The following is a 72,089-nucleotide window of genomic DNA, read 5'->3' on the forward strand; positions in this document are numbered from 1 at the left end:
AAAGTGCTTGTGATGCTCATTAAGCATATTAAGACGCGAGTTGAGGAGATGCGATGGAGGTAATTCGGCGATTTCACTCTCGCCTGGTCGCTCCTATACGTCTTTATGGCAGGGTCTCAGCTGGGCTTGGACCATATTGGGCTATTTACACCACCCTCCATAACATGGGCTCCAACATAGCAAACTTAGCGAGTAGCTCGCAAGACTCACCATCTTGCCCACTTAACTTGTTAGCGTTAAAAATCAAAAAATGTTGCTAAACTGAGTTCGTTCGAAAACAAGCCAAGCAAAATGGGTTGAGTAAATGAGTGTTGTTAAGCTCGACGAGCTTCGAGCTTTTCACCCAACCCCTATTCATGGTATGAGGAAGGAACTCCACATTTATTCAATGAAATATTCCTTATATACATTGTTAGCACAATAGTGTTTTCTATGATTAGTATGTAGCTTAAAGTATATAAATATGTGGTGCCGTTATCTCGAATGCTATATTGTGCATTCACCTTATGTCGATCTATACCTAAACAATACGAAAAATTTGAGCCTCGTAGAGTAAATATGGAATAGCCTATATTTCTTTGAACATTGATCTGGACCAGAAGATCCCAGATGCTGCTTGCAGTGGGATTACAAATTGCTGCAACATCCAAAACAAAAAATAAAATACAACCATGACCTGCACTTTTACACAAAGGACCCCAAAACAAAACAAGAGAAAGCAACCAAGTCCTTGAGTCCTTCTCCACCGCATCTTGACGTGGAACACGGCATCACGGCCGACATCACCGACGCCGGGGACGAGACCACTTGGCGAAGGCGTGACGATGGAGCGCCATGACGGAGTCGCGAAAAGTCCTCCTTCTTGGCCCACCGGCCTAGAGGTTATAGAAGCTACGGAACCTGCAGGACCGCGGCGCGGATCGAGTAGCCACCATGGCTGAGGATAACAACGGCTCTAGATCGCCACCGTGAGAGTCTCCGCAATATGCAGCAGCAATCCCCATCGATGAGAAGAAATCAGAACGTCGCCCTTCTGGTCCACTCCCCCACCTCTTTGATGATTGTAGCAGACATTAAGAACAACAAGACCAACTTCATCATCACCAGCAACTACCTCGAGCTTATTCATTGGGACGGTGAGAAGCCCATCCCCGCTCACCTGCGGCTCCAACCACCGGAGCTCCATGAGAAGGAGAGAAACAGCCACCGGCCACCAGGTGCAGCTCGCATGCACCGGTGGCCAAGTCCCCCACATCGGCATGACGCCATACTCCATGGAGGCAAAACTAGAATGAATCCTAACCAAAGACTCCTACAGCTAAACTACTACTGCACAGGGGAGGGTCCCCCGCCCGCCTCAACGTCGGCTCACGCAGGAGAAGAGAGGGAGGGCCGAGCGGCCCAGATCTGGAGAGACCTGAAAAGAGTGGGAGCGGAGAGCTTGAGAGAGGAAAAGAGTCCCTTTTATTTCGATGTTATTTTAATTATGGAATATCCTATTGATCTTGTTTTGTAATATGACCCCAATACAATACATGGAGTGATGGACACACATTTTCCAATTAGAAACACTCGTGAGTGTAAAAATGAGCACAAGGGTTATAATCATGATACCTGATTCATGTACAAGACTTTCTCTTGCAAAAAATGGATAGAATTATATTTTTCAAGGGGAACTAATAATCATTCCCTAGTTATATGATTCCACGAGATCAATATACATTTATACGCAATATGTTGAAGGTCAAATGTATGCGCATGAATTAAATTAAACATATTTGTATTGATTTTGTGCAATATATCTTCTAAGTCCATAAAATCTCATAACCTGACCTAATTTCTTTCTTCTTTAATTTTCTTACTCCACTCATTTATCCTTGGTAAATTAATTTCCACGTGGAAATGGCTTATTTGGTGGTATTAATTGTACTCCATAAACTATCTTCGTCATGCAAGATATGCTAATTTTGAGCATATTTATTTAGTGTACAATGATGACAAAAAAGATATTCATATCTTCAGCGTATAGGATCAGTGAATTACTATATTTTCCTATATATATCTGACAGCCATTACAATTAATTTTCTGAAGCCAACAAAAAATAATTAGCGTGCAATATCTAGAAGGCAAGGGTAAGTCGAGAGGAAGCGGATATAAAATGAGACAAAGGAAAGGAGAAAATGACATGACAATACACCGTACCCGAGGGTAGGAGACATACAGGGCGTATCTTCGTTTCAAGCGTGGAGGATCAACCTGGTCGGGGCATCGAATCTTTCATGGCGATGTCCGACGCTGCTGGTGGTGGGCGTAGAAGACAACAGGTATATACATTTTTCCTCATCTCTAGCAGTACCTAGTTGAAAGTTTTTTGGATGATGCTACACAGTTCCCTAGCACTTGATAGTCTACCGTGGTGCTCCCCTTGTTGGAATTGAATTCCCACAATAGAAAGTGGGCCTAGGAGCTGATAGTGACATGTTACCGAATATTTCCCTTCACCTCGACGTGCGATTGCGCCTCATCCCGAACCACCAGCAATGCCATGGCCGCCGCCCTTCTCCTCTGGAGTGCGGGCACGGGCACCACGACCACCTATCTAGATTCTGGTCGATGAGGGTGGGGAGGAGGCATAGGGCAGGAGCAAAAGCGGGCCAGAGCGCGGCGGTCGGAGAGGGCGCTGACACAACCAATTATTAGGTGGCGGCCATCCTGAGAGAGAGTTTTGCTGCCGCTAATTATTTTTGTTTGAGACAGCTTGTGGCCATGGTCAACGCCATGGCCACCCCTCACGATGGGTAGATAAAGGGATATCAACGGAGTGGACGAAATGAGAGCACTACGCTTTATTCGTTCTGCACATGTGCATGCGCGTGGGAACACTAAAAAAGCCATCGCACCGCGTGATTTCTATCGGATGGCCGCGACAGGTGGGCACCGCGTAAAGCAAGAGCAAGTCCAGGCAGTGATTATAATTTAGGAAGTTTTTTTTTTGTTTTGTTCCTTGATGCTCCAATGTGTTTTTAACAAGTGTTATTCTTAGAAGAGGGATAACAAACTATGAACACATAAGCACTTGTATATATTGATTTCGTTGCCATGACTTTCCTTTGTGAGCACCATCAAAGGTTGAATATGTGCTACTTGTAGAGATGTTGAAGTTTATCTTGCTGATTTTTTTATAAGGCTACTATTATTTGTTACCTGTGTGTTTCTACATGAAATTCTCCATGTAATATCCAATCATCCAAGTTACTATGTCACATGCATATACATGTCGCTTTGTTAAGTAGTCCAGGCTGAGGTTAAATTTGTGGGACCAACACAAAGGAAGACAAAATAATACTAGACTGTATGCACTATTTAATTTCGAAGTTATGCTGCCCCTGATTAATTTGAGCTGAGTTTACATTTGTGGGACCAGCGCAAAGCCAGACAAAAATAATAAACTGTTTGCATTATATAATATCAAAATAAATCAATTACTCGTAAGTGCAAATAGGAATTAAATTGCAAAAAATACCTAGAAAAATTGGGAATCTATATCATATGTTTGAAAAATATTAAGGGAACAAAATGAGTGGGTGGATAGTGAATCTATATCATATGTTTGAAACACAAAGAAGCACTATTTGCAAATTCTTATATGTGTCCGATTAATATGGGACTTTGTAACCTCTAATAGTCAATAATATAGAAGGATGTTTTAACCTTTCCATTATTGAATAAAATAAACTCAACTAAACTCAACTTGCTAGAGTAAGTTTCTTAGTCGTTGAGCTATAAACTTTTAGAATAGAGTATGAATCTAAAAGTGGAATTACCATTTTTTTATATAAGGCTAGCACGCCACGCGCACAGAGTGGTCAATTACATGAAGAGGATCAACAAACCTTCGATGATTACTTTGGAGAATTAGATGGAATGTATAATAATAATTTCAACTTTGATATATCGTCTAACAACATAAACATACGTGGGGAGATCCCACTAATGATCATAATGTAGTTGAAGGCCCAAAACCAAGGAAGAAGGGTCTGCATAGGCTAACTTTCTAGCAGAACCAGATACTTCAAAGATACTTCAAGGGTACGGATCCTACTTGTTTTCGAATCGATATTTCTCTTGTTCTTTTACAAGTGCAAACATTTATATCACCAATATTTTGCTTTTAAATTCAAGAAATTTGGTTGAAATGAATTGCATCATATCATATGTGTGATCATGTAAATACCCATCACATTTTTTTTCTTAGACTAGTCATCGTGGGGAGTAACGTAGAGTAGTAACATGCACATGTTACTACTCTATGTTACTAGAGGTAGTAACATATGTGTGGTATTATGTAAGGCCATATTAATTAGGTTGTAGACTCATCTTGTCTTGTAAAGTGTGATGTTCCGATAACATAGTTAGTTACCACCTCAATCTCTTTCTTTATTTGTTGTCATGCCATGTCACCAATATGTCTTGAAATATGTGATGTTACTATCTATGGTACTTATACAAAGTGAAATGGGCTATTTGAGAAAAATGTGAAAACGATAAAAAATTACACAACTGCAAACTTCTTGAGTTTGTTTCAAGAATTTAACGACTTGCCAATTGCCATTATTCGCACTTGAATGAACAGATTTTTTAGCATCTGCACACACCCAAATGAATATCAAAGGAGGGAGACAACGGGTCTTACAGCACAACAAGTGAAGTTTTTGTTTTAGAACAAGGTAACACAAATCAAGGTCTGGTCTAACAACTTTAACTTGCAGAATCTCAATTATACAGTTTGTTGTCATCTACCTCGCCATCCATAAACTATTATTACATTGTTCCGTGATACAAATTGCAGAATCTGAATGAAAAAGAAGAGATCTATAGGTTGAAAGTGGAGAATGTAATGTTGAGTGATGAAAACAAGAAGCTTAAGCAAGCTCAGAGGACTATGTTTTGCCCCATTTGCGCTCCACCGCCACAGAACCAGCTCCCTCCAGATATGCAAAGGCTGAAAGATCAAAATAAATGGCTGAAGCTAGAGGTACAGAATATAGAAAAGCCTCTCAGGCATTTTTGATTAAGTTTCAGTAATCTTACATTTGGATGAATATGTTTCAAGTTCAATAACTCAAAAACATAACTACTCCCTCTATCCCGATTTAAAGGTCATGTGTGTATCACCATGCCATAAATTTTACAAAACTAGTACAAGATATATATTACAAAACATATATCATTAGAAAATTTATTTGTTCTACTTCGTAATACAATTTTTGGGATGTACAATTTATATTATATTGGTCAAATTGATGCTAGGGATACACGTAGGCGCTATAAACCGGAATGGAAGGAGTAGATTTACAAAGTATTATGAAGATTGTACCTATGTCGTATATTTTTTCCCTTACGAGTCTCATATTTTTCATTTGGCAGATTTCCCTGTTGCAAGCTGAAACACTTCCAAGTTCTAGACGGTCTTTCCAACTTGACTCAGCTGCATAAAATGTCGCTGCGAGACAAAATGATATACATATGATAGCTGAACAAACTCAGAATGCAATGGATGAGTTTCTCATTTTGTCCGAGGCACATGGCCCTCTATGGCAGCCTGTTCCTGGTGGTTCATTTGAAATACTTAACAAGATGGATTATGCTGCAAAATTTGGTGCAGACAATAGTGCAAATATAATAGGATTCAAGACCGAGGGCACTCCTGCTGACGTTGTGGTCATGATGGGCGCCAAATATATTATGGATTATCTCATGGATTCTGTAAGTTGCATACATATTTTAAAAAGCTAGTTATTCATTCTCAACCAAAGAAACTTCATAATTTTAATTCTAATGATGCAATTGATGTTATTTAAAATCACAATCTGATCCTAATGTCAAATGATTGCAGGAGTGCTATGCATCTCTCTGTCCTGGAATTATATCCAGTGCAAAAACCATTAAGGCTTACAAGTGGCCTACTAATGCAGGCTACAACGACGTTATTTCTCTATGGGTTCAACAGAAAAGTGTTTTTGTGTGAGTGCCAAGATCTTGTCCAAACACAAAACAAAAATTTATTAATGAAAAAAAGCACTATCCTAAGGTGAAATAAGTTTTCATTTGTTAATTCTCATCTTTTGTTTGCTTGAAAACAACAGATGACAATTGAGACAGTGTTCCCGTCGCCACTGGTACCATCTAGGAAATGCACATTTGTGAGGTCCTGCAGGGAGCTGCAAAACGGGAAATGCTCGTTGTTGACGTGTCCTTGTATGGTAGTGATGGCACTTTCTTCAAGTGCCACAAAATGCCTTCAGGAGTACTAATTCAGCTCCTAGAGCATAACAGCTACAAGGTATGGTAATAAAAGAACTTAACAATAATGAATTTCTACCATGTGGTGATACCATTATATATTGAGCTAGGTGAATTAACCCATATTTTATTTTCTCATAAATCTTGTCGGTAGATCATTGCCATAGAACATGTTCTAGTATATGATACTGGCGTTCACGAGCTCTACCTGCCATATCTGGGTGGACTCATGTTTGGAGCTAGGCGCTGGGTGATGAGCATCGCGCGGTAGTGCGTGCGCTTAAGCTGACACCTTCCATGTTACCAAAAGTGCTTTAAGAGCGGAAACAAAATTTTCCTCCTTGGTTTGTTCAGCCAACTCAAAGGGGAAGAAGACCCTCAAGAAACTAGCCAATGGCATGCTCGTCAGCTACGGCAACAGCATTGTCGCCATCCCTGAGGACATATGGACCACCGTGCACGGTAATGGTACGGACCAAGACATCAAGATCGCGCATAGGAGGAATGATGGCCGCAACAACACCGCAATTGTGACTGTGAGCGCATCATTCCAGCTCCCAATGCCACTTAGGGCAACATTTGATCATCTCAGGAACAACATGATGCGTCCAGAGGTATACCGATGAAAATACTCGGATCTACCTCTCCAATCACACACATGGCACGGGCAATTCTCTATTCTCTGCAGCTAGTCATGTACTCATGTCATGTGTACCTTACACAGTGGGATGTGTTGGTGAAAGGTGGTGTCGTGAGGGAGGAAGTCCATGTCACCAGCAGTGCAGAAGCTGATGATGCTGTCTCCATTCTGCATGTTAAGGTACCAAACACATCTAGTTTCAGTATCTCCAGGATCCATCGTTTCTTATAGTAATCTGGCATCTCACTCCACTAACTAAAGTATATATGTGGGATTAATCAGAATACCAGAGAAAACAAGGAAAACATCATGATCCTCCAGAATAGCTGCTATGACGTATCGGGCTCATTCATTGTGTACTCACCCATCGACATCCAACTGATGAACAAGATCATGAGTCCAGGGGATATGGCAGAGAGCAAGGTATCCATCTACCCTACCGGCTTCTCCCTCCTCCCTGCCATCGGGTCTACCCAGGGTGGCATTGGTCTAGGCGACGATGGAGAAACTCTTGTAACCGTGGGGTTCCAGATTCTGCTGAAGCTCGCCCGTGTTATGAAAGCGACAAGCAAATAATAACGAAGAACGATAAAGGAAAAAGCGCAACGGAGACATAAGATTTAACGTGGAAAACCCCTTCCAACACATAAGGGGAAAAACCACGGGCGCCAGCAAGCAAAACTTCACTATATCGGGGAGTGTTTACAAACGCCGTGGGTTATCTTATAATCTGATAAACCCTAGTCGGCGGCTTATGATACGTCCAATTTGCATCACTATTTTATATCATAATTTGCTGTTATTCATTGATATATTTCATATTGGGACACAATACTTATGTTATTTCATCTATTTTGCATGTTTCATCATTATTGGAGGATCGAACACCGGAGCCAGGATTCTGCTGGAAAAAGCACCGTCAGAACGCAATATTTCGGAAGATCAACTCTGGAAGGAAATTATACCAAAAATCCTATTTTTCAAGATGACGAAGGAAGCCAGAAGGAGGAGCCAGGAGCAGCCAGGGTGGGCCCACACCCTAGGGCGGCGCGGCCCAGCCCCGGCCGCGCCGGCCTATGGTCCTGGGGCCCACGACCCTTTTCGCCTCCTTTTCTTCGCCAAACCCTTCGTCCCGAAGACCTAAGCCACAGAGAGTACCTCGCGAAGAGTTACAGCCGCCTCTGCGGGGCGGAGAACACCAGAGAGAAAAGAGCTCTCCGGCGGGCAGGAATCCGCCGGGGAAATTCCCTCCGGGAGGGGGAAATCGACGCCATCGACACCGTCATCGAGCTGGACATCATCGCCATCACCATCATCATCATCTCCACCATCATCACCGCCGTCATCACCGCTGGACACCGCCACCGCCGTAGCAATTTGGGTTTGATCTTGATTGTTTGATAGGGGAAACTCTCCCGGTATCGATTCCTACTTGTTGTTGATGCTATTGAGTGAAACCATTGAACCAAGTTTATGTTCAGATTGTTATTCATCATCATATCACCTCTGATCATGTTCCGTATGATGTCTCGTGAGTAGTTCGTTTAGTTCTTGAGGACATGGGTGAAGTCTAAATGTTAGTAGTGAATTATGGTTGAGTAATATTCAATGGTGTGATATTTAAGTTGTGGTGTTATTCTTCTAGTGGTGTCATGTGAACGTCGACTACATGACACTTCACCATTTATGGGCCTAGGGGAATGCATCTTGTATTCGTTTGCCAATTGCGGGGTTGCCGGAGTGACAGAAACCTAAACCCCAGTTGGTATATCGATGCGGAGGGATCGCGAGGATCTCGAGTTTAAGGCTGTGGTTAGATTTAATTCTTAATTACTTTCTTGTAGTTGCGGATGCTTGCAAGGGGTATAATCACAAGTATGTATTAGTCCTAGGAAGGGCGGTACATTAGCATAGGTTCACCCACACAACACTTATCACAACAATGAAGATTATTTAGCCGTATGTAGCGAAAGCACTAGACTAAAATCCCGTGTGTCCTCGAGAACGTTTGGTCATTATAAGTAAACAAACCGGCTTGTCCTTTGTGCTAAAAAGGATTGGGCCACTCGCTGCAATTATTACTCTCGCACTTTACATACTCGTACTTTATTCAACTGTTACATCAAACCCCCCTGAATACTTGTCTGTGAGCATTTACGGTGAATCCTTCATCGAAACTGCTTGTCAACACCTTACGCTCCTCGTTGGGATCGACATTCTTACTTATCGAAGATACTACGATACACCCCCTATACTTGTGGGTCATCAAGACTATTTTCTGGCGCCGTTGCCGGGAGTGAAGCGCTATTGGTAAGTGGAATTGGTAAGGAAAACCTTTACTGTTGTGCTGATTTTATTTCTGCCTGCTGCTATAAGTCATTATGGAGAGATCTTCTCTTCAATTTCTATTTGGGAAATCTACTACTACTGCAACGGTAGTGGATGTGGCGCCAGGTGAGGAAGTAATACCATATAAAATACCTATGAAAATTATTGAACGTGTTATGGATAACCGCTATGAAGGGGATGGAACTGTCCATCCCGGTGATCATTTACTGTTTTTGCATGAATTATGCGGGTTATTCAAATGTGCAGGTATTGCTATGGATGAAGTGAGGAAGAAACTATTCTCTTTGTCGCTGTCCGGTAAGGCGGCGCATTGGTATAAATTCTTGGATAATGGGGATTCTCTTGAATGGAATGATATTGTGCCCCGGTTTTATTCTAAGTTCTATCCTCCAAGTGAAATTCATAAGGATCGGAATCGCATATATAATTTTTGGCCTCATGATGGAGAGAGTATTGCCCAAGCTTGGGGGAGATTGAAGTCTTTAATGCTCAAATGCCCCATTCATGAGCTTCCTGGTAATGTTATTATTGATAATTTCTATGCAAGACTTTCTTTTCAAGACAAGACCTTGCTGGATACTTCTTGTTCTGGATCATTTACACGCAACAAAGAAGAGTTTAAAAGGGACCTTCTTGATCGGATCCAAGAAAATACTGAAGGTTGGGAGAACGACAAGGATAGAGAATCAGGTATAATTTATGATTATAAATGCATTGAAGCTTTTATGGATACTGATAAATTTTGTAATATGAGTGCTATATATGGTCTTGATTCTCAAGTTGCTGTAAATCTTTATAAAGCTTTTGCCTCTCATTATGAATTGCCAAAGAAGAATTTTGATAAGTATCATGAACCGTATAAAGATAAAATTGATTCATCTATTAATAAATGCGTTGTAGTTGAAACTGCTGATCGTGTTATTCCTGAAGCTTATATTGAAAAAACTCCTTTCCCTGCTAAAATGAAAGAGTACTCTGTTATAAATAGTGCGGTTCATAAAAGTGAAAAGAAACCTGTAGAACCTGAAGAACAAATAAAAGTTGAACCTGCAGTTGCAATAATTAAAGATCTTGTGACTGAAAGTGTGGAGGATGGTCATATTATTTTCTGTGAAGATGCTTCTAATATTGTCTCACATCCTAATAAACCCAAACAAGCTAGTGTTCCTATGATATCTGTTAAAATTGGTGATCATTGTTATTATGGATTATGTGATATTGGTGCAAGTGTTAGTGCTATTCCGTATGAGCTTTACACGGAGATTATGCACGAAACTGATTCTTGTGAACTTGAAGATATTGATGTGGTTATTCAGCTGGCTAATAGAGAAACTATTTCTCCAATTGGTATTGTTCGAGATGTGGAAGTTTTATGCGGTAAGATTAAATATCCTGCTGACTTGTTGGTACTTGGTTCTGCTTGCTAGTGATTATTGTCCTATTATTTTTGGTAGACCTTTTCTAAATACTTGTGGAGCTATTATAGATTGCAAGAAAGAGAAAATTTTGACTAAATTCGCTGGTGAATCTTATGAGTTTAACTTCTCTAAATTTACTAAAACTCCTTATAAAGCTGATTTGCCTAGTAATGATTTTAAAATGGAGCAATGTGCATCTATTGTTCTTGTTCCTAATAATCCTTTGCAGCAACATTTGGAGGATAGCGAGAGCGAAATTTTTAGGAAAGAAAGAGATGAGCTTGAGGAAATTTTTCTTCGCCAACCTATTCTCAAGCATGATTTACCGGTGGAAGATTTGGGTACAACACCGCCACCAAAGGAAGATCCTGTTTTTGATTTAAAGCCTTTACACGATAATCTTAAATATGCTCATATTGATGATAAGAAAATATATCCTGTTATTATTAGTTCTAAGCTTTCAGAGATTGAGGAAGAAAGGTTATTGGAAATATTGAAGAAGCATCGAGGCGCTATTGGCTACACTCTTGATGATTTGAAGGGGATTTCTCCGTCTATATGCCAACATGCTATTAATATGGAAGATGATGCAAAGCCTGTTGTTGAACCTCAGCGTCGTCTAATTCCGAAGATGAAGGAAGTGGTAAGGAATGAGGTATTACGACTTCTTGAAGCTGGTATTATATATCCTATTGCTGATAGTAGATGGGTTAGTCCTGTGCATTGCGTTCCCAAGAAAGGAGGTATGACTTGTTGTGCCTAATGATAATGATGAGCTCATTCCTCAAAGAGTAGTTGTAGGGTATAGAATGTGCATTGATTTTCGAAAAGTTAATAAAGTTACTAAGAAAGATCATTACCCTTTACCATTTATTGATCAAATGCTAGAAAGATTGTCTAAAAATACTCATTTTTGCTTTCTTGATGGTTATTCTGGGTTTTCACAAATTACTGTTAAAGCTAAAGATCAAGAGAAAACCACCTTTACTTGTCCTTATGGAACTTATGCTTATAGACGCATGCCTTTTGGTTTATGTAATGCTCCTGCTACTTTTCAAAGATGCATGTCTGCTATTTTTCATGGTTTTTGTGAAAGTATTGTAGAGGTATTCATGGATGATTTTTCCGTCTATGGGAATTCTTTTGATAGTTGCTTGCGAAACCTTGATAAAGTTTTGCAGAGATGTGAAGAAACTAACCTTGTTCTTAATTGGGAGAAATGCCACTTTATGGTTAATGAAGGAATTGTATTGGGACATAAAATTTTCGAGAGAGGTATTGAAGTTGATAGAGCTAAAGTTGAAGCAATTGAGAAGATGCCCTATCCGAGGGATGTTAAAGGTATTCGTAGTGTTCTTGGTCATGCTGGGTTTTATAGGAGATTTATTAAAGATTTCTCCAAGATTTCAAAGCCTCTTACTAATCTTCTTCAAAAAGATGTACCATTTGTTTTTGATGACGATTGTAAGGAAGCTTTTGAAACTCTTAAGAAAACCTTAACAACTGCTCCTATAGTTGAACCCCCTGATTGGAACTTACCCTTTGAAATTATGTGTGATGCTAGTGATTTTGCTGTAGGCGCTGTTCTTGGACAGCGAGTAGATAAAAAACTGAATGTTATTCATTATGCTAGTAAAACTCTTGATGCTGCTCAAAGAAATTATGCTACAACTGAAAAAGAATTATTAGCTGTAGTCTTTGCTTGTGATAAATTTAGATCTTATATTGTTGATTCAAAAGTTACTATTCATACTGATCATGCTGCAATTAGATACCTAATGACAAAGAAAGATGCTAAGCCTAGGCTTATTAGATGGGTACTTCTTTTGCAAGAATTTGATCTACATATTGTAAATAGGAAAGGTGCTGATAATCCTGTTGCTGATAATTTGTCTAGATTGGAAAATATTGCTTATGATCCTGTTCCTGTTAATGATAGTTTTCCAAATGAACAATTGGCTATAATAAAGGTGAGCTCGCGAGACAGTCCTTGGTATGCTGATTATGCTAACTTTATTGTTTCCAAGTACTTGCCTCCAACCTTTTCAGCTCAGCAAAGGAGGAAATTCTTTTATGACTTGAGGCATTATTTCTGGGATGACCCACACTTATATAAATAAGGAGTGGATGGTATTATGCGAAGATGTGTTCCTGAGTATGAACAACAAGAAATATTGAGTAAATGTCATGGTAGTGCTTATGGAGGACATCACGCTGGAGAAAGAACCGCGCAAAAGGTTTTACAATCAGGTTTTTATTGGCCAACTCTCTTCAAAGATGCGAGAAAGTTTATTTTATCTTGTGATGAATGCCAAAGGGTTGGTAATATCTCCAGACGCAATGAAATGCCTATGAATTATACTCTTGTTATTGAACCGTTTGATTGTTGGGGATTTGACTTCATGGGACCTTTTCCGTCTTCGGAAGGTAACACTCATATACTTGTTGCTGTTGATTATGTTACTAAATGGGTGGAAGCTATACCTACAAAAAGTGCTGATGGTGAGACCTCTTTAAGAATGCTCTTAGATATTATTTTTCCTAGATTTGGAGTACCTAGATATATTATGACCGATGATGGAGGTTCTCATTTTATTCATGGAGGTTTTAGAAAAACTCTTGCTAAGTATGGTATTAATCATAGAATTGCTTCTGCTTATCATCCTCAAACTAGTGGTCAAGTAGAATTATCAAATAGAGAGATTAAATCTATTTTGGGAAAGACCGTTAATAAAACTAGAAAGAATTGGGCTAGTAAATTGAAGGATGCACTTTGGGCTTATAGAACTGCTTATAAAAATCCCATGGGAATGTCACCTTATAAAATGGTTTATGGGAAAGCTTGTCATTTACCTCTAGAACTAGAGCACAAAGCTTATTGGGCTGTTAGAGAATTAAATAAAGATCCTAAACTTGCCGGTGATAAGAGGTTGTTGCAATTGAGTTCTCTAGATGAATGGAGAAGTGAAGCATATGAAAATGCTAAACTCTTTAAAGAGAAAGTTAAAAAATGGCATGATAGGAGGATTATCAAAAGAGAATTTAATATTGGGGATAAAGTCCTATTGTATCGGTCTCGTCTCAGATTCTTTGCAGGGAAATTACTCTCGAAATGGGAAGGACCATATGTTGTCGAGGAGGTGTATCGTTCAGGAGCAAGCAAAATTAGCTCTCTCCAAGGCAATGCTACGCAAGTGGTGAATGGACAAAGACTCAAGCATTATATCTCGGGTGATTCTTATAATGTTGATGTTGATATTATTCAAGTGGAAACACCGGAGGCCTACATCAAAGGGCAAATTGACAGTCCGCCAGAACTCGACTTCGAATAGGTAACAGTACTAGTAATGAAAAGTACGCAATTTACTTTCCGAACTACATTTTTGCTGTTTTTGGAAAATATGAGAAATTACGAGTTCGAAACGGAGTGGAAAGGACACACGAGGGGGTGCCACCATAGGGCGGCGCGGCCTGACCTGGGCCCGCGCCGGCCTATGGTTTGGCCGCCCCGTCGCCCCTTTCCGACTCTGGTTCGATCTGGTGCTTTCCTTTTGACGAGAAAATTTTTGCTATATAATCCCCCGGACCCCTGGAGGTCTGTATATCGTTTTCTCGACGTGTTTTGTTTCAAGCTGTTTCTGCCAGGATCTGTTTTTGGTTTAGAAGCACCATGGTCTCCAAGAACAAGGGCAAGGAGTTTCCGGATGAAGATGATCGAGATCTCGGGTGGAAAGAGGAAGACAAGGACGTCAAGGAAGAAGATGAAGAAGAGGTGGAGGAAGACTCGCGCGCACGCCCGCGTGCTACCATCGCAAGCATCAAGGTGGTGGACAACCCTTTTTGTGCAAACAAGAGCGCAAGAATTCGCACTGGAGGAGCAGTCCCACGTCATTACCTAGCTCCGAAAACATCTCCATCAGGCACTCATCACCCCTTCCACAATCTAATTTTCAATAATCAAATTGAAGGGACTCCCAAGGCAGCATTGCCTAGCCAATGGGATATAGATCGCTCTAACACTGCAGGAGAGAAGGAGCCTGAGGCTGAAGAGTGGGGAAATAACTCCAAGAGCTGGGACTCGCCATCAGACAGACTCTTTAACCGCGTCGAGCACAATTCAGAGATGATTCGCAATCTCATATACAGGATTGACGAGCTTCAGGAGCTTATTGAGAAGCTTGTCAGGAATTCATCACCACCATCACCGCAGGAGTAATTCATCATCGGTATTGGCATCCCCTTGGTTTGTTCCAAGCTTGGGGGAGTGCTGCGGTATCACATTATCACTACCTTTTACTTTTATTGTCAAGTAGTATCATATCATGAGTAGGGAAGTTATCATATAAGATGGGTTGCGTTTGGAAGTATCTCTCCTTTAGTTGGTTATCTATGTATCCCTTGGTGTGAGTTATCGTTATGGAATATTAATGAGAAGTCTTATCATTTACATATTGCACATCTTATTTTAGTTTGCAATCTCTACTATATGATTCACCTTGTTGTTAGTATTGGTATCACTTTGGGAGCATTGAATAAATCTATTTGGTTTTGGCAAACTTAGCATTGGTCAATAGCAACAACACTTTGAGGTTTAAATAGAAAAGAGAAATACATGTAGATGTTTCATTGTCTTTCTTGTTAGCTCATAGCTTATTATTCTGAAGTTAAAATTGTTTGTACTTACAAGGAAGATGCATGATTGTTTCTATCACATGTATATTTGTTTGTTTCCCTCGACTCTTATGCTTGCTAATTAACCTTGCTAGCCAAAGACCTGTACTGAGAGGGAATACTTCTCGTGCATCCAAACCTTAACCAAAACCTATGCCATTTGTGTCCACCATACCTACCTACTACATGGTATTTTCTGCCATTCCAAGTAAATACTTCATGTGCTACCTTTAAACAATTCAAAACTTAGTATCTCTTATTTGTGTCAATGTTTCATAGCTCATGAGGAAGTATGTGGTGTTTTATCTTTCAATCTTGTTGGGCAACTTCCACCAATGGACTAGTGGCTTCACCCGCTTATCCAATAATTTTGCAAAAAGAGCTGGCAATGGGATTCCCAGTCCCAAATTGATTAAACTAAATAGACACTCCTCCATGGTATGTGATTGATGGACGGCACCCGAAGGATTCGGTTAGCCATGGCTTGTGTAAGCAAAGGTTGGGGGAGTGTCATCATCATAATAAAGCTAAAATAAAAAGGCACTCCTTCATGGTATGAGATTGTTGGCAGGCACCCGAGGATTCGGTTAGCCATGGTTTGTGAAAGAAAGGTTGGAAGGAGTGCCACACAAAATGAAAATAATATGGGAGCCGCTCTTAGGAGGTTGTCTGGCAAGGGGGTTAGAGTACCCGCTACCAGTCGTTGACAACAACAAACACTTCTCAAAATGTTACTTTTATTCTCTTTATATGATTGCAAAAATTGAAAAAGCTCTAGCACATGATTTAATCCCTGCTTCCCTCTGCGAAGGGCCTGTCTTTTACTTTATGTTGAGTCAGTAAACCTATTTCCCTCCATCTCAAGCAAGCATTTGAGTAGTTGTGATCAAACCATTATATTGTGATTTGCTACATCATGTCTTTTATTCTTCTTTGTTTAGTACAAGTTTTATCTGAATGAATATAGCTTTGCAAGTTATCAATGATCATGAGAAAACCATTATGATTGAGTATGCAAGTTGTGCCTTATAAACTTTAACATGGGAGCGCTGCTCAATGAGACATAATCTGTTAATTGTTCTCTGACCAAGAACGAAGTTTGCCATCACCAATTATGATTTCTTATGCACCTTTACTTGTGATTACCTTATACTTGTTTCAATATGAGTTATAAGAGATTGTTTACTATAATGTCCTGTGTGAATGAATATGATGCTTCTTGTCCGTATTTTATTCATCGACTCTTCACTCCATAAACATGTGGTCATGTCTATCGAGCTCAGTTTCGCTTGGGGACAAGCGAAGTCTAAGCTTGGGGGGAGTTGATACGTCCAATTTGCATCACTATTTTATATCATAATTTGCTGTTATTCATTGATATATTTCATATTGGGACACAATACTTATGTTATTTCATCTATTTTGCATGTTTCATCATTATTGGAGGATCGAACACCGGAGCCAGGATTCTGCTGGAAAAAGCACCGTCAGAACGCAATATTTCGGAAGATCAACTCTGGAAGGAAATTATACCAAAAATCCTATTTTTCAAGATGACGAAGGAAGCCAGAAGGAGGAGCCAGGAGCAGCCAGGGTGGGCCCACACCCTAGGGCGGCGTGGCCCAGGCCCTGGCCGCGCCGGCCTATGGTCTGGGGGGCCCACGACCCTTTTCGCCTCCTTTTCTTCGCCAAACCCTTCGTCCCGAAGACCTAAGCCACAGAGGGTACCTCGCGAAGAGTTACAGCCGCCTGCGCGGGCGGAGAACACCAGAGAGAAAGAGCTCTCCGGCGGGCCGGACGCCGCCGGGCAAAGTCCCTCCGGGAGGGGGAAATCGACGCCATCGACACCGTCATCGAGCTGGACATCATCGCCATCACCATCATCATCATCTCCACCATCATCACCGCCGTCATCACCGCTGGACACCGCCACCGCCGTAGCAATTTGGGTTTGATCTTGATTGTTTGATAGGGGAAACTCTCCCGGTATCGATTCCTACTTGTTGTTGATGCTATTGAGTGAAACCATTGAACCAAGTTTATGTTCAGATTGTTATTCATCATCATATCACCTCTGATCATGTTCCGTATGATGTCTCGTGAGTAGTTCGTTTAGTTCTTGAGGACATGGGTGAAGTCTAAATGTTAGTAGTGAATTATGGTTGAGTAATATTCAATGGTGTGATATTTAAGTTGTGGTGTTATTCTTCTAGTGGTGTCATGTGAACGTCGACTACATGACACTTCACCATTTATGGGCCTAGGGGAATGCATCTTGTATTCGTTTGCCAATTGCGGGGTTGCCGGAGTGACAGAAACCTAAACCCCAGTTGGTATATCGATGCAGGAGGGATCGCAGGATCTCAGAGTTTAAGGCTGTGGTTAGATTTAATTCTTAATTACTTTCTTGTAGTTGCGGATGCTTGCAAGGGGTATAATCACAAGTATGTATTAGTCCTAGGAAGGGCGGTACATTAGCATAGGTTCACCCACACAACACTTATCACAACAATGAAGATTATTTAGCCGTATGTAGCGAAAGCACTAGACTAAAATCCCGTGTGTCCTCGAGAACGTTTGGTCATTATAAGTAAACAAACCGGCTTGTCCTTTGTGCTAAAAAGGATTGGGCCACTCGCTGCAATTATTACTCTCGCACTTTACATACTCGTACTTTATTCAACTGTTACATCAAACCCCCCTGAATACTTGTCTGTGAGCATTTACAGTGAATCCTTCATCGAAACTGCTTGTCAACACCTTCTGCTCCTCGTTGGGATCGACATTCTTACTTATCGAAGATACTACGATACACCCCCTATACTTGTGGGTCATCAGCTTACAAGATGTATACCGGCGACGGGCCTCGCTGCGCTCGTCAGAAGTTAGTCTCCCTTTAGTATATGAATTTGGATCACAATACAACAAAATCCACCTTGAGACAAATTCCATCTTGTAGCATGAACTTCAACAATCTCCTGAACAACAAAGAAAAATACTTGCTGGTGCCAACAACCACTTGGGCTAAATAGTTATACCAACCAAGCTCGAGCAAAGCTCAATCTTGGAAACAGGAACTGGCTTTGTCATCATATCAGCAGGATTATCATGAGTACTTATCTTGCATACCTTCAATTTACCATGAGCAACAATGTCGCACACATAATGGTACTTGATATCAATGTGCTTTGTCCTCTCATGAAACATTTGATCTTTAGTAAGGTATATCGCACTTTGACTGTCAGAAAACAAGTTAATGCAAGAATCATCTCCACAAAGCTCAGCATACGAACCTTTCAACCAAACAGACTCTTTGCAAGCTTCATTAATTTCTATATATTCTGCTTCGTTGGTAGATTGGGCAACAACAGATTGTAACATTGCCTTCCAACTCACAGCACATCCACCAACAGTGAACACATAACCTGTGAGGGATCTTCTATTATCCAAATCGGCAGCAAAATCTGAATCCACATAGCCTACGAGTCCCTCACCGGTCTTGCCAAACTTCAAGCAAGCTTTGGATATGCCACGAAGGTACCTGAAAATCCACTGAACAGCTTTCCAATGTTATTTACCAGGATCAGTCATGTATCGACTGACCAAACTCATAGCATATGATAAATCAGGACGAGAACAAACCATGCCATACATCAAGGAACCAACAACACTAGAATATGGAACTCGAGACATGTACTCAATATCTTCATCAGTACTAGGACATTGCAATGCTGACAATTTGAAGTGGAAAGTAATTTGTGTACTAACAGACTTTGCATCATGCATATTAAAACGATGAAGAACTTTCTGAATGTAGTTTTGCTGACTAAGAAATAACACACTAGATTTTCTATCTCTTGTAATTTCCATACCTAGTATTTTCTTAGTAGCACCAAGATCCTTCATCTCAAACTCACTACTTAACTTTGATTTTAAAGTAGTGATCTCTTTCTTGCTCTTGGCAGCAATCAACATATCATCAACATATAACAGCAAGTATATTGGTGATCCATTAACAAACTTGATATAAACACAACTATCATACTTAGATCTCTTAAACTCATGTGCAAGCATAAATGAATCAAACCTTTTGCACCACTGTCTTGGAGACTGTTTCAGACCATAAAGGGACCTCTTCAACTTGCAAACAAGATCCTCCTTACCAGGAACAATAAAACCTTCAGGGGTGTCCATGTATATCTTCTCCTCAAGCTCACCAGGCAGAAAAGCAGTCTTTACATCTAGCTGCTCAAGCTCAAGATCATGCATAGCCACAATACCAAAGAATGCACGAATGGAACTATGCTTCACAACCGGAGAGAATACATCATTATAATCAATACCTGGAATTTGGCTGAAACCTTTTGCTACTAACCTTGCCTTAAACCTCGGAGGCTCATTAGGAGACAAACCTTCCTTTCTTTTAAATATCCACTTACAACGGACAACCTTCTTTTGTTTAGGCAAGGGCACAACATCCCATGTGCCATTCTTGTCAAGCGATTGCATCTCCTGTTGCATAGCAGAAATCCACTTCAAGCGGTCAACGGATACAACGGCCTCGGTATATATAGCAGGTTCAGTATCATGCTCCACCTGTTCAGCACAACTCAAAGCATGATGAACAAGATTACACTCTTCAATTAAACAAGGATGTGGACCTTTTTTACGCCTCGGTCTATCAGCAGCAATGTAACTATTTGTTTGCTGCAAAACAGTTGGTGAGTGCTGAACAACAATGTTATCAATTTCAGCAACATCATTTTCTTTCTCCTCCACATGCTCCACTTGCACGCTAATTCTCTGTTGTTCATCATCAGAATTATCAGAAAAATCAATAGCATCAGTAACATATGTAGATGAACTCTTATAAAACATGACAGCCTCATTAAAGACTACATTCCTGCCATGCAAAACTTTCTTAGTTTCAGGATTTCATAACTTGTATGCCTTAACTCCTGAACCATAACCAAGAAACACACACTTAATAACCCTAGGCTCTAGCTTTCCATTATCAACATGAGCATAAGCAGTGCAACCGAAAACTCTCAACTGTGAATAATCAGCAGATGAACCGGACCATACCTCAATAGGAGTTTTCTTATCAAGCGGAATACAAGGTGACCTGTTTATCAAGTAATAGGCGGTGGAGGCTGCTTCAGCCCAGAAATGTCTATGCATACCAGCATTAGACAACATGCAGCGAGCTTTGGAGATGATGGTTCTGTTAATCTTCTCCGCCACACCATTCTGTTGAGTAGTGTATGGGATGGTGTGGTGTCTGACAATGCCTTCATCGCTGCAATAATCATTGAAAACAGTAGAACAAAACTCCATGCCATTGTCAGTACGAAGCAATTTAACTTTGTTTTCGGTTTGCTTCTCTACCATAATTTTCCACTTTCTAAAAGCATCAAACACATCAGATTTATGTTTCAGAAAGAAAGGCCACACTTTTCTGGAGTAATCATCTATGATAGTAAGCATGTAATTTGCACCACCAAGAGAAGTCTTGCGGGAAGGTCCCCACACATCAGCATGCACATAGTCTAGAATCCCTTTAGTGGTATGAACAGAAGCATGGAATTTAACTGTTTTATGCTTACCAAAAATGCAGTGCTCACAGAACTCAAACTTACTCAAATTGCAGCCATCTAGCAGGTCTCTCCTGTGCAATTCTGCCATACCATGTTCACTCATATGTCCAAGACTCATATGCCACAGATTAGTTTTACCAGGTTCATCAGGAATAACAACAGCAGCAATACCAGACAAAGTGCTACCTCTAAGAACATATAATTTTGCAGAATTCATATGACCAATCATGTGAACGAGAGAACCTTTTGATACCTTCAGAACTCCACGAGAACCGGAGTGTTTGTACCCATCAACATCAAGGGTATTGAGAGAGATCAGATTTATGGCCATGCCAGGTATGTGTCTCACATCTGTTAGAGTGCGTGTCATGCCATCATCCATCTTGACCTGAACGGAGCCAATGCCCACGATCTCACGTGGGTTGTTATCTCCCATACGCACAACATCTCCACTCTGCACAAACTCATAAGAACTGAACCAGTCTTTGTTACAGCAAATATGAAAGGAACATGCAGAATCATGGATCTGAAGGAGATATGCCCTAGAGGCAATAATAAAGTGGTTATTATTTATATCTTTATGTTTATGATAAATGTTTATATATCATGCTAGAATTGTATTAACCGAAACATTAGTACATGTGTGATATGTAGACAAACAAGAAGTCCCTAGTATGCCTCTTAAACTAGCTTGTTGATTAATGGATGATTAGTTTCATAATCATGAACATTGGATGTTATTAATAACAAGGTTATGTCATTGTGTGAATGATATAATGGACATACCCAATTAAGCGTAGCATAAGATCTCGTCATTAAGTTATTTGCTATAAGCTTTCGATACATAGTTACCTAGTCCTTATGACCATGAGATCATGTAAATCACTTATACCGGAAAGGTACTTTGATTACACCAAACACCACTGCGTAAATGGGTGGCTATAAAGGTGGGATTAAGTATCCGGAAAGTATGAGTTGAGGCATATGGATCAACAGTGGGATTTGTCCATCCCGATGACGGATAGATATACTCTGGGCCCTCTCGGTGGAATGTCGTCTAATGTCTTGCAAGCATATGAATGAGTTCATAAGAGACCACATACCACGGTACGAGTAAAGAGTACTTGTCAGGAGACGAGGTTGAACAAGGTATAGAGTGATACCGAAGATCAAACCTCGGACAAGTAAAATATCGCGAGACAAAAGGAATTGGTAATATATGTGTATGGTTCATTCGATCACTAAAGTCATCGTTGAATATGTGGGAGCCATTATGGATCTCCAGATCCCGCTATTGGTTATTGGTCGGAGTGAGTACTCAACCATGTCCGCATAGTTCTCGAACCGTAGGGTGACACACTTAAAGTTGGATGTTGAAATGGTAGCACTTGAATTATGGAATGGAGTTCGAATATTTGTTCGGAGTCCGGATGAGATCCCGGACATCACGAGGAGTTCCGAATGGTCCGGAGAATAAGATTCATATATAGGATGTCATTTTATGTGAAATAAAATGTCGCGGAAGGTTCTATGGAAGGTTCTAGAAAGTTCTAGAAAAGTCCGGAAGAAACCACCAAGGAAGGTGGAGTCCACAAGGGACTCCACCTCCATGGCCGGCCAGCCCTAGATGGGGTGGAGTCCCAAGTGGACTCCACCATAGGGGGCCGGCCACCCCCCACATGGGAGGTGGGAATCCCACCTTTGGGTGGGAGTCCTAGTTGGGCTAGGTTTCCCCCTCCTATGGAAGGTTTTGGTTTCGGGTCTTATTCGAAGACTTGGACACCAACACTTGGGATCCACCTATATAATGAGGGGCCAAGGGAGGGGGCCGGCCACCCCAAGACCATAAGCTGGCCGCCCCCCTTGAGTGGCCGGCCACCCCCTCCCAAACCCTAGCTTTGCTCCTCCACTCCATATTGCCCGCGTAGCTTAGCGAAGCTCCGCCGGACTTCTACACCGCCACCGACACCACGCCGTCGTGCTGTCGGATTCAAGAGGAGCTACTACTTCCGCTGCCCGCTGGAACGGGGAGGTGGACGTCGTCTTCATCAACAACCGAACGTGTGACCGAGTACGGAGGTGCTGCCCGTTCGTGGCGCCGGAACCGATCGTGATCAAGATCTTCTACGCGCTTTTGCAAGCGGCAAGTGATCGTCTACCGCAGCAACAAGAGCCTCATCTTGTAGGCTTTGGAATCTCTTCAAGGGTGAGACTCGATACCCCCTCGTTGCTACCGTCTTCTAGATTGCATCTTGGCTTGGATTGCGTGTTCGCCGTAGGAAATTTTTTTTGTTTTCTATGCAACGTTATCCTACAGTGGTATCAGAGCCGTGTCTATGCATAGATGGTTGCACGAGTAGAACACAATGGTTTGTGGGCGTTGATGCTCTTGTTATCTTTAGTTTGAGTACTTTGCATCTTTATGGCATAGTGGGATGAAGCGGCTCGGACTAACTTTACATGACCGCGTTCATGAGACTTGTTCCTCGTTCGACATGCAACTTGTATTGCATAAGAGGCTTTGCGGGTGTGTCTGTCTCTCCTACTATAGTAAAGATTCAATTTACTCTTCTATTGAACACATTAGTATCAACGTGGCGGTTCCTGTTCGTAGGTAGATTAGCTCTCTCTAGAAACCCCAATACCACGTAACATATGCAACCCAAATTAGAGACGTCTAACTTGATTTTGCAGGGGTTTGGTGATGTGATATGGCCATAATGTGATGATGAATATGTATGAGATGATCATTATTGTATTGTGGCAACTGCAGGAGCCTTATGGTTGTCTTTAAATTTCATGTTGAGTAGTATTTCAAAGTAGTTGTAATAGTTGCTACATGGAGGACAATCATGAAGACGGCGCCATTGACCTTGACGCTACGCCGACGATGATGGAGATCATGCCCGAAGATGATGGAGATCATATCCGTGCTTTGGAGATGAAGATCAAAGGCGCAAGAACAAAAGGGCCATATCATATCACATATGAACTGCATGTGATGTTAATCCTTCTTATGCATCTTATTTTGCTTAGATCGCGACGGTAGCATTATAAGATGATCCCTCACTAAAATCTCAAGATAATAAAGTGTTCATCCTTAGTAGCACCGTTGCCAAGTCTTGTCGTTTCGAAGCACCTCGTGATGATCGGGTGTGATAGATTCAATAAGTACATATGACGGGTGCAAGACAGTTTTGCACATGCGGATAATAAGGTGGCCTTGACGAGCCTAGCATGTACAGACATGGTCTCGGAACACGTGATACCGAAAGGTAGAGCATGAATCATATGGTTGATATGATGAACACTTTGAGTGTTCGCCATTGAAATCACACCTTTTCTCGTGATGATCGGGTTTAGGTGCGGTGGATTTGGTTCGTGTGATCACTAAGACAATACGAGGGATATTGTTTTGAGTGGGAGTTCACTTAGGTTTTTAATTATGTTGAATTAAAATTTGAACTCAATTTGTCATAAACTTAGTCTAAACTATTGCAAATATATGTTGTAGAGATGGCGTCCCCAATCAATTTTAATCAGTTCCTAGAGAAAGAGAAACTTAAGAGCAACGGTAGCAACTTCACCGACTGGTTCCGTCATGTGAGGATCTTCCTCTCGGCGGAAATCTGCAATTTGTGCTTGATGCACCGCTAGGTGACCCTCCCGCAGAAGATGAATCCGATGAAGTAAAAGCTGTTTACGCGACTCGGAAAACTCGGTACTCTCAAGTTCAGTGTGCCATCCCGTGCGATCTGGAATCCGATCTTCAAAAACGTTTTGAGCACCATGATCCTCATGAGTTGATGAATGAGCTGAAAGCTATATTCGAGACTCATGCGGCCGTGGAATGCTATGAAGCATCGAAACATTTCTTCACTGTATGATGGAAGAAGGCAGCTCCGTTAGTGAGCACATGCTCGCCATGACCGGGCATGCGAAGAAACTCGATGACTTGGGAATAGTGATTCCTAACAGATCGGGATTAATCGTGTCCTTCAATCATCGCCACCAAGTTACAAGAACTTTGTGATGAACTACAATATGCGTAACATGAACAAGGAGTTACCTGAACTTTTTGGCATGCTAAAAGCTGCTGAGATTGAGATCAAGAAAGAGCACCAAGTGTTGATGGTCAACAAGACCACCAGTTTCAAGAAACAGGGCAAGTCTAAGGGAAAATTCAAGAAGGGTGGCAAGAAAGCTGCCACGCCTCCTATGAAACCTAAGAACGGCCCTAAGCCTGATGCTGAGTGCTATTACTGCAAGGAGAAGGGACACTGGAAGCGTAATTGCTCCAAGTATATGGCTGATCTGAAGAGCGGCCTTGTCAAGAAGAAGAAAGAAGGTATATTTGATATACATGTTATAGATGTTCATTTCACTGGTTCTCGTTCTAGTACCTGGGTATTTGATACTGGTTCGGTTGCTCATATTTGTAACTCGAAACAGGAACTAAAGAATAAACGACAACTACTGAAAGATGAAGTGACGATGCGCGTTGGAAACGGATCCAAGGTCAATGTGATCGCGATCGGCACACTTCCTCTACATCTACCTTCGGGATTAGTTTTAAGCCTAAATAATTGCTATTATGTACCTGCGTTGAGCATGAACATTATATCTGGATCTTGTTTAATGCAAGACGGTTATTCATTCAAGTCTGAGAATAATGGTTGTTCTATTTTTATGAATAATATCTTTTATGGTCGAGCACCACAAAAGAATGGCTTATTTCTATTAGATCTCGATAGTAGTGATACGCATATACATAACATTGATGCTAAGAGAATTAAACTTAATGATAATTCTACTTATATGTGGCACTGTCGTCTTGGTCATATTGGAGTGAAACGCATGAAGAAACTCCATACTGATGGATTACTTGAATCACTTGACTTTGAGTCACTTGATAGATGCGAAGCATGTCTAATGGGTAAAATGACAAAGACTCCATTTTCTGGTATGATGGAGCGAGCTACTGACTTATTGGAAATCATACATACAGATGTATGTGGACCAATGAGCGTAGCATCGCGTAGTGGTTATCGTTATGTTCTAACCTTCACAGATGATCTGAGTAGATATGGGTATATCTATTTCATGAAACATAAATCCGAAACTTTCGAGAAGTTTAAGGAATTTCAAAGTGAAGTAGAAAATCAACGTAACAAGAAGATCAAATTTCTACGATCTGATCGTGGAGGTGAATATCTGAGTTATGAGTTTGGCATGCATTTAAAGAAATGCGGAATACTTTCACAATTGACACCGCCGGGAACACCTCAACGAAACGGTGTGTCCGAACGTCGTAATCGAACTCTCTTAGATATGGTTCGTAGTATGATGTCTCTTACTGATTTGCCGTTATCATTTTGGAGTTATGCATTAGAGACAGCCGCATTCACTTTAAATAGAGCACCATCAAAATCCGTAGAAACGACACCGTATGAATTATGGTTTAATAAGAAACCTAAGCTGTCGTTCCTGAAAGTTTGGGGTTGCGAAGCTTATGTAAAGAAGTTACAACCGGACAAGCTAGAACCCAAAGCGGAGAAATGCGTCTTCATAGGATACCCTAAGGAAACTATAGGGTACACTTTCTATCACAGATCCGAAGGCAAAATCTTTGTTGCTAAGAACGGAACCTTTCTTGAGAAAGAATTTCTCACTAAAGAAGTGACTGGAAGAAAAGTAGAACTTCGATGAGATTGATGAATCTATACTCGTTGATCGAGTAGCGCAGATCGGAAGTTGTACCTGTACCGCCTACACCGGCAACGAGAGGAAGCTAATGATAATGATCATGAAACTTCGAACGAGGAAACTCATCGAACCTCGCAGATCGACAAGGGAACGTGCCACTCTGATTGGTATGATCCTTGTCTAAATGTCATGATTGTGGATAACAATGATGAGGACCCTGCGACGTATGAAGAAGCGATGATGAGCCCAGATTCCAACAAATGGCAAGAAGCCATGAAATCCGAAATGGGATCCATGTATGATAACAAAGTATGGACTTTGGTAGACTTACCTGATAGCCGTAAGGCTGTCGAGAATAAATGGATCTTCAAGAGAAAAACAGATGCTGATGGTAATATTACTGTCTATAAAGCTCGACTTGTCGCAAAGGGTTTCCGACAAATTCAAGGAGTTGACTACGATGAGACATTCTCACCTGTAGCGAAGCTAAAATCTGTGAGGATTTTGTTAGCAATAGCTGCATTTTTCAATTATGAGATTTGGCAGATGGATGTCAAAACGGCGTTCCTTAATGGAGACATTGAGGAAGAGTTGTATATGGTACAACCCAAAGGTTTTGTCGATCCTAAAAATGCTGACAAAGTATGCAAACTTCAGCGTTCAATCTATGGACTGAAGCAAGCATCAAGAAGTTGGAACCGACGCTTTGATAAGGTGATCAAAGACTTCGGGTTTATACGGTGTCATGGAGAGGCCTGTATTTACAAGAAAGTGAGTGGGAGCTACGTAGCATTCCCGATATTATATGTAGATGACATATTATTGATCGGGAATGATATAGAACTATTAAGCAGTGTTAAGGGTTATTTGAATAATAGTTTTTCAATGAAAGACCTTGGTGAAGCATCGTATATATTAGGCATCAAGATTTATAGAGATAGATCAAGACGCCTAATAGGGCTATCACAGAGTACATATCTGGACAAGATTCTAAAGAAGTTTAGAATGGACGAAAGTAAGAAAGGGTTCTTACCTTTGTTACTGTGCAAGGTATTGAGTAAAACTCAAGGACCGGCTACGGCAGAAGAAAGAGAAAGGATGAGTAACATCCCCTATGCCTCGGCAGTAGGATCTATCATGTATGCCATGCTATGTACTAGACCGGATATAGCACATGCTGTTAGTTTGACTAGCAGATATCAAAGTGATCCAGGAATGGAACACTGGACAGCGTCAAGAATATCCTGAAGTACTTGAAAAGAACTAAGGATATGTTTCTTTGTTATGGAGGTGACCAAGAGCTCGTTGTAAACGGTTACACCGATGCAAGTTGGAACACTGATCCTGATGACTCTAAGTCACAATCTGGGTACGTGTTTATATTGAATGGCGCAAAGCAGCTGGGCAAGCTCGGCAGTGCACGGTGGCGAAGTCTTCAACAGAATCAGCAGTACATAAGCGGCTTCAGAGGCTTCATCGAAGCGGTATGGATGAAGAGGTTCATTGTAGAGCTCGGTGTGGTTCCGAGTGCAGTGGACCCATGAATCCGTTAGTGAGATAACATGGGTGCCATCGCCAATGCACAAGAGCCAAGGTCACACAAGAGGCTGAAGCATATCAAGCTGCGTTACCACTCGATTCGCGAGTACATCGAAGATGGAGAAGTAAAGATTTGCAAAGTACACACTGATCTGAATGTAGCAGATCCGTTGACTAAAGCTCTCCCTAGGGCAAAGCATGACCAACACCAGAATGCCATGGGTGTTAGGTATATTACAATGTAATCTAGATTATTGACTCTAGTGCAAGTGGGAGACTGAAGGAGATATGCCCTAGAGGCAATAATAAAGTGGTTATTATTTATATCTTTATGTTTATGATAAATGTTTATATATCATGCTAGAATTGTATTAACCGAAACATTAGTACATGTGTGATATGTAGACAAACAAGAAGTCCCTAGTATGCCTCTTAAACTAGCTTGTTGATTAATGGATGATTAGTTTCATAATCATGAACATTGGATGTTATTAATAACAAGGTTATGTCATTGTGTGAATGATATAATGGACACACCCAATTAAGCGTAGCATAAGATCTCGTCATTAAGTTATTTGCTATAAGCTTTCGATACATAGTTACCTAGTCCTTATGACCATGAGATCATGTAAATCACTTATACCGGAAAGGTACTTTGATTACACCAAACACCACTGCGTAAATGGGTGGCTATAAAGGTGGGATTAAGTATCCGGAAAGTATGAGTTGAGGCATATGGATCAACAAAGTGGGATTTGTCCATCCCGATTACTGATAGATATACTCGGGGCCCTCTCGGTGGAATGTCGTCTAATGTCTTGCAAGCATATGAATGAGTTCATAAGAGACCACATACCACGGTACGAGTAAAGAGTACTTGTCAGGAGACGAGGTTGAACAAGGTATAGAGTGATACCGAAGATCAAACCTCGGACAAGTAAAATATCGCGAGACAAAAGGAATTGGTAATATATGTGTATGGTTCATTCGATCACTAAAGTCATCGTTGAATATGTGGGAGCCATTATGGATCTCCAGATCCCGCTATTGGTTATTGGTCGGAGTAAGTACTCAACCATGTCCGCATAGTTCTCGAACCGTAGGGTGACACACTTAAAGTTGGATGTTGAAATGGTAGCACTTGAATTATGGAATGGAGTTCGAATATTTGTTCGGAGTCCCGGATGAGATCCCGGACATCACGAGGAGTTCCGGAATGGTCCGGAGAATAAGATTCATATATAGGATGTCATTTTATGTGAAATAAAATGTCGCGGAAGGTTCTATGGAAGGTTCTAGAAAGTTCTAGAAAAGTCCGGAAGAAACCACCAAGGAAGGTGGAGTCCACAAGGGACTCCACCTCCATGGCCGGCCAGCCCTAGATGGGGTGGAGTCCCAAGTGGACTCCACCATAGGGGGCCGGCCACCCCCCACATGGGAGGTGGGAATCCCACCTTTGGGTGGGAGTCCTAGTTGGGCTAGGTTTCCCCCTCCTATGGAAGGTTTTGGTTTCGGGTCTTATTCGAAGACTTGGACACCAACACTTGGGATCCACCTATATAATGAGGGGCCAAGGGAGGGGGCTGGCCACCCCAAGACCATAAGCTGGCCGCCCCCCCTTGAGTGGCCGGCCACCCCCTCCCAAACCCTAGCTTTGCTCCTCCACTCCATATTGCCCGCGTAGCTTAGCGAAGCTCCGCCGGACTTCTACACCGCCACCGACACCACGCCGTCGTGCTATCGGATTCAAGAGGAGCTACTACTTCCGCTGCCCGCTGGAACGGGGAGGTGGACGTCGTCTTCATCAACAACCGAACGTGTGACCGAGTACGGAGGTGCTGCCCGTTCGTGGCGCCGGAACCGATCGTGATCAAGATCTTCTACGCACTTTTGCAAGCGGCAAGTGATCGTCTACCGCAGCAACAAGAGCCTCATCTTGTAGGCTTTGGAATCTCTTCAAGGGTGAGACTCGATACCCCCTCGTTGCTACCGTCTTCTAGATTGCATCTTGGCTTGGATTGCGTGTTCGCCGTAGGAAAATTTTTGTTTTCTATGCAACGTTATCCTACAGGATCCACTCATCATTACCAGAAACACAACTAGCAAACACAACTAGGCAATCGCCATAAGAATTATCACTGGAAACAACAACAGCCTTACCATCACCCTCAAATTTGTTTTTTCGGTTGGTAAGTACCGTTTCTTTTCTCCTTGTTCTGCAACTTCCAGCAATCATCAATATTGTGGCTAGATTTGTTACAATACTTGCAGAACTTACCATCTCGTCTCTTGGACTTTGAGCGACCTATATCGGTCTTACTCTTATCTCTGTTGTAGTTATTGTAGTTGTTGTTTCTGTTTTCGGTCCCGCCTCGGACCTGTAGTGCTTCTGCCTTAGATGACGAACCCTCTGTCTGCACCATAGATTTCATCTTTTCCCTCTGCTGGAGGGCCTCATAAACTTCGGGAAGGGTTAGTTCATCACGACTGTATAACAAGGTGTCTCGAAAATTCACAAAAGAATTAGGCAATGAGACTAACAGTATAAGAGCGAGATCCTCATCATCATACTTTACCCCCATGGACAGCAAATCAGAAACGATGTCTCTAAAGATCGATAGGTGATTCATCATTTACGCACCTTGTTGCAGCTTGTGCGAGAACAACTTCATCTTCACGTGCATCTTACTGGTTAGAACTTTGGACATGCAGATCGATTCCAGTTTCAACCACAGCGCCGCTGCGGATTTCTCAGCCAGCACTTCCTGCAAGATATTGTTGGATAGATGAAGCTGAATTAATGAAAAAGCCTTACGGTCTTTCCTCTTTTCTTCGTCTGTCCAGGCCTTGGCATCTTTCTTGCAAATCCATCAAGAGCTTCATCCAGATCAGAAGATTGGGTAAGGATCGCCCTCATCTTCACTTGCCACAGAGAAAATCTCGTGGTATAATCCAGCTGCGGTAGATCGAACTTCAAGGAAGACATGTCGCAAAACCATATATTGAAACACGGGCTCTGATACCACTTGTTATAAAAGCGACAAGCAAATAACGAAGAACGATGAAGGAAAACGCAGCGGAGACACCAGATTTAACGTGGAAAACCCCTTCCAACACAGAAGGGGAAAAAACCACGGGTGCCAGCCAACAAAACTTCACTATATCGGGGAGTGTTTACAAACGCCGTGGGTTATCTTATAATCTGATAAACCCTAGCCGGCGGCTTACAAGATGTATATATAGGCGGTGCCGACGATCCGTACCGTACCGCGGGGGGCTGCCGCCCCCCCACACCCCCCTTCGGCCCAAGTCTCCGGCCACGGGCCTCGCTCCGCTCGTCAGAAGTTAGCCTCCCTTTAGTATATGAATTTGCATCACAATACAACAGCCCGTGCCTCTGGCTTATATCCTAGGTCTGTGTCCGCTGCCATGAACAATTCGACCATCAAAAAGTCCTTGATCAACAGTCTGTCTCATCTACAATGTGGCAGGTAATATTCTTCCTATTCAAATGTACTAGTACTCACCTGGTACTCAGTAATTTGGTGATGACGAGTTGTTGTTTCCACAGGGGGAAAGGGAGGCGCAATGATAGTGCAAGGATGTAAATCTGTGTCGATAAATTATCAGTTCAGATCAACTACATTTCTCCTCGTGTTACTACAATATTTAATTATATTTCCTTTACTATTTGCAACTTTCATCTAGCAATAAGAACTTGTAATAATGATTTATGAACCGGACCTATGCTATGTTTCTTTTACTATTTGCAACTAATTATCAGTTCAGATCAGCCTGTAACAAAAACCTGTAATAATGGTTTAAGAACCAGACCTATGTTATGTTATTGTTGTATTATCAACTGTCATGTAACCATACTGTTGCGTTTGCTTGTGAATTTGGTATAATATGGATGCTGTTCTGACATTTGCTTTTCATTTGATGGGTGCTTTATTTAAAACCTTGCTTTGCTTGTTAATTTGCACTAGACAACGATACAGTAGGATTTTAAAACACTTTACACACATAGTTAGCATCAGTGTCCAAATATCACAACAAGTCCTCATGTGGGCCCTTATACACTTCACATATCTTCAGTGTGCCCCCTTGAATCCAATAGAACAAACTCAAGTTGTTTTTACCAATTCTGATTTTTGGTAGTCATTGATCCACACTAAGGGCCTATTCGGATTGGTTGTAATATTTGTGTGTCCATCAGTATGCAGAGACAATTACCAGTGGACACACAAATATTACCACCATTCCAAGCAGGCCCTAAGGAAGGACCTAGTTCTGCATTGCAGTAGAATCGTACGTTCTGTAATTATTAGTTTAGGATGAGGCTTCATAGCTATTTTGTGTTTAGCAGTCAGTGGAGAGTGAAAACATTAAATGGTAGCCTAATGGAAAAAATGAACAGAAATTTGTCAGTAATATCGTATCGCTTATCACCTGTTCACAGCAACAGATTATGCATTCAATGAGAAGCATTTCAGGAGAAACTTATTAGAATTTAGTGACATGAGGAAAAACTTATTGTTCACTAATTTAAGAATCTTACGTGGGTCTGAAGGTTAGAACAAGCTAGTTAAAAGTAGTACAAAGTCAAGCCATCCAGTAAAGTAAACAGTCCCTAAAGTAAAACAGCTATAACTGGAAACAAAATAGCAGAAGATAAGCGCAGCAGCTTCCCTAACCTCATTTTGAACTTTTCATGATCACATATCGCCACACTTGTTTATCCCTCATGGTTTTTGGCTTGCTACAGCTTCCAAATAGAATTTGGGCTCTCATCTCGCAGAAATATGAATGATCAAATTAGGCAGGAATCGCATGATAGGTTGCAATGTTATAAATTAAGACAAGCCCAGTTCTCGAACGCAGTCAGAATATCCATTTTCCGGAAGTTGTGCTTTCTAAGCTTCGCCACTTTCAGTTTCTTGTAGGTTTCCGTGAATGACTGTTTGCGCCTCCACTTATCCACAAATATTTTCAACTATTGTGCCTTCTCAATCAGCTGCATTGCTATATTGACCAAAGCATACATAAAGGCCTCAATAAACTCTTGGTAAAAACCAGCCCCCTTCCTCCTCCACTTCTGTCCATAATATGAGCACATTAAAGTACTTCTCAGCAGAGATACCTGTTGATAAGTGAGAGGCGCATCTGATTATTTGGCTCAAGTACAGGAATACCATCCTTTGGCATGTCCTACGACCATCTTCTATCCTCCCAAGTCCCAGCTGCATTATGGAGTTCCAATCATGTGTAGAGATCTCTATACTCGGGTCATCAACCACTGCATCCAAAAATGATGCCATGAGCTCGGTTGTTCCCTGTCAAGCCTGCCATTATAGTAAGATAACTTGTCCTAAGATCTGGTAGCCCTTGACTCCCTCACATCCTTGGAAAGAGCAAATACAGATTGAAAAATCATGGGCTGTCATCGAAGAATCAATAAGAGCACTGCCAGCCCTGCTGCGCTAATCTCCGCCACAAGTGCCGTAATCTCTGATGTCTTTAATTTGCTCCTTGCAATATGCTATAAAGATTGGGGGGTACAGTATATACGGAGCCCCACGGAGGCGCCTTGCTCAGGCATTTCATCGAGCATGTTACAAGCCTTGATCAGGATACTTAGCCCAACAAAAGCATTGCCAATCCCAAACCCAACAGAATAAACAACTACCAGAAATTGATTGTTCGACTCAATCTCATGTGCTTCGATGACCAATTGAGCTAGTTCTGTTTTTTTTTTTTTTTGCGAGGAACAGTTGAGCTAGTTCCATTATACTTACATTATTATAAAACAAGGTGGGTGACAAGGGCGCTGCGTCGGGAGGCGACGGCGAGAGAGAGGCTGCGGCCGAGCGGTCCTCGGCGACGGCCGCTGATAGTACTTCCTCGAGAGGCGACGGCATTGGCGGCGGATAAGTCTGTGGGGGCGGGGTTCGCCGCGGGAGGTGGCGGCAGCGGCAGTTGGGGTGTAGCGCGAAGATGGATCTCGTAGGTTCCGGTTCCGGTTCCGGAGGATGAGAATGACTAGGAGAAGTGCCTAGTATTTAGGTGCAGATACGACAGGCACCGGAGGCGGAGGCAGTGGAGTGGAGAGCGCTCATCGGCGGGAAAGGAAGTGATTATATACAGCTGCCGAGTCATTGCCCCACATGATTGCCGCTAAAGGGATTTTGCATGAAACCCCTCTTTGAACTCGTTAAATACAGTTGCCGAGTCGTTGCCCCATATGCTTGCGCTAGACCTTCCAGCTATATTAATATAGAAATCACATGGTGAAATTATTGGAGCCTCAACACAAGCAAGCGGATCGACGAAAACGAAGATGTCCCTCAATCGCTTCGTCCTTAGCATAATTCCCACCATGCTCTTTGCAATTCGATGCGCCACGTACCAAGCAACACCTTCAAGAATGAATGCGGCAACGATGGCGCTGCTGCTCGGAATGGTCCTAGGGTTTCCCTGGTACACCGGTGCGACGGGGAGGGGTTCACCCAACCCCTTCAAGAAGGATTGGCAACGCCCGCTGGCGTCACCCTGTCGGTGACAACAAAGCCACCAAGGATTTCACCCGACCACCAAAACCCCACCCTGGACGCTCCATCGTGCTCCACCAAGATCTCCGCCCACCAACGCGTGCCACCACGGCATTGCAAACATCAACACCGTCTCACTGTGGCCATCGAAGCGAGACCAACGGGATCAAGAAGGGCTAGCCAGGAGCTAGAAATGACATGTTAGCGATGACGTGGGAGGGAACCACCTCCACCGCCATTGGCAGTAGCCGTCTGAATGCATCGACCAGAGCAAGCTAGGCCCACCTTGCCCGGCCGAGCCCAATGGGGGCTCTTAAAGCTCCAGTCGCGCGTTGCAGCACACGCTGTGCCAACCCCATGCACTAGTAGAAAGCAGGGCTTTGGTTTTTTTGCTCCAAAGAGCATTAGAACCAGTTCTGGTACCAACCCAGACTAAAGGTCGCATTAGCACCAGTTCGTGCGGCTAGGGTGTCACAGGGGACCGGCAGAGCATTAGCACCAGTTCGTGTGGGATCTTTAGCACAGGTTCGTGACACGAACCGGTGCTAAAGGTTTGTCGCCAGGCACGTGGCAGCCGCGAAACCTTTAGCACTGGTTCGTAACACGAACCAGTGTTAAAGGTAAACATTAGCACCGGTTCGGGTCACGAACCGGTGCTAAAACCCCCCTTTGCCCTATATATTCAGCTCACCCCCAGCCAGCCCTCACTCCATGTGTTTCTTGGTGGAAGGTGTGAGGGTTGTGTGCTTGTTTGCTATTCTTTCCCATGCACATGAGGTGGTCGACGAAATGTCTGAGAGAATGATGCCGCTTGGTTTCACACAAAAAAATGATAGGCGGTGCCGGAGCGACACTTAAGCTTTCCCCTCTTTCTTTCCTCCTTGATCATGGTAATCAACTTTACCCTTTCATTTGTACAGTGGTCATTTCACTATTTATATTATGATATTTTGTAATGATTTTTTGATAAACTTAATTATATAACTGGTGGCAATGGATGTACGTTTACCGATGCCTACCCGAGTTCATTGTAGGCCTGAAAGATTTTCTCCGTATGGCTGAGGAAAACCCACATGCAGATGGTTTTATGTGTTGTCTATGTGTTGATTGCCGGAACTTAAAGCAATACCGTCAATAGCAAGTCCTTCACTCCCACTAGCTTTGGAAAGGTTTCATGCCCAGCTATAATTGTTGGATCAAGCATGGAGAAAGAGGGGTTATGATGGAAGACAATGAAGAAGAAGAAGAGGATGAAGATATGTACCCTAACTACGGTGATACTGCAACGGGGCATAATGAAGATGAAGAGGCAGTGGAGCTGAATATGAAGAGGCATCAGTTGAGCCCGTTGATGATGATCTTCGTTAGGCCATCGCTGATGCACACAGAGAAGTAGAAACTGAAAACGAGAAGCGGAAGTTAAAGGGCATGTTAGAGGATCAAAAAAAAAGTTGTACCCAACTTGCGAAGATGGCAACACAAAGCTCGGTACCACACTTGAGTTGCTGCAATGGAAGGCAGAGGCTGGTATATGTGACAAGACATTTGAGAAGTTACTGAAAATAATGAAGAAGAAGCTTCCAAAGGATAACGAATTGCCTGATAGTACATACGAAGCAAAGAAGGTTCTCTGCCCTCTAGGATTAGATGTGCAGAGATACATGCATGCATTAATTACTGCATCCTCTACCACGGTGAGGAGTACAGAAATTTGGAAAAAAGCCCGGTATGCACTGCACTGCGGTATAAGATCAGGCGAGATGACCCTGGTGATGTCGAGGGCGAGCCCCTAGGAAGACAGTTCCTGTGAAGGTTATGTGTTATGCTCCTATAATACCACGGTTGAAACGTCTGTTCAGAAACAAACATCATGTAGGGTTGTTGCGATGACACAATGAAGACCTTAAGAAAGACGAGATGGTGAGACATCCCGCTGATGGGCCGCAGTGGAGGAAAATCTATAGAGAGTTCCCGGACTTTGCAGGAGACGCAGGGAACTTAAGGTTTGGTCTAAGTACAGATGGCATGAATCCTTTTGGGGAGAAGAGCTATAGTCAAAGCACCTGGCCTGTAAATCTATGTATCTATAACCTTCCGCCTTGGTTGTGCATGAAGGGGAAGTTCATTATGATGCGAGTGGTCATCCAAGGCCCAAACCAACCCGGCAATGACATTGATGTGTACCTAAGGCCATTATTTGAAGAACTCTTACAGTTGTGGGCCAAACCAGGTACATGCATGGGATGCGCACAAAAAGGAGCCGTTTGACCTACGAGCGTTGCTTTTCGTGACCATCAATGATTGACTTACTCTTAGTAACCTTCCAGGACAGACAAACAAAGGATACAATGCATGCACGCACTGTTTAGCTGAGCCCGAAGGTGTATATTTGGATAAATGTAAGAAGGTTGTGTACCTGGGGCATCGTCGATTTCTTCCAAAGAGGCACCCCGTCAGAAAGAAAGTCAAGCATTTCGGAGGTGAGGCAGATCACATGGAGAAGCCTAAACTCCGTAATGGTGATGCTTTACTTGATATGGTCAAGGACATAAAAGTAATCTTTGGAAAGGGTCCTAGCGGTCAATCTATTCTGAATGTCGTCGCTACCGGACATGCACCCATGTGGAAGAAGAAATCTATATTTTGGGAGCTACACTATTGGTAAGACCTAGAGGTCCACTCTTCAATTGATGTCATGCACGTGACGAAGAATCTTTGCGTGAACCTGCTAGGCTTCTTAGGCGTGTATGTGAAGACAAAAGATACACCAGAAGCACGGGAGGACTAGTATCATATGAAAGTCCCAAAAAACAAGAAAGAACATAACAAGACAGATACAGGGTGTCACCTAAGTCTTGGCAGCTACGCTCTTACCAAAGCAGAGAAGGAAATCATTTTTGAAGTCCTTTACAATATCAAGGTCCCGTATGGCTTCTCATCAAATATAAACGGGATTATAAATATGGTAGAGAAAAAATTCCAAAACCTGAAGTTGCATGACTGCCACATTATTATGACGTAGTTGCATTCGGTTGCATTCAGGGGGCTTCTGCCGGAAAATGTTCGAATACCCATTGTGAAGCTATGTGCATTCCTCAATGCAATATCTTAGAAGGTAATCAATCCAGCTAGTCTGCCAAGGTTACATAAGGATGTGGTGCAATGTCTTATTAGTTTTAAGTTGGTGTTTCCGCCATCTTTCTTCAGTATTATGACGGATCTCCTGGTTCACCTTGTCGAAGAGATTGCCATCAACGGTCCTGTATTTCTACACAATATGTTCCCCTTCGAGAGGTTCATGGGAGTATTAAAGAAATATGTTCATAATCGTGCTAGGTCAGAAGGAAGCATCTCCAAGGGCTATGGAACAGAGGAGGTCATTTAGTTATGTGTTGACTTTATTCCTGGCCTTAAATCGATTGGTGTTCCTGAATCGCGGCATGATGGGAGACTAAGTGGAAAAGGCACGCTAGGAAAGAAATCAATGATATATATGGACATGACTTCTTTCACTCAAGCACACTACAGAGTTCTACAAAGTTCCACCTTGGTGGCCCTGTATATCACTGAACACAAGAATATTGTACGCTCCCAACACCCGGGGTAGTCAGAAGACTGGATTACACATAAACATATGAACACTTTCTACGGTTGGATGCAAACACATCTCATGAATAACAACCATGTTGGAGATCAGTTGTACTTGTTGGCCGGGTCACCATCTTCGAATGTGCTGCGTTTCCAAGGGTGTGCGATTAATGGAAATACCTTCTACACGAGCGCCCAAGATAAAAAGAGCACCAACCAAAACAGTGGTGTCCGCATTGATGCAACAAACAACAATGGGGAAAAGGACACATATTATGGTTACATAGAGGAGATATGGGAACTTGACTATGGACCTTCTTTTAAGATCCCTTTTCTTCGGTGCAAATGGGTCAAGATAGATGGAGTAGGGGTAAAGGTAGACCAGCTGTATGGAATGACAACAGTGGATCTCAACAATCTTGGCTACAGAGATGAACCATTCGTCCTAGCCAATAATGTGGCTCAGGTTTTCTATGTGAAGGACATGTCCTCCAGACCGAAGAAAACAAAACATAAGAAAACGAGCTCATCCGATGAGCCAAAGCGTCACATAGTTCTTTCAGGGAAAAGAAACATCTGGGAGTCGAAGACAAGACAGATATGTCAAAATATTATAATAAGTTTGGTGAAATTTTGTCCTTCACAGTGAACATTGACCCAACCATCTCCTTAAATGCTGAATATGCTCCATGGTTACGGTCGAAGCGATCATAATGTATTATTATCCTGTACCTTGAGCTCATATTGTGAAGGATTTTCTGTGATGTCTGCAATTCTATCAAATTATCACAAACTATGTCGTGATTCTATCAATAACATTGGTCGTTTGACCTAAATGCCATGAAACCTAAATGACACATAATATGACAACACACGAAGGTTTCGTATTTTTTGGATCATTTTTGAATTTTTTATGCTCGTTTCAAACTATATTCAAAACGGCGGGCATAAAGATCCTTCGCTTGAGGTGGATTTTCGCTAAACTTGCACTAGATCTTTGATGAAATAGCATGTTATGAGCATTATTACAAAAAATCTTGAGCATTATATCCTGTACATGTAGTTCAAATGTGGCCGGCGACCAACCGATTCGGCAGGAATTTACCTTTTTCATGACGGGTGGACGGAAAAGTTTCAGATACACCGGTTGGGAAATTATCCATCTTAGGTGGTCTAGTATTTTTGAATAATGTGTTGGTGCAAATGTGAAACTTTAATTTGGTGGTTGCTTCACAAAACACCCCGTTTCGACACCTTGAAAATGGAAAATGGTTTTTTCGTGCGATGAAAAGGAAAACTTCATCCTGGAACATCGTAAAACATCCCAAGATGCACATGTGTGCACAATATGGGCACATTATCACAAACTATGCACGATTATTTCTATAACATTGTTCATTTGACCTAAATGCCATGAAACCTCAAACGTGATAGCTCATATTGTGAAGGATTTTTTGTGATGTATGCAATTCTCCAAATTTAGTATTTTTCCTTGCACTATAACGTATAATATGACAGCACGCAAAGGTTTCGCATTGTTTGGATCATTTTTTAATTTATATGCTCGTTTCGAACTATATTCAAAACGAAGGGCATGGAGATCCTTCACTCGGGGCAGAGTTTCGCTAAACTTGCACTGGATCTCTGATGAAATAGCATGTTGTGAACCCAAGAAAGATTTTTACAAAAAATCTTGAGCATGATATCCTGCACCTATAGTTCAAATCTGGCCGGCCTCCTACCGATTTAGCAGAAATTTGTCTTTTTCATGAGGGGTGGATAGAAAGGTCCCAGATACATCGGTTGCAAAATTATCCATCTTAGGTGGTCTAGTATTTTTTAAAAATGTGTTGGTACCAATGTGAAACTTTAATTTGGTGTTTGCTTCACAAGACACCCCGTTTCGGCACCTCGAAAATGGAAAATGGCATTTTCGTGCGATGAAAATGGCTCTGTCTGCTCTCCCTTCCTTTTGTACCCTGAGCTACTGATTGTTGGGTGTATACTAGTACCTTCCAGGCGAGAGTCCTGCTTGCGGGAAGAGTTCCCTCGGGCGGAGCTTCCGAAGATGTCTAAGACGGCTGGCCATCTAATACATCTTCGAGAAGCTCCGCTGGAGAGGCTCTTTCCTTCCTGGTCGCCGTCGGTGGGTGTATACGATCTCCCGGGAAGCTCTCTCTGCTCTCCCCTCCTTTTGTACCCTGAGCTACTGGTTGTTGGGTGTATACTATTAGCTTCCGGGCGGGAGTCCTGCTTGCAGGAAGAGTTCCCTCGTGCGGAGCTTCTGATGATGTCTAAGACGGCCGGCCATCGAAGACATCTTCGAGAAGCTCCGCCGGAGAGGCTCTTTCCTTCTTGGTCGTTTCCTCCTCTCTTTGCTCCCAGGATGCTCTCTCTGCTCTCCCCGGAGGGGATCGGATCGTGCCCCCAGATAATACCCCCTCTCCCCCTAGATAAGGCAAACAACAGATAAGCCTCCCCCAGATTAAGTCCCCCATCTTTTGTCCCGGTTTGAGCCCTCACCCGGGATAAAAAGGTATATAGACTAACTCATCACCATCCCAGATAAGGCTCCCTCAGATTACTTTATCTAAATTTAAATTAAACAACAACAATGACTTTATTGAAATTTAACTAGATATGTTAACTAAATTTAAACCAAAATAATGACGACGATTTTATTGTAATTTAACTAGATAAGTTAGGGAGCGGTATTTTGGAACATGGGTCCATATGCTCTCTATATTTCGAAATGCATCTTACATACATTTTAATTTTTTTTAAAAAAATGAAACTAAACATGCTCACAAAGTTGTTTCATAAAAAATCGACTTATCATGTAACGTGTGTAAAAAAGACAAAATTCAGTGCTAAAAATAATGATTTTCACAATATAAACTTTCTCTTTTTTATATAGACAACACAAAATATTGATTTTTCGTGAAACTTGACGAACACACGTATATTATGAAGATGTACATGTAGATTTTTTTGTCCAAATTTTTCGATATTTCGAAATATAATTATTTTAGTAGAGGGTGCATACGCACCCGGGAACCGAATTGAATTTCCGGATTAACTAAATTTAACAAAAATAACGACTTCGACTAGTTCTTCCGTGCATCCGCTGCTGCCCTCCTGACTCCCGCTTCTTGCCGCAGCAGCAGCTGCAGCTCCTCCTCAGGACGACGCTTAGGCATCTCCTCACTATCCAGCTCCGCCACACGCCGCCGCTTATGCAGCTCCTGGAGACTCTGCCTCTCAAATACTTCTATGGTAGCCGCTAGCTCCGCCGCCTCCCACTCCTCTATTTCCGTGAACCGCGGGTCCACCTCCACCGGCAGCGGGTGCGGCGGCGGGGGCATTGTGAAATGGGCTAGGGTTCGGTGAGTGAATAGGGGACGGGGACGTATGAGCTATTTATAGAGGCGTGTATGCGGGAAATCTCCGCGCGGCGTCATGGCGGGAAACTATCCCGTGCGGCGTCGTGTCTGCAAACTTTCCCGCGCGGCGTCGTGGCAAGAACCTATTTTGTAAGGTAATTTGGAATTTATATTTATTAGTTATAATTTATAGTTATAGTTATAGTATTTTATTAGTTATAATTTAGAATTTATATTTATTTATTTGGTGTAGTTTATTTGCTATAATTTCATTGGTTTAAAAGGGCGGAAAAGATTGGAAACCAATTTTTTTTTGAAAATTTAACCTTTAGCACCGATACCCTTTAGCACCGGTTCCAGCCACGAACCGGTGCTAAAGGATAGAGGTCTTTAGCACGGGTTCCAGCCACGAACCGGTGCTAAACCTCTGCCCCATAAATACTCGCGCCACCCACCTTCTTCCCCACAGATCACATACGAAAACAGCTAAGGACTTCGTGCGAGGAGAATTTTTGACGTTGGCAGGCTGCTGAAATTCGTCGTCGCCGTCGCACGCGCCACCGCCCACGCCGCTCTTTGCCGGCGCCGGCCCCTGCCCATTCTTCTCCACGTCCACGCACCACCGCCCGCTCGTCTCCGGCCGCAACCATCGCTGCCGCGCCGCCTCTCCGTTGTCGTCGACGCCTGCCCCTCCGACGCCCGCTCTTCGACTCCGGCCCAGCACACTCTGCAAGGTGAGTCGCCGGATGGCTATCTTCACCTTTTTTAAAAAAATTAATTTATTTTTTAGTTTAATTTAATTAGTTTTATTACTTGAGTAATTTTAGTTGAAAATATATATTTTTTGAATGAATTTGTTACTAGAATAATTAGTTGAATGAATAATATTAGTTGAATAATTTTAGTTGAACGATTTAGTTAGTTGAATAATTTTAGTTGAATGATTTAATTAGTTGAATAATTTAATTAGTTTTATTAGTTGAATATATATATATATATTGAATGAATTTATTAGTTGAATAATTTTAGTTGAATATACACTAACTAATTTGTTAGTTGAATATAGTTGAATATATATAATATGTTGAATGAATAATATTAGTTGAATGAATAATTTTAGTTTATTTGTTAGTATATTATAGGTAGTTTATTTATCAGTGTAATTTTAGTTAGTGTAATTTTATTAGTTTATAATGCATATTTTTTATTTATTTGTTACAATTATATTTATAATTTTGTTAGTATAGTTAGGATGCCGATACCACATGCACGTCGAGCTAGACTGGGCCGTGGCACCGTCACGGAGCAGATGACCAGCGATGTCCGCGACTGGGCGCCGCCGGGCTGGCACTGGGAGGTGTTACCTTCCGGGGAGCGCAACTTGGTGAGGAATCCAGGTCCCGTCATCGACCCGGATCTTCTTTGGTGCCGGTCGCGTGGGCCACGACTGGTGCGGAGGGAGCGGGCCCCCGAGGAGGTGGTAGAGCAGCGTGTCAGAGAGGAGGACGGGCATGTCTGCCATTACATGTATGTACTGAACACCATGTATAGGGGCGGATGGGCGGTGATGCAGGGATCCCATATCAGCTATGATCCGGTTGTTGTTTCGTATCTTTGGATGACCACTAGGAAGGGCTCAGCACCCGGTCGACGTTGAGAGGATCAGTACTCTTGTTGTAGCGATGTGTGAGTGTTAAATAAATATGGACCCAAGCTATATGTGTAACTCCAATCTTCGATCGTGTATTGAGCATTATCCTTAATTAGTAGTTATATATGTGTAACTCTAATATTTAATCATGTTTTGAGCATTATCCTTAATTACTGTTTCGTTGTGTTTATAATATTAGAGTAACTTGTAAGTCTTTGCAGAAACTATGGAACGAGACCTAGAAAAGGAATACATCAGGGAGGACATTATCCGTAATGATGAAGATGTCACCTCTCTTTATCTTAACCAATCCGGTGAGGTAGACGAGAAAAAACGTCGAGATGGCTCTGGTCAGGGAGATGAGAAAGACCTTGGAGATGGCTCAGGTGAGGGATAAGGCGACAACTCCAATGTGGGAGAAGCTGATGGCGAGGTGTATATATATTAATTAACTAAGCCTCCAGATTTGTGTATATACATATATTAACGTTGTTTCTTCTTTTAGATCTCCCGATCAACAAAATCTACTAGAAGTAAACGAGGAGCGGCCAGAAGGATGGAAGACCATGAAAGGTGTACCATCACGGAAATCGCTGAAGATGGCGAACCGATTCCTCCCAAGGCTCACGCAAGAAAGTTTGTAAGTCAATGCGGAGTTCTTGTTAGGGACTAACAAAGGCATGTCGAATAGGCCTGCCGAATAAAGTACCCGACGTTATCTGGAGGCCCACGACCCGAAGAATTGAAGGCCTGGAAGCCCAGAGTGTTTCGGATAAGGAATACTTAGTTGTATTAGGAATCATGTAATAGTATGAGAAAGGCCCGACGCGCTTTCCCGCAGTTTGTAACTTGAACGGTACGAAATCTCTCGGCTCCACCTACTATATAAAGGGGATCAGAGGGAAGAGAAATCAAACGATTCATTGTCAACAAAACCACCACAACTTTAGTTGAAACAGCTTTGTCGGCTGAAACCTTCAAGATTTACTTGCCCTCTACTTCTTACGAAACCCAAGTCTACAATCTGTAGGCATTGACAAGTTAATACCTTGTCATTAGCGCCGACCGTGGGGATTGGAGGTCGGAAGGTCATGATTTCGATGGCATCGTCAACATTATTATCTGCTGCAAGCAACGCGATGGACGAAGGTAAACGAGTCCAACGTGATCTCACCGATTTGTTCCTCACCCACCCGCCCGTTTTCATGCATATGATTATCTGGAGGAGTCGACGGAGATGACGTTCGGGAGCTTCCGCTTCCTCGTCGGGAAACAAGGATCACACCGTCTTGTGGAACTGATTTTCGGGTCACTCACCGATCTGTTCGGTAGCATGACTTTCGGGTCGTTCACGGATTCCGATCTGGAAAGTGACTCGGAAAGCTTCAACAACAACAACCTCAACAACCACGGATTCACCAACTTCGACTTCATCGACACATCTGTTGATAGTGGGGAGGTCTTCGCCGATCTATACAATGGTGTCACTGACCCCGAAGATAATGAGAACACAACTGCAATATATAACCAAGCATGTGCAATCGGCGGAACAAGCAGACAAGAGGATGAAGAGTCTGAGGCTTTCGATGATTTGGGAAATCCTTTCATCGATCCCGCAGATCTCACACGTGGAACCAGCAACAAGTACATCAGAACGACGCCGCGAGAAAAAGTGCAGCTGCCGCAGGAAGCGTGGGATAGAGCTCAAAAAGCCATGGATGGCACAGAGCCAATGACCACTGCAGCCACACCGGAAGCGTTACAAGCTTATCAATACAAAATTGCTCATTCTAAACGAGAGTTGGAAAAACAGATGGCACTAGTCGATGAAAGAAGAGCTGCAGCTGCTGCATCAAGTGAACGCAGGGCCAATCTGAGTGGTCACTCAAGAACTTTGGGAGATAGTCACAGGAACAATCCTTCAAGAGTAAGATCCCGGTTAGTAAACGTTCCCAGGGCAGATCAGGAGAATTTGATCCAAAATCTTGACATGTCCTTCATGTCCATAAATACAAGAGGGAACATCATCCTGAAAACTTCGGAGGCAGGGTACATGTCGACACATGATTTTTTAATGGCATCCAGACCAGCCCAAGGAAATCCTAGGGCGCCACTGTATTAAATGGCCATGGCAAGAGTCGATGTTATGGGCGAAACAATAGTAGGGAGAGAAGTTGCACCACAACCTGAAAGTGCTCCACGAAGAAACATTCCAAGACAAAATAGTCCGCGACCCACTACGGTGGCGGTGCGAGATCCTCCAAGAGATGGTGACACAAGGAACACGGTGACCCATGCTTGAGTTGACAGAGCACGAGAGGAACCTTGAAAATAGAAGAGGACGTTGGTACTCACCAAAAGTTAGTGATGAGGATTTGAGTGGACTCCCTTTCTTTACCCGACGAGTTTGTAAAACTAAAGTACTCTCTAGCTCCAAGTTACCTGACAACTACAAAAAATTCGACGGATTGAAAGATCCTGAGGATTGGCTAGTCGATTACTTAGAAACAGTGAAACTGATTGGGGAACCAGGGCAACGGCCATGCAGAGCATTCAGGTCCACCTCAGCGGAGCCGCAATATCCTAGATGAAGAAGCTACCGGAAGGATCCATCGACAGCTGGAAAACTTTCGAGGACTTGTTCGTGAGGAATTTCTGTTCCACGTGCAAGAAACCTGCGTCAATAGAGCAGTCAAGGACATGCAAGGAGAAGTCAGATGAATAAATGAGGTTGTACATCCAGAGGTGGAGCATCATAAAAAATTCGGCTGAAAACGTGTCCGATGAAAGAGCAGTCGACGTGTTTGTTGCAGGAATCCGAAGAAGAGATCTAATCGAAGAATTGGGTAGGTCCAACCCGAGAATAATAGCAGACCTCATGGAGATAGCGAATCACTAGGATGATGGGGAAAATGTTGTTCATAACAAGCGGCAGAGGTCACCTGAGGAGGATCGCAAAAGAAATAACAATCAAAATAGATGACATTTTCGCCACTTCACAGATTATGACGGTCCCAACCAAGTAGCGGCTGGCTTTCGAGGAAATAGTGGAGGAAATCATTGGGACGATTACCAAAGGAATAATGATCAGCGCAACGATCATAGTAATGCACCGAGTTCCAGTGGGCAAAATAATCGGGCAAGGTTTCCAAGGCCATACAATGTGTCACCCGAAGATCTGCTGAACGGGCCATGCTAGATGCATTTTTACCTCTACAATGATGTAAATAGATAGTTGGGTCATCTTCAGAAGGACTGCCGAACTTTTCAAACTTTGCGGAGATATACGAAGAACCACTACAAGAAAAGTTCTGATAGACAACGTCCCAAAATCGTCCGCTAAGGGGTATTTTTCGTCGCCTATGGGCCTAACCCGACGATATGGGTTCTGTTGTCGAAACTGCGTCAGGCAAAGTCCTACCACGTTTTTTTTCGGTCCGTCGCGCTTGGGCGCCCTTCCGCCACGGAAAATCGGACCGTTGCAGAAGTGTTTCCGGGAGCCCGTTGACTGCTGACGTCCTGCAAACTGCCACGTTGCAGACGCCGTTAGCTGTCAGTTAACGGCGTTAACCGGCTGAAACCCCGTGGTAGATGGTAGGCACACACGAGGCCTGCCACATCTTAAGCGGGCCGGCCCATTAAGTTTGCGGGCCGGGCCAGCTGACTTAGTTTGTCCGGTCAACTATATAGCTGGGCTGGTCCATTAGTTACGTGGGCCGGGCCTAACCTCTAAGGTTGACTGGTCAAAACATTAATGGGCCGGCCCACTAAGCATGTAGGCCGGGCCGAATGCACTCATTTGACCGGTCAACAGGCAAAAAGGCCGGCCCACAAGACATGTGGGACCCACTTTCCTGTTATCGGGCCGGCCCATTTTACAAGTGGGGTCCACCTTAAAGCAAGTGGGCCGGCCCAAGAAGTTATTGGGCCAGCCCAATTAGCCTGTGGGTCCCACTTTCCTGCTATCGGGCCGACCCATTTAGTACGTGGGGTCCACAATAGATCGAATGGGCTGGCCCAACAAAAAAGTGGGCCGGGCCAAAAACACGGTGGGTCCCACTTTCCTGTTAAAGGGCCGGCCCATTTAGTATGTGGGGTCCACCATATAGCAAATGGGCCGGCCCAGCAAGATAGTGGGCCGGGCCAAAAACACGGGTGGGTCCCACTTTCCTATTAAAGGGCCGGCCCATTTAGTATGTGGGGTCCACCACATAGCCAGTGGGCCAGCCCAACAAGATAGTAGGCCGGGCCAAAAACACAGGTGGGTCCCACTTTCCTGTTAAAGGGCCGGCCCATTTAGTATGTGGGGTCCACCACATAGCCAGTGGGCTGGCCCAACAAGAAAGTGGGCCGGGCCAAAAGCACAGGTGGGTCCCACTTGCCTGTTAAAGGGCCGGCCCATTTAGTATGTGGGGTCCACCATATAGCAAGTGGGCCAGCCCAACAAGATAGTGGGCCGGGCCAAAAACACAGGTGGGTCCCACTTGCCTATTAAAGGGCCGGCCCATTTAGTATGTGGGGTCCACCATATAGCAAGTGGGCCAGCCCAACAAGATAGTGGGCCGGCCCAATAAGCAGGTGGGCCCACTATCGTGTTAACGGGGCGGTCCAATAAGTAAGTGAGCCGGCCCAAAATGAAAGTGGGTCCCACACTACTGTAAATAGGCCGGCCCAATCTGTTGTAGGGCCCTGGTTGTTTGACTAGTCAAATTGCATTAAATTTCATGAGCCTACAATCTGATATCAATGATACACACAATTACATACACAAATAAAATAACTAGGAAAATTACAAGGCAATTAATGTGCCCAAATAAAAAAATTACATAGAATCATTGAAGACTTCTATTAGCATCATCAATAACACGTTGACATTTGGCAATCGCCTTGATTGAATCTTGTGTACTCTTGGTCAACATATCGCTCTGAGATCTTAAAGCAGCAATACCATGTCTTTTATAAAGTACAGCCTTGAGATATTCTAATGTTTGATGAAAGGAATGGTCTAGGTTGACTTAGCTATGAGAGGATGCATCGGAAGAAAGATCAGAACTTTTTTGGGCCTCTCTTCTGATGAAGATTGCTTCATCACAACTGCATTCTGATAATAATGCAAAAAGAGTTAAACGATGAACTATGCAAACATGTATTAAGCATTGTCGATATGAGATAGTCACAAGTACTAAGCACAGACTTACATTATATCGTTGCATAGGCTCACCCCGGAACCTTTTTTGTGCTCTATCTTCTACTAAGGACTTCTTCATTACAACTGCATTCTAGTAATATTGCAAACATAGTTACAACAGTGAACTATTCAAACATTTATTATGCAATGTAGATATAAGATAATAACAAGTTGCATAAATAAGACAATGTATGGAACTTGTACTAAGCAGACTTACATCATAATGTTGCACAGGGTCGCTTTGGCGAGTATCTTCTAATGATGACTGCTTCACTAAAACTGCATTCTGGTAATATTGCAAACATAGTTACAACAATTAACTATTCAAAAATGTATTACGCAATGTAGAGATCAGATAACAGCATGTAGCAGAAATACGCACAAGATAAGATAAGATGCATGTACTAAGAACATACTATTTCGTCGCAGGTCCTTCTCTTGCGTGCACTAGTCGTGGTCGACATGCCTGTCATTTTAGGTTCAACCATCAAGTGAAATGCTAATCCTCCTGCTCCATTGTCCTTAATCTGTGTTTAGATATCACATTTGAGACCAAGTCAGCTGGTTTCAAATAACAAAAAACTTGAGCTGCCAAATGAATAAGCCAATATTTACCAGATATCAGATTAAAACCAACTAGATGTTGCTTTGCATGAGATACGAATTTCAGACATTCCGATTTAGATTAGGGTAATGCCAAGGTTTTCCACATAAAGTAAACTGGCATTAAGAATGACCAAATGTCAGGTTCAAATCACCTTCGCAGTTGCTCCAAGACAAGCATATCAAATAGGCAGAAACATAGTAAAGCATTGATGGCATTGCTATGGCAGGGTTCCAAGTGTTAATCTCTTGTATAAGGAACAATGCATATAGGTTATAGATAATAATGGAAGTAAACTGCCAGAGTTACCAACCAAGAACTCAGATTCCAACCTTCCCTAGCATCCCCGATGTTAATGTTGGATATTCTAATAAGTGGTTCGCATGATCAATCCCTAGGAAAAATAACATTGACAAGTTAGTCTACGATAATACAAAGACCAGACATGCACGCAGCAATAACTATACAAGCTGTGCGACCGGAGCATTCATGGAAAAAAATAGCTATAAGCTAAAGACGAGGTATAAGAGCAAGCAGATTGGAAATGCACATAGCATGATTATAAAAGCAGTGTGAGAATAGCAGACACGGGAAAACAGCTAGCGGCTAGTGGTGAGCTAATGACGTGGTATAAGAACAACCAGATTGGAAATGCCCATAGCATGACTATAAAAGGAATAGCATGCAGTACAAAAACAGTTGGCAGCAAATGAATGGGTATAAGGCTATAAATATGTGGATGCGCACAGGTGTCAGTAGAATGAACTGGATGGTAGCGACCGGATAATGATTTTGTAATGTACAATATTTAAACGAACTTCATGTGAAGTAACACATCAAGAAAGTTAATGGCATATGAGATATGCAAATAACTACACAAAACATGGCTAAAGAAACACGGCGATCTAACGGGCCAGCGTACTAACCAAGCTGCGGCGGGGTGGATGGGGGCGGCAACTTGCATTCCAGCGGCGGTGAACGCGGGAGACGATGAGTCAACCCTGTTTCAGTAGAAGTACGCGTTAGTGAAGCAGATCTGGTTGGCTGGCAAGGGATTCGGTGAAGTAGATACAGCCGCTGCGCCGAGGTAGTCGGTGGAATAGATCGGCTTCTGTGGAGGGGGGCCGCGGTGAAGTAGACCCAGTTCCGTTGGAGAGGATCCGGTGCGTCGACAGGAAAGGCGTTGATTGCTACGTTGTGGATGAGGTCGGCGGTGAAGCAGATCCGTCGGTGGCTAGGTCAGCGGTGAAGCAGATCCGTCGGTGGCGAGGTCGGCGGTGAAGAAGATCCGTCGGTGGCGAGGTCGGCGGTGAAGCAGATCCTTCGGTGGCGAGGGCGGCGGGGGAGCGGATCAGGTGGGTGGACAGCCAACACGATCAAGGCTACGCTATGGCGGAGTATGCCGGCGGCGAAGCATATCTAGTATTGTAGAGAGTCAGAGCTTTGGCGTGTGAGAGTATTTTTGAGCTAATGGGGCGAATGGTTGGTGGGTGGGTGTGGGCCTGTGTGGAGGGTTCAGGATCTAGGCAAGATATTTCATTGTTACCGAAAGAGCCCTCCATGGTCGGTGGGTTGTAGCTTCCGGACCAGGGTTAAAAGGGTAAAACTGGTCACGGGATTTTCGAATGGATGCGGTGGGATGATTTGGCGCGCGGCCGAAATTTTTAGTTTCAAGCTACGAGCAGAACGACAAAAATAATGTTCTTCCCCAGGGAGCTCTCATTTCTTCCTCTTCTCTTTCCCTCTCGAGTCTCTCCCACTCCCCCGGCTCCTCTCCCCCTTCTCTCCGGCGGCCTCGCCGGCCGGAGACGAGGCCGACTTCTCTCTGTATATCGTACACCCTCCGAACTAAATTAATTGATTCAACTATCCTTAGACGTGTATGTATCTAGAGTAAAACATGTGTGGATACACCCATATTTAGATAAGCAAAGTTGAGTCAGCTAATTTGGATCCGAGGGAGTTAGTGTTGTTGTAAGCTTAGATCCAGTGTTTCTCATGAGCAGAATGGCGCAATGGAGTCGGGGATCTCGTCATCGGCTTCAGATCTGGACTATGGTGAATCTGGCGGATCAGATCTGGCGGATCTTGCCGGCCAAACCCCGATCTGGTGCCATCAAGGTGATGGCGCTAACAGTGAGGCTTGCTTTGGTCAATGCTTCAGATCTGGTCAATGGGGAAGTCAAGCTGCTAACGTTCACAAGCTCGGGGCATACGACGGCGTCATCCGTCTTCCCCGTGAACATCTTGGCCTTTCAGCGGCCCTTCTCAGAGCCAATATGTCGTTGCTGAGGCCCTTCTTCTCCTTCGTCCCGGCGACTACCGGCGACCCCATCCCAAGTGGTGCGTCCCCGGCGACGGAGTTTCTGGAAAGGATACGGAGCAAAGATCTGATGTGCGGTCCAGAAGGACTCGATTGATTTTCTTCTATATGTTTTGGGGTCCTTTTTGTAAAGTTGCAGGTCCTATTAGTTGTTGTCTAGTTCTTTTGGACCTCTATGTAATTTTTTGGACTAGTTTCCATTTGCATCGATAAACTTGAATGTTGACAAGTTCACGGGAAAAAAATTCCTTTGCACATATGGACTATCATGTATGAACATTCTTGAGATTTAAACTATATGTAATGGCCAGCACTTGCGCAAGGGGCTCATCTAGTGCGCACTAGTTTCCATTAGCACCGATAAATTTGAATCTTGACAGGTTCTTGGAAGAAAAAATTGATTCACATATAGCCTATCATGTATGAACATTGTTGGGATTCAAACTATACATAGATGGCCAACACGTGTGCAAGGGGGTCCCTCTAATGTGCACTAGTTTCCATTAGCACTGATAAATTTGAATCTTTAAAAGTTCTCGAATTTTTTTGCTTCACACATATGCCCTATCATGTATGAACATTATTGGGATTCATATTATGTATAGATGGCCAACACTTATGCAAGGGGGTCCTCTAATTCTTGGGGATTTCAATCTCTCTCTCTCTCTCTCGATCTATCGTTGGTGGCCAGAACAACACACATATGCATGCACTTTATGCGCAAAGGCGCGGGTGCCTCTAATAATTCATGTGTGTGCGTATATTTGAACATATTCTTGGGGATTTCAATCTCTATCTCTCGATCTATATATTGTTGGTGGCCAAGAAACACACTTATATATACGCATGCACTTTATGCGCAAATTAAGGCGGGTGCCTCTAATAATGTGTGTGCGCACTCGATCGATGATCCCTAAACCTTAAACCATAAAACCCGAAAACCCTAATCCCTAATCCCTAAACACCCTAAACACTAAACCCTAAACCCTAAACCCAAAAACCCTAAACACTAAACCCTAAACCCTAAAAGCTAAACACTAAACCCTAAACCCTAAACACTAAACCCTAAACCCTAGACCCTATACCCTAATTAACACTAACCTTAACCCTAGCCCTAATTAAACCCTACATATATAGGGCAACGACACTTAATTGCGCATCAAGCAGGCGACCGACTAATTAGTGCTGATAAATTAATTAACTTGAATTTTGACAAGTTCTCGATCTCGAATGAAAACACATTTGATTAAGTTGCCTCATAATATATGTATATACAATTAGTGTGCATGCGCACATGGCATACCTTGCACATATCATTCGTGCATATATTTCAATATATATCTGAACATATTCTTCGAGATATATATATATATATATTTCAATCTCTCTCTCTCGATCTATATATCGTTGGTGGCCAAGAAACACACTTATATATATACGCGCATGCACTTTATGCGCAAAGGCGCGGGTGCCTCTAATAATGTGTGTGTGCACTTTATCAATGATCCCTAAACCTTAAACCCTAAAACCCTAATCCCTAATTCCTAATTATACCCTAAACATACACCCTAAACACCCTAAACACTAAACCCTAAATCCTAAACCCTAGCTAGATCCTAAACCCTAAACACTACACCCTAAACCCTAAACCCTAAACCCTAAACACTAAACCCTAAACCGGCCTAGACCCTAAACCCTAAACCCTAAACCCTAAATATATTTCAATCTCTCTCTCGATCTATATATCGTTGGTGGCCAAGAAACACACTTATATATATACGCATGCACTTTATGCGCAAAGGCGCGGGTGCCTCTAATGATGCGTGTGTGCACTCGATCGATGATCCCTAAACCTTAAACCCTAAAACCCTAATCCCTAATTATACCCTAAACGTACAACCTAAACAATGTAAACACTAAACCCTAAACCCTAGACCCTAAACCATAAACACTACACCCTAAACCCTAAACACTAAACCCTAAACCCTAAATCCTATAATTAAACCCTACATATATAGGCCAACGACACTTAATTGCGCATCAAGCAGGCGACCAACTAATTAGCGCTAATAAATTAATTAACTTGATTTTTGAAAAGTTCTCTCGAATGAAAATACATTTGATTAAGTTGCCTCATAATATATATATATATAATTATTGTGCATGCGCGCATGGCATACCTAGCTTGCATATCATTCGTGCATATATTTCATTATATATATTTGAACATATTCTTGGGGATATATATATAGTTCAATCTCTCTCTCTCGATCTATATATCGTTGGTGGCCAAAAAACACACTTATATACGCATGCACTTTATGCGCAAAGGCGCGGGTGCCTCTAATAATAATGTGTGTGTGCACTCGATGGATGATCCCTAAACCTTAAACCATACAACCCTAAAACCCTAATCCCTAATCCCTAAACACCCTAAACACCCTAAACCCTAAACCCTAAACCCTAAACCCTGAACGTACACCCTAAACACCCTAAACACTAAACACTAAACCCTAATTAAACCCTACATATATATAGGCCAACGACACTTAATTGTGCATCAAGCAGGCGACCAACTAATTAGCGCTGATAAATTAATTAACTTGAGATATGACAAGTTTTCGAATGAAAAACACGTACATTTGATTATGTTGCCTCACAATATATATATAATTAGTGTGCATGCATGGCCTACCATGCATGCATATATATATATATATATATATATTTGAACATTCTTGGCGATTTCAATAATCTCTCATCTCTATATCTCTCTTTATCGATTGGTGTGGCCAGCGCAACGACACACATTATGCTTGCACTTTACGCGCAAAGGCGGGTGCCTCTAATAGTGCATGTCTATGCACACTCGATCGATCTAGCTAGAGTTTTGATTAATTGTGTAGCACACAAATAAAAAAGTTGTAATTTAATTCACAACAAGTTATAATTAACCCTAACACATAAATCCTCTAAATAAACCATAAAACACTATATAGCTAGCTATATGCCAACGACGACCCTTAATTGCGCATCAAGCAGGCCAGGGGTCCTCGCGGTTGTAAGAACATGTCCTTTACCCCATGTGTGGTTTTAGTAATTGATGACAATCCCTATTGACTAACGGTTGCACTGAGAATCAATCTTAGGTCAAGTCCATAGTCATGTTGGACTCAAGGTTGTAAGATGGAGAAGACGGAGTACAATGATGAAGATGGTGTCGAAGAGAGACAAAGACAGTGTTGAAGATGAAGAGAGAAGACGGCGTAGAATATGAAGAGAGAAGACGGCGTTGAAGATGGATGAAGACGGTAGTGTGCGTACAAGATGGAAGAAGACGGTGGCGTGTATGTTGAAGGAAGACGGTGGCATGTACAATCATGAAGAGTATGGAGGCGGAGCTTGCCGACTCGAGAAGAACGCGCAAGGACTAGGTTTGTGCTCGATAGGAGAGTGGGTCGTATCATTGGAGAGAGCTCAAACCTTGCATGCATTGCATCATGTTCTTGGTTCTTCTTGGTTCTTATACATGAAACGGATTTCGGTTGCATCGCATGTTGCATGCGCGAGAGTGATGATTTTCCCGATATACCGTATTGAGAGGTTACACCTCGATGACCATGAGAAAATCATCACTCACTCTTTTCCATGATTTCATCATGTGAGAAGGTAGCTCTTGTCGCCCTCTTTCCAACAAAATTGGTTTCATGTCATTCCGAGTTTCCTAGCTCAAGATATGATTTTAGAGTGCATCATATTTGAAAAAGAAAAAGAAAAAGAAAAAGCGTTTTGGGCCGGGCGGTACTACCGCTGGAGATACCGGCCCAAGTACAGCCCGAGCGGTTTTTGCTTACTGGACACACAGCGGTACCAGGCCGGTACCAGGCCGGTAGTACCGTAACTCAGTTACGGTACCAGGCCGGTACCAGGCTCGGTAGTACCGCTGGCCCATCTTCTTCCCCATCTGGCCCGGTTTTTTTTTCTTCTCTATCCGCTCTGGGCCGCGCCGCCACAGCCCTGCACCGCCCCGCTCTCCTGCTCCCGCCCTCGAGCCGCGTGCCGCACGCACACCCACGCCGCCCGCTCGCACCGTGCCGCGCCTCGCTTGGATCCCGCGCGGAGACTCCCGCGCGTTGACCCGCCTCGTGGCCCGTGCCGCTCCCTCGCCGCACGCTGCTGCTCCCTCGATCGCTGCGCACGCACGCTGCCCGCTCCGCTCGCTTCTCGCCGCATGCTGCTTTGCTTGCGCGCTGCTGCTGCTGCTTGGCCCCACCTCCACTGCGCTGCTGCACACATGAAATCACTGCCGCCGCTGCACTGCTCCTTCTCTCTCTCTCTCTATTTTCCTCAGATTTGCTCCAGCTTTTGCACAAGCGGTAGTACCGCTCCACAGAGCGGTACTACCGGTTTTGGGGTGACTTTCAGATCTGGTTTTTGGGCAAAACGGTAGTACCGCTTTGCACAGCGGTAGTACCGCTTTGGAGTGAATCTGTCCGTTTTCTCAGCCCCAACAGCTATATTTTGCAGCCCCTATTTATACCTCTCTTCCTCCTCCGACCAAACTAACCCTGCACTTCCACTCTCTCACCTCCATTGTTGACCTTGGGTTCTTTCTTCCTCCTCTTGATCCCCACACTATTTGTTGCATATTTTTGGGGGAAAGGAGAGAGGAGATCTAGATCTAGTGCTTCACCAATTGAATCCATCTCTAAGTGAGAGGATCTTGCTAGATCTAGATCTTGGAGTTTCTCCTCACTTTGTTCTTCCTCCCTTATTCCCCCAATAGCTTCTTCTAGCTTTGTTGGAATTTGGGAGAGAAGAACTTGGGCATCCTAGTGGTGTTCTTAGCCATTGCATTAGGTGCATCGGTTTGAGTTCTCTCCGGGGTTTCGATCTCGTAGAGTGTGTTCTTCCTTAGTGGATCTTGGTGGTAGGGTTCCTTTTGTGGAGCATTGGAAGAGTTCCTTTTGTGGAGCATTGGAAGGGTTCCTTGGTGGGGCACTGGAAGGGTTCCTTGGTGGGGCATTGGAAGGGTTCCTATTGTGGAGCATTGGAAGAGTTCCTATTGTGGGACATTGGAGATGTGCAGCTATGGAAGCTAGCTTGGTGATGTACTAGCTCCATAGGGTGTTGGGAGCATCCTTGTTGTGGAGCTCGCCCCAACCTTGTGAAGGAATCACCGCCTCGACCAGTGCCTTAGTGGAAGAGGGAGAGCACCTCCGTGGAGCTCTCTCGAGGAAGAAGGTGAGGCCTTCCTTCGTGGTGTGGCCATCTAGTCTTTTGTGTGAGAGTAGCACCTCCTCAACGCAGACGTACTTCCTATTGTGGAAGGAACTGCGGTAAACAAACCTCGCCTCGCCTCCGCGTCCTCCGGTTATCTTGCACCTTACTCTTACTATCTTGTTGATTCCTTTACTTGTTGCACTTGTCCTAGTATCATTGTAGGAACATCACTATTGCTAAAGCTATCACCTTTACCTTCCGTTGCGCTAAAATTGGAAAAGGCTAAAACTTGCCACACCGCCTATTCACCCCCCCTCTAGGCGACGTCCTAGAACATTCAATTGGTATCAGAGCTAGGGCTCTCTTATCTTGTTGGGCTTCACCGCCTAGAGAGTATGACGTCGGCTAGAGGATTAGTGCACATTTCCTCCTTTACATTTGATGGCACTAATTATGATGCTTGGAAATTCTACATGCTTGATTATTTTAGGGGCATGCACCCACATGTGGAGCGAATTCTTGATATGGGTTTTTCTCCTCCTAAGGATCCACAAAATCCAACTTTTGAGGAGAAGAAAAACTCTTATCTAGATGCTCAAGCTACTAAAGAGCTTTGCCGTGTTGTGAGTCATGTAGTGATTTCCTCCATTGCGCCCTTCTGGAGTGCTCATGAGGTTTGGACAAAGCTTCGAGATACATATGGTGGATCCAAGACCATTGAGGATGATCACGCTCCTTCCACTTCACCAACGTGTGGTAAGACACAAGGTAATGGTATGGTGAGTGGTGATGAACATTGCATTGTTGATGGTGAGCGCTCTCTTGATGATTCTTCATCTCTATCCCATTGCAATGTCTCGTCTTTGGACTTTAACACTTGTAGCACTATAAATGCTTTACATGCTAGTGTTGATAGTCCTTGCATATCTTCATCCCATGATGATATGCTTCTCTTGTCTTGTTGCCATAATGAAGATACTTTGCTTTCCTCTAGTATTTGTGTGACTAACAATGTAGGGGAAACCAAAGATACTATGGGACAAGACAAGATCTTGGATGGAGCTTCAAGTAGTTCATCTTCTTCATCATCGCACGGTTCCTACACTTGCCTTATGGTTAAGGCTTCTAAGGTATCTCCTTCCTTGGAACCCTATCTATCTAGTGATGATGAGGATGATGATATGGAAGGACTTAATTAATGTTGCTTCCTTAAACAAGTTGGGAGAGTCAGTTTTTCATGCTCTTCCTAACAAGAAATTTGTTCGCTCTAACTTCATGAAAATCTTCGATTTTGCCATTGAGAGCACAAAACGTATTGAGAAAATGGAAGAGCATGAGCGCGAGTATGCAAACGAGATTGCAACTCTTAGTAAAGCTCTTAAAAAACAAAAAGCCACCAAAGAAACTCTTGAAGAGAACTTTGCTATAAGGATACTTATGGAAAGGGAATCTCGTGATAGTGCTTTAGAGGTGGCACAATATTTTCGAACTAAAAATGTTGAGCTAAAAACTGCTCGTGATAAACTCCTTGAGGATTTTGAGCTTCTCAAAGGTAGCTCTAGGGCTATTGAGAGTGAGCTCATCAAACTCACCGAGTCACATGAGCAATTTAAAGCTCTCAACCTAATAGAGCTTGCTAAGTTGCCTTCTCCTTGTGCTATGATTGATAATGCTTGTGCTACTAACTCTACCTCTTGTGAAGCCTCCATCTTGAAGGAGAATGTTGACCTAAGGGCTCAAATTGCTTTGCTAACAAGCAATTATGAGAAATTGGAAGAGAACTATGGAAAGCTTTCTAGCTCCCATGATGATTTTCTAGTCTCTCATAATTTGCTAAAGTTAGCCCATGAGGCTATCATGACAAAGGTAAAATATTGTGTGCCTCATGTGAGTACTAGCACTACCTCTCAAAATGCTATTTTGCCATGTGCTAGTGCTTTTAGTTCACCCATTCATGCTATTGACTTATCTTGTGGTGAACTACCTTCTATGCCTTGTTCTACAATTCCATGTGCTAGTGCTAGTAAATCACCCACCCATGCTATTGCTATATCTTGTGGTGAATTACATACCTTGCCTTGTTACTCTAACAATAAAGCTTCCACTTCCTCTAGTACTTGTGTTGTTACTAACCATGTAGGGGAAATCGAAGAGCTCGAGGCCCAAGTCACTTCTTTGAATAAGGACTTGGTAAAGGGTCATGAGGGGAAGAAATTCCCCAATGACAAGAGTGGACTTGGATTCAACTCCAACAACAGGAACAAGTCCACCTCGCACAAGCGGAAGAAGGGCCAAGGACATGTGAAGGACCCCGCCAAAATTGTGTGCTTCAAGTGCAAGATTGAAGGGCATCATGTTAGATTGTGCCCCTTGAAGAAGAAGCCACTTGGCGTGAAGAAACAAGGGAGGCGGCCTCAAGATGGAGATCAATGGGTTACCTCAAGGCCAAGCTCAAGGTCTACCTCAACTTGAAGAAGGGCCGCTACCCGAGAAGGATCAAGCCAAGGCTCCCGTTGAGGAGAAATCAAGTGAGAAGAAGGGGAGGAGAAGAAGATGCTACATATGCCGTGAGAAGGGCCACATCTCCTCCTTTTGCACTAGTGGTAACTCATCCAACCTTATCTTGATCCATGGTGCTTACTCTCTACATAAGGATAAGGTTGGCGATGTGTTTGCCAAATATGTTGGCACTCAAAGTGGTTTCGCAAAAAGAACCATTTGGGTTGCCAAGCCTATTGTGACTAACTTCTTAGGACCCAACTTAGTTGGGGACCAACAAGCCAAAACTTGATCAATAGGTACAAGTGGAGGGCATGGAGGCTTGACTAGCTCATGAAGACTTAGGGGATCTTCCTCATTCTCACTTCATCAAGTCAAGTTGTATTCCTTTCATCCTTTACCCATGCACCTCCTTGCGGTAACGAGTCCTCAACTCTTTTACATTGAAAAGTTACCCGATCCCCTTTTACATGTGTTGGTTTTGTACCTTGCATGTGATTGTGTATGTTGTGCTTCCTACTTGCTTATCTTGCTTCTTATATGTTGGGTGGCACATCATGTACAATTGTTCTTTGTTGAGCCTATTACATCTTGTTCATATCTTAGTTGTTGGCTCATGTGAGAAATTAATGGACTATCCCATTGTGGGGGAGTGATATGCTTCGTGCATTTCACAATCCTAAAATGTGTGACATGATGAAATCCTATAATGTCCATTAATTATCTCACTTGGTTCTTATTTTCCTCTTGCACGGAAAATGTCTTTATCACATTATGGGGGAGTATTGTGCCTTGTGCATTTTACAAGCCTAGAAAATGTGAACATTTGAGGTTGTGTCACATAGAGTTGATATTATAGATTATCTTGTTCCTATGTGACATGTGTGCTCAAACAAATCCCACTTTGCCATTTGCTTTCTTGTTGTGAAAATAATCTTGGACATACTCACAAACTACAATTTGGATATTTCCTATACACCTCTTGTCCTTTGACAATTGGTAATAAATTGTGTAGTATTGTTCCGGATCATCCTCACACTTGGCTCATGTGCTCAATTGCTTCATTTCTTGCCAAGAATTTGTCCTTGTGGGTTAGACTCCCATTTGTCTTCCTTGCTTCTTTTGGATCTCCTTATTTCTCTTGAACCTTGTTGGTGTTTTGACAAACATGATTGAGCAAATCCCGCATTTGTGCATTTTGTATTCAAATGCAAGATTCTAAATGGTGCACTAATATTTGGGGAGCTCTCCTATGTTTGCTAGAACACTCCCTTGTTTCAAGAATTTGACCTTGGAAGACAAACCTTTTCTTTTCGGTACTTTTGTGCCATCATGAAAAGTGTTGAGTGTTTGGTCTATTTGGAACCTTACTTTCTTTGGGAGTGGGTTATCTCATTTCCTATATTTGGTTTAGATTCTTAAAATGAGATAAGTCCTTGAGCATGCTTGTTTTGGATATCTTGCTCTATCTCTCTTGTACCTATCTTGTGTGTGCATGTTCCTTTGTGGACAAATGTCTTCGTGATGTTGTCCACTTAGAGAAACTTATATACATAAGAGATGGTGCATATCTTTTGATATCCCTTTTTGTTGGAGTCTATTCTTTCATTCTTATTTGACTTGTTGATGACTCCACAAAGATTGTGGTTATGAGTGCTCATTTTATCCTATTTGCACCTTCAAGCACTCATACTTGATTTTGGCACAAGCTTTGAGTGGTCTTGTGGGAGTGATGATGCCATGCTTGTGCACCTTATTCTTCAATGCAAATTGTTTATCTTGTGCACAAACTTTGGCGAGCTTCCACATATTACTTAGAGCATATTGTTGGTTCATTGATTGCTTGCTTCATTTGTCGAAGCTTTCTCACCTTCACATCCTCTTGCAATCTTTGATCCTCAATATAGTTTGATTTCCTCCGAATATTCATCATTTAATATGTGCATTTGATTTCACTTAGAATTACGAGAAAGGCACAACTTATGGAGGAACGCTCACTATATTGGCCTTCCAAACCTTTCGTCCATTTTGGCAATCGATGCCAAGGGGGGAGAAGTTTGGAGGGTTTAAGGGAATTTCTTTTGTTGGTTCTTAAGCATTTGCCTTTCATGCCTTGCATTCGTTGCTTTGCATGGTTGAATATTTAGAGGATACTCCGCTAGGCTTTAATTGCCGATATATGCAATGAAATTCAAGTTCATTCACACATGCATATATTATGGGGGAGTTTGTTCTAAATATTCAACTTGGGTTGTTCGCTAAATTCCATATCTAAACCCTCTCAAAGAGATTGTCATCAATTACCAAAATGGGGGAGATTGTAAGAACATGTCCTTTACCCCATGTGTGGTTTTGGTAATTGATGACAATCCCTATGGACTAACGGTTGCACTGAGAATCAATCTTAGGTCAAGTCCATAGTCATGTTGGACTCAAGGTTGTAAGATGGAGAAGACGGAGTACAATGATGAAGATGGTGTCGAAGAGAGACAAAACGGTGTTGAAGATGAAGAGAGAAGACGGCGTAGAAGATGAAGAGAGAAGACGACGTTGAAGATGGATGAAGACGGTAGTGTGCGTACAAGATGGAAGAAGACGGTGGCGTGTATGTTGAAGGAAGACGGTGGCATGTACAATCATGAAGAGTATGGAGGCGGAGCTTGCCGACTCGAGAAGAACGCGCAAGGACTAGGTTTGTGCTAGATAGGATAGTGGGTCGTATCATCGGAGAGAGCTCAAACCTTGCATGCATTGCATCGTGTTCTTGGTACTTCTTGGTTCTTATGCATGAAACGGATTTCGGTTGCATCGCATGTTGCATGCGCGAGAGTGATGATTTCCCCGATATACCGTATTGAGAGGTTACACCTCGATGACCATGAGAAAATCATCACTCACTCTTTTCCATGATTTCATCATGTGAGAAGGTAGCTATTGTCGCCCTCTTTCCAACAAAATTGGTTTCATGTCATTCCGAGTTTCCTAGCTCAAGATATGATTTTTAGAGTGCATCATATTTGAAAAAGAAAAAGAAAAAGCGTTTTGGGCCGGGCGGTACTACTGCTGGCGATACCGGCCCAAGTACCGCCCGAGCGGTTTTTGCTTACTGGACACACTGCGGTACCAGGCCGGTAGTACCGTAACTCAGTTATGGTACCAGGCCGGTACCAGGCTCGGTAGTACCGCTGGCCCATCTTCTTCCCCATCTGGCCCGGTTTTTTTTTCTTCTCTATCCGCTCTGGGCCGCGCCGCCACAGCCCTGCACCGCCCCGCTCTCCTGCTCCCGCCCTCGAGCCGCGTGCCGCACGCACACCCACGCCGCCCGCTCGCACCGTGCCGCGCCTCGCTTGGATCCCGCGCGGAGACTCCCGCGCGTTGACCCGCCTCGTGGCCCGTGCCGCTCCCTGCCGCACGCCTGCTGCTCCCCTCGATCGCTGCGCACGCACGCTGCCCGCTCCGCTCGCTTCTCGCCGCATGCTGCTGCTTGCTGCGCGCGCTGCTGCTGCTGCTTGGCCCCACCTCCACTGCGCTGCTGCACACATGAAATCACTGCCGCCGCTGCACTGCTCCTTCTCTCTCTCTCTCTATTTTCCTCAGATTTGCTCCAGCTTTTGCACAAGCGGTAGTACCGCTCCACAGAGCGGTACTACCGGTTTTGGGGTGACTTTCAGATCTGGTTTTTGGGCAAAACGGTAGTACCGCTTTGCACAGCGGTAGTACCGCTTTGGAGTGAATCTGTCCGTTTTCTCAGCCCCAACAGCTATATTTTGCAGCCCCTATTTATACCTCTCTTCCTCCTCCGACCAAACTAACCCTGCACTTCCACTCTCTCACCTCCATTGTTGACCTTGGGTTCTTTCTTCCTCCTCTTGATCCCCACACTATTTGTTGCATATTTTTGGGGGAAAGGAGAGAGGAGATCTAGATCTAGTGCTTCACCAATTGAATCCATCTCTAAGTGAGAGGATCTTGCTAGATCTAGATCTTGGAGTTTCTCCTCACTTTGTTCTTCCTCCCTTATTCCCCCAATAGCTTCTTCTAGCTTTGTTGGAATTTGGGAGAGAAGAACTTGGGCATCCTAGTGGTGTTCTTAGCCATTGCATTAGGTGCATCGGTTTGAGTTCTCTCCGGGGTTTCGATCTCGTAGAGTGTGTTCTTCCTTAGTGGATCTTGGTGGTAGGGTTCCTTTTGTGGAGCATTGGAAGAGTTCCTTTTGTGGAGCATTGGAAGGGTTCCTTGGTGGGGCACTGGAAGGGTTCCTTGGTGGGGCATTGGAAGGGTTCCTATTGTGGAGCATTGGAAGAGTTCCTATTGTGGGACATTGGAGATGTGCAGCTATGGAAGCTAGCTTGGTGATGTACTAGCTCCATAGGGTGTTGGGAGCATCCTTGTTGTGGAGCTCGCCCCAACCTTGTGAAGGAATCACCGCCTCGACCAGTGCCTTAGTGGAAGAGGGAGAGCACCTCCGTGGAGCTCTCTCGAGGAAGAAGGTGAGGCCTTCCTTCGTGGTGTGGCCATCTAGTCTTTTGTGTGAGAGTAGCACCTCCTCAACGCAGACGTACTTCCTATTGTGGAAGGAACTGTGGTAAACAAACCTCGCCTCGCCTCTGTGTCCTCCGGTTATCGCGCACCTTACTCTTACTATCTTGTTGATTCCTTTACTTGTTGCACTTGTCCTAGTATCATTGTAGGAACATCACTATTGCTAAAGCTATCACCTTTACCTTCCGTTGCGCTAAAATTGGAAAAGGCTAAAACTTGCCACACCGCCTATTCACCCCCCCTCTAGGCGACGTCCTAGAACATTCAGCGGTCCTCTAATTAAATATATGTGCCATTAACCCTAAACCCTAAACCGTATATATATAGAAAACTAACCTTAATTAGATAATCAAACCCTCGTTAAAACACATAACCCCAAGCTAATTAATAACCCAATCTAATAAAACCTTGCTATATATAGCTACTAAATCCTAGATTATATAACCCCAATTAATATATATGGCCTATATCGATCATATATATATAGACATTACTGGGATTCATTAATTATATAATAAGTACTGATAATTCAATTAATTATATATATAAGTACTGATAACACAAATAAAGATGTTGTATTTGAATCCACACAACCCTAATCTAAAACACATAGCCCCTAACATGGCCTAATTAATTGACCCTTTCTCTCTAGCTAATTAGTGGAAATTGCACAAAATCAAAAGGGGTCCCTCAGTAATTATACATATATATCTAGATTGTGATAAACTTTTGCCCCATATTTGGTGGATGGGTGCATCTTGGCATGTAACACAATTAATGTTTGCAAATGGCGTTGTCAAAATGTATGTACAAATGATTTCTTTCCATCCAAAGTGCATAAAATGGGAATTTTAATGAAGAAAGTACAAATAAAACAGCTCAACATGCCTCCACACCCCGATTTTCACACGAAGTAGAGCATATTTAAAGGATAATTCCAGAGTTTTACTATTTTTCAAGCAACTTTTCTAATTTCCACCCACTCACATGACTTTATGTCGATTTAACGAAAATAGGGCGAATTTAAACTACATCGGCGGGATAGTTTGAATTGTGCGTGCGGCAAAGGGAACCGCCTATTCCTCAACCTTGTGCACGGCAAATTACACACGCAACTCCATTAAACACCACCTACCGGGCGGCCCGGCCACATGACCCCCCACCCACTGCTACACAACATATCCCCGTCCGTGCGAAGAGCTTCCCCTCCCCGTCCCGTCCGTGCGAAGAAGAAGCTTCCCCTCCCCGTCGTTCTTCTCGAGACGTAGCGGCGGTCAAGTTGATCCACGGTAGGGCTGCTATCTCTAGCTCAATCATGCATCGGGTAAGACGGCCTAACGATTTATATTTTCTTGATGCTGCTAAAAAAAAATCGTCAGTATGCTCGAACTAATTGGCACTTTATAGTTTTCCGCTCGATTTGTCCTCGATCAATTTGTTCATTTGTGTGGGCATATAGAGTCAGTTCTGCACTCGATCCGTTAATTTGCTGAAATGCCATGGCAGAGTTTTGTACACAATCTGTTTGCTAAAATGTCGATGGGAAATTTTTGTTTTGTACTCGGCATGGTTGCTGAAATGCATAATCATGTACTAGTATAGTTTTGTACTCGATGGATATACATTACCTACTTCGCCTTAAATTAATCACCAACCATTGTATCTCATAATTAAACAGATGGATAGAACTTGGATACTGCATGGACACTTATGTTCCCCTTCATATATAAATGGTGTTCAACCCTTTATGGGGTTTATTAGAGCTCATGAAGGTCACAACCTGGACGTGTATTGCCCGCGCTGCACATGTATGAATGGTGAGAAGAGGCCTCACGATGTAGTGGAATATCATTTACACATTTTTGGGAGGACCGCACATATGTTAGGTGGGTTTATCATGGTGAACCATATAATGATCCTTCAGCGGGAGAAGCAGATCTTGCTCACACTGTATGTGTGCTGGCATATGTAGTTAATTATTTATATTGATGTTGCCGCTATTTCGATCAATAGTTTGCATTGTTGTGCAAGGTTCTGTACTCAAATTTAACTTGTTGCAGATGGATGGACGGGAAGGAGAGAAAAAGCGCTTGCTTCAGGAAACGGGTTTCAGCTCTGGGACATGTGCTGTGCCAGATGAGAAGGTAAATATGTAAAACGGCATTTGTTCAGGTTGCATCCCTTAGATGTTTGTCTAATCTGTTGATGTACTAATTGCAGAAGCATAGAGTTGAAGAGGTCTCTCAGTTTGATGGGAGATTTGAAGATGAATCTCAGTTTGATGCACCTGCGGATGGTACTGATGACGAGCCTTTCATAGACGAAGGTCCTGCACCTAAGATTATCCAGCCTACAGAAGGAGGCCGTGGACCGAGTACACAGCTTTGCGTTGAAGTGGATGAACACCCGGAGATCATTAGGGGAGTCCCGGTAGTCTCAGGACCACCCAGCCCTGATGCAAAATGTTGACCTACTTTATGATTCGTACTCTTATATTCTGGTGCTGTAGTATGTACTATCTTTGTTATGATTTGTACCCCTTTGGCGCTAGAACTATAATTAAGCATCCAGGGGATGATCGCGTTGCAAAATTTGACACCCACACAATCAGTTCATCGTATGAGTAGTAGCACAATTACTTCTACAGCCAGTCCTGCCAGCGCATTAATTGGTAGCATGAAACACTTTCAGGCACTCCCCTCTGATTCATATTAATTGACTCAATTTTGTCTAGATATGGATGTATCTAGATGCATTTGTTAACTAGACTAACAAACTTGAGTCAGTTAATATGAATCGGTGTAAACCGCCCAAGTCCTCGAGCAGCTAGTTTATTGACTCTGGACTCCAAGCCTCTCGCGGCAAGCCATCGATGAAGCTTTGACCAGATCTTGGCCCGCTTTTTTTTTGCGAATAGCAAAGCTTTGACCAGTTCCTCTCGGGATACAGCACGCCGGTGAGCTTGCATGGTTGCCATGAGCACTTTCCGGCGGAACTTCCTCTGCAGCGCCCTCAAGCCGCTGCTGCGAGACAGCACGCAGTGCCTCGAGGTGGACGGGAACGGACGAACTCGAGATCTCAGGGCGGGGGTTCCGCCTCGTCCGGGAACGACCTCCAGCGGGTTAACGAGGACATGCATGGCGGCTAGGGGATTTGGTTTTTTTTTGTTGTTTGAGCTTGGGATTTGGGGTTTTTTCGGATAGGGGAGGAGGAACCGAGGAAGAGGAAGGAACAGCCCGCGTGCTTGGCGCGTGGCAGTGTGCTTGAATTTCGATTTTTTGTGAAATGTTTCATTTCCCCGCTACAATTCGGGGGTTTTCTTGACGCGCCAATGCGTCCCGCGGGCAGGTTCAAGTGACTTTGGGGTGCCACACTATGGGCCCCAGTTTTAGTGAGACATGTAATGACTAGTCACATCAGTAAGTTCACTGTGTAATAAAATGTGTTACCCCTCCCCTTTATGTAGCCCCCCTTGTCTCTCCCGATCGAGTGCCGACGGATGCAAGCCGCTAGCTCGATCCCCTCCTTTCGCCTCCACCGTCCAGGAATCCAGCTTGGAGGGGCAAGCTGCATCTAGACCAAGCGGATTAGGTAGTACTAGTAATGTTCTTTCCTTTCTCAAGATCGGTTCTTTTTTCCTCACCTCGATATCTTGCGCATCTATTTCCTATTCTGGACGAAGGGGTGTCTTTCTGGTCACCCTCGCGTTGGGAGTGATTGATGGGGGTGGGGGCGGGGGCTACCTTTGCTTGGATTGGGGTGTTCTTCCTTTATTTGTCGACATTTGCAACCTTTGTAGTTTTTGCTGATCCTCACTGTATCTTTTGTCAGCTTGTACAGGAAAGGGAAGACCTCGGTGGTGGTGGTGGGGGGGCAATGGAGCGTAAGGCCACCACGCATGTGGGCAGTTGGCTGAGCCTGAGCTGTGTCCCCAGCCCCGCAAAGCAGGTACTCCGTTTGCTTATCCACTCTGTATGTTTGCATCCTCAATCTGTTCCTGTTCTGGAAAATGCTTAAAGTAGCACATGTCTTCAGCTGTTTGTGCGTAAAGCCTCTGTGACACCATGCTCTATATTCTCTGTATCAGGTTGGTACCTCCAGGTTCCGTGCTGAGGCTATGGGGAATGATAGTGCCCCACCTGCTGCAGGAGCATGGCCAGATCTGCAGCACAAGAAGCGAAATGCCACTGCCGAGCTGGGCAGGGACCGCCCAGGGGTAATTTTTTTAACCAACTTACCATGATGTAGTCTGAATCTAATACTCCCTCAGATCCAAATTAATTGACTCAACTATTTATTGATACGGATGTATCTAGCGTGTTTTAGCTCTAGATACTACTACCTCCATCCCAAAGCTTAGGGCTTATATTATTTTTATAAAGTCAAACTATACCATATTTGACTAAGCTTTTACCAAAAATCATTAACATGCAAAATACAAAATTAATATCATTAAATAAGTTGTGAAATATATTTTCCTACGGTATCTACACAATATTATATTTGTTGATAGAATGTTCTAAAATTTTGGTCAAACTTTACTTGTTTTGATTTCTCAAAAATAAATAAGCCTTAAGCTTTGGGATGGAGGTATCTAGACAAAACTGAGTCAACTAGTTTTTTTTGTCTGTCCATAGCTAGTGTTCATGGTGCAAAAAGCTAAGAGCATCCACTATATGCATCAGTCTATCTCATACAGTAATTCAATATCACTGCTGAGGTCTGCCTTTTGTTTTGCTATTCATATGCAGACTCAAACTTTAGGGCCTTTACTCAAAAGGAAGATCAAAACTGTGGCTGATCAGGCTGCCAGTATGTTGATGCCGCCCCATCTTCTAAATGCCTCTACAAGCACAAGGCCACGCGCCCGGTGGGTGGTGATCTTTTAATGAATATGGTATATTTTCTTAATCCACAAAACATGCCTTGATTTTTGTCTATTTATTGTCGGTTTTTTCTAATGCTTGCCAAAAGTTTACAACAACAACAACAACCAAGCCTTTCAGTCCCAAACAAGCTGGGGTAGGCTAGAGTTGAAGCCCATAAGATCTCGAAGCCAAAAGTTTAGAAACACCAAATTCGTTTGCTTACAATCATCATACAGTAATGTTCATCTACTCTCCAGTTCCCTAACCCAACAAAAGATGATGTTAATTACGATTTTTAGATTAAAAGAGCACCATTAGGCGCTGTTAATTACGACTTTGAGATTAAAATGTCATTTGCAATTGCTAATTACAATTTTGAGAAAAATGATTAGTTTAACCTCGATCTGTTCTACTCTCCATTTTTCCCAACCGAAAAAATGTAACCATTCCATTCCTCTGAAATGGACCCATTCCATTCCATTCCACGCTGTTTCAGAACCGAACACACCCTTGCATTGTTGTGAAATGTTGTCCATACACAGCCATAACCTTCCACTTACATCCAGCACTATATGCATCAATCTGTCTTAGAGTCATTCAATATCACTGCTGAGATCTGTTCCTATTCTTATGCAGGCTGAAACTGTTGCGCCTTTAGTCAAGTGGATGCAAAATGAGGCTGATGAGGCTGATGTGAGGACGATGGTGCCGGCACCATCATCCGAAAACCTCTACAAGCACGAGGCCATGGGCCAGCTGGGTGGTGACCTTTTAATGAATATGGTATATTTTCTTAATCCACATACATGATTTTATTATTATCTGTTTAATTACTGTTGGCTTTGCCTAATGCTTAGCAAAGGTTCAGAAACAGTGTGTTTGCTTACAATCATCATACACTAAATTTTCACTTTTCAGTCTGTCTCATCCAGTATATAAACTGTTGAGTTCCGTTGGCTTCTTTTGTAATCATTTGCATTGTTGTCAACTGTTGTCTATGCACAACCCTATTCTTCCACTTACATCCCGCACTACTTGCATCAGTCTATCTCATAGATTTATTAAATATCAATGATGAGTTCTGTTGCTATTCATATGCAGGATGAAGCTTCTGTGCCTCTACTCAATGGAAAAAAATGATCCTGATGAGGCTGCTGTGAAGACGATGGTGCCACCACCATCTTCTGCAAACCTCCTCAAGCACAAGGCCACAGGCCAGCTGGGTGGTATCCTTTTCAGTAAGCAGGTATATTTTCTTAATCCTCATACATGATTTGATTTGTTCGTTTATTGCCGGCTTTGTCTAATGCTTAGCAATAGTTCAGAAACACACACAACCCTATTCTTCCACTTACATCCAGCACTATATGCATCAGTGTATCATAGATTCATTTTATATATCACTGTTGATGTTTGTTGCTCTTCAATTTTCATATGCAGACTGAAACTGCTAAGCCTTCATTGGTCAAAAGGATTGCAACTGCTGCTGATGAGGCATCTGCAGAGGCTGCCACCAAGTTACTGTCAGCCCCACCTTCTGGATGCTTATATAAGCTCAAGTCCAGGGACCAGCCGGGCCGTAACCATCCAAGGGTTCGGGTATATTTTCTTAAGCCACATATACATGCCATGATTTATGTCTGATATTATCACCGGCTCTGTCTAATGCTTTTTGGAATTCGGAAACGCCAAATTTGCATGCTTATATTCATCATACACTAAATTTTGACTGTTCAGTTTGTAACATAGTGTTATGCACTCGCTTGTCAACATTTGCATTGCTCTGAACTATGCACTTTACACAACCTAATTCTTCCACTTACATTCAGCGCTACGCACCAGTAGTACCTCCCATGTTTCCTTCACCATCCCGATGCCGAGCTTGCGGGAATATGGCGGGCCCATGTACATACCCCGCATATAACACCTCCTATGGCTCTATCTACCTTTCTAATAACTCCTTCACAGAGTTACAGGTATGTATTCCCAGTGGTTTAGCATGAATTGGCATATAGTAAAGTCTTGTTTTTAGTCTTCCTGCTTCTTACATTGGTATCAATTTTCACCTGCAGACTATACCTTGTGAACTTCGTCCAATGATTAACCAGATGTGTCCGCATGAAGGGTCTTTCACTATGCATGGCAATGGCAAATTGATGAACACCTACACGGTCTATGAGGTGTATGTCTACAAGACGCAGGCCATCACATATTTGTATGGACATGATTAGAGAAAGTTTGCTTTTGACTACGGTTTGAAGAAGGGCGACGAGCTGAGGATCAGAAACTCAAACGGGCAGATATACGTAACTGCTTACAGAGTTGGAGACACTTCCAAATATATAATACGTAACTTTTTTGTACTCATATCCTTTGATTAGTGCATTCTGAGCAGTTGTTCTAAACCATTCCCTCTGTTCTAGCTTGCTGGGTTTAACATGATCAAAGCTGCAGATCCCCTGATGGAACAGGAGCAGATGTCAGAAAGGGCACCCACACCAGCACCGGCACCGGCTTCCCACTCTCCTGCATCAGCACCGGTTCCTGTACCAGCTCCATTTACTGCATCTACCCAGCAGGCCCCTACATCAGCATTGGTTCCTGTAGAGGCCCCATATACTACACCTGCCCAACAGGCTCCTGCATCAGCACTAGTTCCTCTAGCTGCACTGCGATCGCACTCGCCTGGCCTCTCAGATCAAGACCGGTTCCTCTAGAGGCACCGTTTATTGCACCTGCCCAGCAGTCTCCTGCATCAGCACCAACTCGTGTACCAGCCCAGGCTCCTGCACCTGCCCCAGCCAGATCATCGAGGTCTCAGCTCATTGCTGTGGCCACCCGTGTGGTGACCAGGACGCATCTGAAGGCTATGTTCGTGAGTATATGATAGCATAACTGCTCTTATCTTGATGTCTTCTCTGCTCAAAGTCTCACATGGTTCAGTCTTTAGTGCATTGGTGCCATTGACTAATTTTTGGTGGTATCTCTTGCTTTGAATCAGAAATTGCCTAAAAGTATCTCCAAGGATCTCAGTGCTGCCCGAAGGGGCAAGATTTCCCTCGTCAGGAGAGTGAAGGTCTCACCGTGGAGGGACGGTACTCCGTCAGTCCCACAGATGGCTGCTTGGCTGTTACTTCCAGGTGGAAAAAGTTCATTGACGGTGCCAAACTTCGCATTGGATCAAAGTTGAAGGTCAAGATCTTTCGATGCCACTGTGACATGCTGGTCATAAAGTTTGCAGTTGTCTAGTTCTGTTTTCCCATGAGCCCTTAGCAAATGCATTTGTAGTTATACTTATATAAGGTTATCTTATCTGAACTGCTAATTAATTGTATGGGTGGTAAAACTCTGCAAGCTTTTGCTCTTAGCAAGTATGTATGTATGATCAGCTATTATGATAACTAATGTTTGTGTTCATCTTAATTTGCATTTCCATTTTAGAAAA

At 43.2% G+C, this 72,089-nt stretch overlaps 3 pseudogenes; 2 read left to right on the forward strand and 1 right to left on the reverse strand.

The window, feature by feature from the left end:
* The window catches only part of LOC139830078 (homeobox-leucine zipper protein TF1-like), an 8,325-nt pseudogene extending 6,488 nt beyond the window's left edge, over nt 1–1,837 (forward strand).
* A 930-nt stretch (nt 1,838–2,767) lies between these two features.
* LOC127336617 (homeobox-leucine zipper protein TF1-like) lies at nt 2,768–7,520 on the forward strand (annotated as a pseudogene).
* A 25,553-nt stretch (nt 7,521–33,073) lies between these two features.
* Nucleotides 33,074–43,153, reverse strand: LOC127336624 (pentatricopeptide repeat-containing protein At1g69290-like; annotated as a pseudogene).
* Nucleotides 43,154–72,089: the final 28,936 nt, after the last annotated feature.

Source organism: Lolium perenne, chromosome 3, assembly GCF_019359855.2.
Source record: "Lolium perenne isolate Kyuss_39 chromosome 3, Kyuss_2.0, whole genome shotgun sequence".
Taxonomy (NCBI): domain Eukaryota; kingdom Viridiplantae; phylum Streptophyta; class Magnoliopsida; order Poales; family Poaceae; genus Lolium; species Lolium perenne.